Here is a 72,089-nt window from a genome sequence, read left to right on the forward strand (position 1 = left end):
TCTTGACCCCATCATTGTAGCAGGCCTATTTCCAAGCCCCCAGCTACAAACTAGGTAGATGACAGGGTGTTTAACTTCTAGTAGTGATGTAGAGGCCACATCTTCAGCAGAAAGGGGGCAAGAGCCTTTGTCTCTTGTTCAGCCAACAGGGCTCACGTGCCTTGCGTTTCCAACTGTACATCGGTCACGCCCACCTACTGTACTTCAGATTAATTTTTCCACGTATACCACTGTTTAAACTTACATGATAAGGCCAATGCTCTATATACTACAACTGTTCTTACGGCTTTTCACAAGCACTTCTCACTAATTAATCATGTAAGCAGGAACTTCAGAATAAATAACTTCTTTATTAGTGAGGTATGATCATACAGCTCAACACGGTAAAAAAATAAGATTTTTGTAACTGGATAAAATATATAATACTGTACAGTGTGGTATCCATTAATAACCATTTCCTTGAATTTTGTAACGCATTCACATTCAGCAGTGAAGATCTGGTCAGTGATTTGGAAGAAAAATAACATAAGACCAAAACCTCCCACTTTCCTCTTCCTCGCCTTCTAATCCTTGCTATTAGAGGTGTGTCATCCTTTTTTCTCTCCTTTTCATCTCTAAAAGTTACCTATTGCCATTCTATCAGTCTGACACCCACATTATTCCTCAGGTCGCATCATAAATATACTTCCAGCATAGTGCAAATACAGCCCGAAATGCAGGAAAAGTCTATGAAATACAATCCTGGATACCACTTCCCCAGGGCTCCATGTGGTGTAAAGAGTCAAGATTTATAACAGCCTCAGCCTGCAACTCTTGCTCTGCATCTAATGTGGTTCTCTCCTTAAAGAATCAGCATAGGAAATTTATAGCCTTAATCTGGGCGACATGACTACTGCAGGGGTGATGAGAGAGCTGGTGAAGGAAAACAGCGCTAGGACAATGGTGGAACGTTTCTGAGAATATTAATAAACTAAATTAAAACAAAAGCAAAGTGCCACTTCAAGTGATTTTCTTTCACAGTACAGTTTTAACTGGGTAAAGTTTATAAAGTTTGCCGACTCATTTTTCATCTGAATGTCACGTCTTCATAGTGCTGGTGTTATGTGTAACAGCAGATCAGATTTTACTCTCATCTAGATTCTTAGTTAGTAGAAAACACAGGTTATTATATAGTAGATAGTAGGTTATCTGCATTAATTGTGCTAACATTTAGCATTTGAGCCAAAGGCTAAAAATCCAGCGTATCTCTTGAACTCAGTGGGCTGTTGATCAGCAGATTTAATTCACCATGTTCAGAAAAGCAGTGTTATACGAGAAAGATTTATTCTGTCTTGGCAAGTACAGTGTATGGTTTAAGAGGTATAAAGACAAATAACCCACCCCCTGCCTCCCAGATGTCAGAGGCAGATGGACCCTACAGATGTCCACACACTGCAGAAGGTAGGCTGGATTCACTGTGGACCCTTCCTTGTTTCCCCTTGGAGAGGGGGCCTGTAAACTACAGCCAGTCCAGTAACATCTACTTGTTGGCCCATCATACGGACAACTTGTGTCTCTTGGGCATCAAGAGCGACTGGTGGTGGCTTCTGATTAAATAAAAAGCAGGAAAAGGGCTGTGCAAGGAGGGAGGATTCTGCAGTGTAGACACACCTGTAGTGCATTTGTTCTCAATTTGTTCCCTCTCTACTAGGATTTTATGATGATTTTAGTAATTATCACAATCAATTACTTCCAAGGATCAGAACATGATGAGGGCCGTTAAAACTAGATACAAACTAGAGTGTATAATCAACAACAATGCAGGCTTCAAGTATTTCACATCGCACCCATAATTACTGATGATTAATATAAATTTTCAAGAGAAATTGCTTGTCAATGTTACATTAATATGTTAGGAGTTTTTGCTGATCTTTAAATTGCTACCATTACAATATCTGAAGTTAGATGCGTGTTATATTTTTTTGAATACATGTTTTTACAAATGCAATTGGAAAGTTACAAAATGCATATAGATCTTGGAAGTGCTCATAGTTCTACAGGTCACGTTATAATCACACGTATTACTCCTTTGGCTTCCAAACATACATTTTTATAAAAGTCTGCACAGTCATTAATCTGTGATTTTCCTCCTCTAGCTTATGCTCTGGCCACAGAGAGTCTGATAAAATACGTGCTTTGTGCTTCGGTCCTAAAGGAAACTGCTACTGAGGGGAACAGATCGAGCAAACTGCTGTACAGAAACTGCACAGCAGCTCTCTAGAGTATGTCCCATAACAGCAAAACCCAGAGCCCGAAGGACCCGCTGGCCAGTGTGCCTTTGATGACAGTCAGCTTTGCTTGGGCACTCGCAGGGTATTTTTACATCGTCAGAAGAGGGGGCTGTTGGGAAGAGTTCCTAAAACAAAAGGCTTGGGAGTGAAGTCGTCAACATCTCCTTCAGCTTACGACATTTTGCTGCTGATCCACAAGGCAAGTATCACATGTCCACGAGCAGCAAAAAGTCAAGTGCAACAGGAAAAGAACATGCATTATGAGGAAAAAACCGGCAGTCGGTCTTCCCCGTGTCTAACACACCTGCAATTTTTTCTGAAACTGGGGGTCCATGCAGAGTGTGGAATGATTATGTTAAGCTTCAGCCATCTGCTTAGAAATAGCATAGTTTAATGTCAACACATAAAAATATTGTGTCTCCCGCATATAGTGAGTTAAGCCAAACAAAAACGAGGGACCTGCATTTCTCAGAATTTAAACTACCCTGTACAGGTCTGTCCTGTACTGTGACACTTCTTATCAGGACCTTGGTTCAGTCATAAGACGACGAAAGGAAATAAAAATCTTCTGGATGTATCCCTAAACTTGCCCGGTTTGATGTAATCCCTCTACCCAGTCAATGTAGGACATTTTACCTGCCACAAAATCCGGAGTTCATTGATCAGCCCGGTAAGACGTAAGCTGAATGATTTCCTCAGCAATCTGTTCTCATGGAAACAAATTCTCCTAAATGTACCAACCTAGAAAAATCAAAAGTAATGCAATTGCACATTGATTGTATTTTATGTCTATGCAGACACCAGGCAAAAATTTGAGAAACGTGATGGGGTAAGCTAAGAAAAAAACAAGATTAAAGTGTGCCAGTTTGTCTCTATTTTAACGAAATAAAGTTTATTCATTATATTTGCTCATTCACAGTCTTCCTTAGATCTCATTGCTGAAGTATCGTTGTTATTTTAAAATAAACAAATAGAACAAAGAAGGGGTTTTTTTGTTACTTAAGTGAATGGTTACAGGGATAATCTTTCCAGAATTAATACATTTGAATGGAACGAGATTTTTATAAAATCATTTCCACAGGTATTCTACATCTCTTCAAAACATGGTTCTCAACCTGATCTGGATGTGCTGCAGGTCACACAAAAGCTCAAGGGTTTTGTTTGATTATTTTGGGCTTTGGGGGAGGTTTTTTAGTGAAGGAGAAGAGAGATTCAAATGAGGCAACTAGTAAAGAAATGTCACATCCATATGTTTACATTTAAGGGAAGAAAATTAACTAATTCTGCAAAATTTCCTTCTAAACAAGGGCTTTTACGAGCAGAACCATGCCCACAGCCCATTTGTATATCATGGAGCCATGGCAAAGTAAAAAGCCACCGCAATGTCCTTGAGCTTTGCACAATTTCTGGTTTTAACCTTCTAGTGGAGACGGTAGAGCACGGCAAGGACTTGACCAAAGACCAACGGGACAATGTGTGGTGAATGCCCAGCACCAAACCTCTGTGCTTCTGTACTCTGTTGCTCTTGCATGTACCACCGCACGGGGCTGATGTCAGGCTTTGCTACTCACTGATCCACTCAGACTGGTTTGGATTTTGGCTTTTGCTCTATCTGTTTTTATTCTCCTGTAGCAGCCACAGAGAAAGAGTAACGGGAGGAAAACACTGAGATAAAACAGCAAAAGAAATAGGGAGGCTTGTCCTTTTCTAGATTTGGGAGAATAAAGGTAATGTTTCATTCAAAAATTCAATGGCAATACCTACATAAACTCAGCTTGGAACATTCTGACACCTTCTGACTTTCCAAGAGGAGCACGTTGCTGTCCTAACCTCTCCTCACCCGGCCTCTGCGGCAGCAGCACCGGCAGCAGTAACTGCATGGCAGAGAAGAGACTTGGAGGGGACACGGAGCTGCAAGGATTAGACCTGTGTGCTACAGAGAGTTCTTGCTACCTGTAAAAAAGGTATTTGAGTGACACGTCCATTAACGAGTTAGACATGCAAGAGGTTGGAGCCCTTGACTGGGACAGGCAGATCTTAGGAAAAAACAAACGAAACAAAACAAAAAAACCCAGAAAAATATGATTTCTGTTGCTTCTTTTCCCTGTTTTCTCAACCTCGTAATTAGAAACTCTCTCTTCTACAACAGACGAGCAGGTCAGTGACACTTATCTGTACCAAACATGGAAAGCCAGTGTTAAATCCACTAACACTAATAAAAGAAATAACAGTAAAGAAAATGTCCTGTATCTGCAAATGACACAGAAGCAGCTGAATTGTCTCAGACTTCGCAATTACTGACAAAGAGATAAAAATTACATGAGGAAGTGATCCAAGAAACAGAGCTGTTGCACGACAGAGGCATTTCTTTCCCCGCGGCACAGACTAGTAAACCAAACTATCCCTTGGGTAAGAAGGCCCAGCAGCGTAGAAGACAACACATGGATTTATATCCCTTAAAAATGTACTTCCAACATTCAAATCTCTTAAGCTTGCTTTCGCTTCGAGTGGTTCTTCAGGCAAAGTTTAGGAGTGATTGGCATCTTTCCATAAAAACATTAATACATTAACCTTGTGAACTGCTGAACCAGTGAGCAAGAATAATTGAATTAAAAAGGGACAATTCACTTAGGACAGGGGGAAAAATGGACGCATTGATGCAAGGTCTACGCTCAGCAGTTAACTGAATAAGCAGCTGACATCTGATAAGTATGAATTTAGCCGTGATTTGGTGAGCTAAATAAGGACCCCAGCCTCCACTAAACTACTGTCCCTGTTCTGAGTCTAACTTCTCACATTGCTAACCATGAAGAATGAAGCAGCAGAACAAAGTTCGAAATAATGTTTAAAGCACTGAATCGATTCGGACCTTGTTCGGGAAAACCAGAAACGTTCAGACTGTACCGAGCTACGACACCACTCGCTATCCAAGTTCTTCCTACTTCATGGATCAAAAAAGGCCACTGGTCAGAGAGCAGTAGACTTAGCCAATGGTGAAGGTATCATCCTGCACCTTCTTCTGCCACCCCAGCTCTGGCATCCTCCCTGCACATCTGGGGTGCTTCAGTGAGCTGCTTGAACTCGGCTCCCCATCAGCACAGCTTGGATCCTCTGGTCAGAATGAGCCCAAATAACCCTTCTGTCAGCTGTTGTCAGTGTGTATTTATTGAAACAGGATGAGCTGTGTGTTTGATCAGGAAAATAATTATTTGATTCACAGGCTAGGAAAAAATTCTTAAGGGGAATAATTTCTACCTATACTGATGCTGGAGTTGCTGACTGGGAAACCCTTGAAGGATACCTGAGTCCACTTAATATTTATCTCTGTTGTACACAAGGAAATTATCAAATACTCTGAAAAAAAATTTAAGACTGACTCCTTTCTATATGCAGAAATGGTTTTTGAAAGCAAATATTTATTTCATCTCCAGGAAAAAAATAATAGCTATTTAGGACGTCTCCTTAGGCAATTCCTTTTGATAGGTCTAAACCACACCACCTTTCACCTGCAGATGCAGAGGGCCTTCCAGCCATGGCAAAAATAGGTGTAGCAACAGCACTTGATGAACATTAGTCTCCTCAAAAGCTGGAAAAATGAAGTTCTGGAAATTTAGCAGTAAAAATGTGACAGAACTCTTGTCTTGATCTAGCACAATCAGCCTCAGTAAGAAGCAGAAATAAAGGTCTTTGGCAGAGACAGGCAATTGTAAGCCAAATATCAAGAGCACTAGAGTTGTAAGGAGATTGAAAGTCCCTCCATGAAAGTTTTTGAGCAGCAAGAACTCTTTTTTTTTTTTTTTTTTTCAAAACTGTATTTGGATTTGTAATACTGAAATTTCAGAAAGCTTACAACAATGAACACACAGCTCCAAAACCTCAGTATCCCAAGAGACTGTTAGTTAAAATTTGTCAAAAGCAAAGGAAGGTGCCAGATAACAGCATTCTAATGAGATTAATGCTAGAAACAGAACCAAATGCTTAAGGAACTGAATACCATAGTGATAACGGTACAAGGAATGCTGAGGTTGTTACCTGAAGATCTGTCCAATGAACTCTTCATTTATCATGACAGAAGTTATTAAGAGACAGCCATTAGATCTTCTTATTTTACCACTATCTCTTTACACCTTTAATCAGTTTTGTTAACTTATTATTACTTCTGATTCCAGTAAAAGGCACTGCTCCTACAAAATCATGCTCATCCGCTTTCTGACTTTCTACATCAAATGGATGGAAACAATGAATGCAGCCTCAAATATTAATGGTTTGAAGCTGATAATTCTGTGTTAGTAGAAACCAATGTTAGTGGTGAAAGTCCTATCATCTCCCACAACATTTTCAGGCAGCGTTACCTTGGTTTTGCCTTGGAGGACACTTTCCTGATGCTCATCACTCAGAGGAAGGTCTCTGACCACATCCTTGCTGGTGACAGCTGAAAATAACACAGGTTGTGGCATCAGACCACCTCTCCAAGCAACAGCCAGTGAGTGCTCAAGGAGCGGTGTGATTGAAAGCAGCCCTGGTGATGCTGAAGGGAGGTAAAACAGAAAAAGATCGTTGCCCATCACTTGGGCGTTTCCCAATACATGGGAAATAATGACTATAGTTTTGTGTCTCCACGCAAAAACGAAGTCATTTTACCCCACACAGGTATTTAATCAACAGAGCAGTTGTTTTATTTCGATACTGAGCTATGGCAGCCGTTTAGGATGTGAATTAGTCTCCCATTAGATGCATCTCTATTGCTTTACAGTTGTCCAACTTCCATCCTGATTTTGCTTAGAGCAAGAATGTTGAGGACATTTTCCTGTATCAAGGCTGTAAAAATCATTTGTTGTGTCACACCCGCGGTCAATGATATACATTAATGTTTAGTGCATTTATCAATGTGACACGACGAGCAATTTAAAATGAAAGTAATCAAATACATAAACCAACATATTTCCACATTTATTGTGGACACAAATAATGGCATCAGCTAATGTTGAGAGATAGAAAGTCAACAACATCATTAATTTAAAAATTATCTGCAATGAAGGAATAAAAGAACAGATAGATTTGTAATGGAATATCAATCTAAAGCTCTTCTAATTACATTGACAATAATGCAGGGCAACAGTGAGGAAAAATGTACATTTCTGAAGTTGTACATCACTGTGGCAGGCGTCTTTTGCACTGGTACAAGCTGTCCTCCACATAGTAAAATATAGCTTGATCATTTTTAGCAAGAATTACTTGAAGTAGTTGCAAACAGTTGAGACAAGGTCACATAAATCCCCTCGTGACCGAGTGGGGGGAGTTTTGGGTATGGGGGTTTGATCATTTAGGTTCAGAAAGGCCCGATGGAGTCTTGCTTCTGATGTCACTAGAAACAGGAGCAGTCCCCAGGTCTGCTACACTAGAGTTCTCCAGAAACTAAAGTTACTCTGCATTGGACCCAATACTTAAACAATTTCTCCTTTTAATTACCTACATTGAAAACATACAAGCTGAACCTTAATTAACAAAATCCTGCATCAAATAGCAACAGGGCTTATCAGTAATAAGCAGCAATCAGCAATAAATAAGATTATTTCAGCTGCACACTCTGCCAGCAATGTGAATTTTTGGTGCACAATGAATGACTTAAAATCTAAACAGGGTCCAGGACTCTGCAATTAAACAAATTCTACTGTTATTCTTTCAAATTACTTGCTACGGCCTTGTAGATATTATGCTGTGCAGGTGATAAAGAAGAGACTGAGAAATCTGAACTGTAAGATAGCATCTCCTTCTCATTATGCAAGATTATACTAATTATTTTTAGAAAAGATGTTTTTTTTTTCTGCAGCCAACCTATAGCTTATTAGTTTATTTGCCTAATTGTTGGTGTAAATCATAGATGTACAAGCCCTTTTGATTTTTAAAGACAAAGAAAACAAAATTAAAAACCTATCAACAATGTTATTCAAGGGAAGGCAGAGTTCTCATACAGAGTTGTATTTTATCTCAGAAAGGGATAACGACTCTATCTTTTTTTTTTTTTTTGAAAAGAGCACTGTCACTCTAGGATCTACCAGTCCTGAATCCTCAAAGGAAATCTAATCGAGTCCTCTGCAAACCTTCTAAGAGTTTCCCTTCTGCACTGGTCTGACTCATGTGGATTTTAAAAACCAATAAAAATATCCTTCCCATTTCTCCTAGATTAGCAACACAAGCATCTACCGCTCTGCTTTCCTCTTGTAATGATTTTAGTGTTTGCAGAACCCACGTTAAAGCTTCTGGATGTTCATTTCCCTGGCTGCATGTGTCAGAGAAGACACTCAAGAAAAACCATAGCAGCGACATTTTTGCCAGAATCATGTGGGTTGACAGATGATGTAATACTCAAAATCTTGTTGCAGACAGAAGGGGACACACCATACACATGAAATGACAATTTGGTTTTGGTCCAGTTAATGTTTTAACCACCCGAACAAGCAAATTATCTAACTAATAAAGAAAAGCCTCTTTAATAGTGCCACTCATTAGCTATACAAAGCTTTCTCTTCCCAAATGCTACACTCACTTTGGATCCTGAGGTTGGCAGTTTCGTTCCTCCTCAAGAAGAATAGCAAAGGGTTAAAAGGAGTTATCAGCGTCCTGAGGTCTGAACTGGGAGGAGTTTGATCATGGTGATGGTGGTGGGGTCCTTTTCTCCTCAGTCTTGGTGACCATTTGGGTCAGTTTTACAGGTTTACGCGTCACGGTTTGCTTCCTCCCTGCCGCTTCCCGGCTGCCGCTTGCACAACACGCTGCCCCAGCACCCGTCAGCTGTTGTGTGACACACAGGGACAACCCGCGGCTTGTCAGACCTTCTAAACCACACTGGATTCACAGGGCCCACACTAAACCTGGTGAGGCTGTGGTCGCTTGACTGCCATGCTGTTCTGAACAAGTGCTAAAATCAACTCTGGGCAATGCAGACCTACACAAATCCTGAGATCCCGCACTCACAGATCGATACAAACTCCATAGTTTTGGGGTTTTTTTTAGTAATGCCAAAATTATATGAGTCAGGCTACAGGAGGGAATGTGCTCCTGCTCAGCACTGCCCAGTGGTAAGTAATCTATTTATATGTTACCTGGGGGCACCTCAAAGGAGTGCATGAAGACTGGTGTTGTTTGACGAAGAATAGTTTTCTTCCCCCTTGTACAATATGAAATTAAATTAATTTAGCAATCCTGAAACTTACCTTCCAGAGGATATTGCACACACCACACAGTTCAAGACTTCATTACCTTAAAATGTCAGGAAAAGTCATGAACTCTCTCCTGCCCAAAAGACAAAATGGTGACATTATGAAAACCTCCCTTGTGAAAATGAGCCAGCAAAGGGATCTAACCTTGCATTCTCCTCAGACCAGCTGACTTCATAAGAATGAGGACAGGATAAAATCAGAAGAAAAATGTGTTTCTGTATACCAATGCTAATCCCAAAACTGGCTTTCACCTCAACGAGAAACACAAACAAGGCAGATAACAGACGGTTTGTTCTCCCCTTGAAGAAACAGTCAGTCAATAAATTTGTGATGTGCTGGAAGTTTTAGAGATACAGAGGTCAGTATCACTAGAGATGCAAATAACTAATGTAGAATATTACGTTGAGTATCATTATGCTCAGAAAGCTCTTTATAAACATTCTTCCATTAATGTGAAGCTTATATTTATTCTTCTAATGTTCCATGGAAAAATACATTAAAGGATAAAACAAATGATTTTTTAATGCATAAAGGATTTATATAATGCTTTCCATAATTTAGGGAAAAAATACTTCAAAGTTATGTTCCCTTTTGTTTCTACTGCTATTTACAAAGATAAGCATTTATAGTCTCAGTTTTTTTCATGGTCTAGCCAGTGGGGTAAAACGCCATTAAGCTGTTGCTTTGGGATGAATGTAAGCACGCGGATTATTTGCCTTCTGGAAGAGATGCAGCTTCCTGAAGAGGGATCTAAGTTGCAGGAGCACAAATAATAGGGAATCAATCATCTTGAAAACTGCTGCAAGTAGTAATGTGTTTACTAGCCTTTAACACAAATATCCCTCCTGTTTCCTAATTCTTACATGTGGTTACTCAAACACATTTACCGTCTGAGGACAGGGTTCACATAAACGAGTACTTAGACTTATAAAAATTAGGAACAATACATTCACACCCCTAAAAAATAATGCTAAGTGGACAATTAACTTGCAGTAATCAAGAAAGACAAAAATTGCAAACAGCTTGTTTCCTTGCTATTTGATTGCTCAGAGCAGGGATCGCTATGATTGTCCTGACTGCATTTCTGCTGCTACTGTCTTTTGTGTCAAAGGGAGACAAGGAGGCTAACTGCCTCCTCACTGTTTTCTTGTACTCACCAAATTTTCTGATAAAATGCTGAAGTTATGAAGCAGAAACAAATGTATTCACAAAGTAAAAAGTGTGTTTGGAATTAAACAACTATTTTTATTTTTTCCACAACTTTTTTGGCCCCCCCCACCCCTTAGACATGCCTTTTAATCAATAAAAATAGACCATAGTTGACTTGTAGTCTTCCTTTGCTAATGAATCTCTTCTATGCCAATGTCTCTCTTTCAATGGATATCTTAATTAGAATATAGCTCTTCAGCTTGCAAACCTAGAATGCAATTCACACATGGAACTAAACAAGGATTGTTCCAAAGAATGGCGGCCCTGAAATTGTCATTCTCACTCGGTGGTAAAAGGTATGGGTTCTCCAAGGATCACATGATTATCATGTCTTCATGAAGATTAAAATAAATTCAGATATATACATGAACACCCCCCCACACTCTTTGGGAATATAAGATTTTATCATAGCTTACCTTTCAAAATTCAGACTGGCAGCAGTAAGAAGATCTTCCTCTTCAAAATATTCCAGGACACGGGACAATAATAGCACCAAGTCTAGAGGAAGCATCTGTTTCCACAGAACAGCAGGATTAATCATTCTTGAAACATTACTATAGAGGAGGAGGCGATGTGCATTGAACAGCCCCTTGAAGAGTCTGAACCATTACCATTTAAAAAAAGTCCCCAAATAAATGTCCTGTTGGCTCCACACTAAGTTGTGAGCAATTTTTGCTCATAACTAGATTTTCAGTGTAACGCTATCAACAAGGTAATTCCGTTCATTACTGCTTTTCCTCCTCTTTCTAGAAAACATCTTGACGGCGAAGGCGTTTTTCACTGCTGCAATATGAATCTCTTCACCCCTTATTTATCAATGTCAGAACTAGTTCCAGTGTTGCAAGTTTAAAAGAATGGCAATGGCGCGTCTCAAACGGTTTGAAACATTGGAGACAACAGACTGAACCAGAGCCAACTACATCAAAACCAGCATGCAGCCTGTCTTACCGTCATTGCTAACCCTGAGAAGGTAGGAAGATTGATGCTGATTAGAAATAGCTTTTATGGAAATACATTAAGAATGAATTGTTTGTTTTCTTTGATATTCCAAACAGCTCTACTTGGGAGAGTGGACAGTTTGGTCAGCCTGAGGGAGATCTCAATAATTTTATTAGGAGGTGGCAGTAGAAGACAGTTATCTCAGGTCAAAGATAGGGTGGCAGAAGTAGATGGTGTAAATCCTCGTGTTATAAGCCCAAGGTATTTCACCAGCTTGCCTTGTCACTTCTCAAGTTCAGATAAACCAGAAAACTCTAACTACATCTTGGGAGCTCAGATAAAAAAAAAAAAAAAGTGCTGATTTTTCAGAAACTTCCACACCCAGCCATTCCTGTGTCACTTGGCTTCCACCAGCTCTGATTTCCCAGCCCTCCTGTTCGGTGTGGAGTTACTCACCAAGCGGCTGCAGGCAGCGCAGGAGGAAAGGCCGTTGTTTTACCTTACAGACATGGTACTAGTTCGGGTAAAAGGGTAAATCCAAATGGTAACAGAAGTTAGAAATCGCAGAGCGGAAGACTATTTCTGGGTTTTTTTCTAGACAACAGCCAAAAAACCAAGACAGACGGTAATAAAAGTAATGATAAATACTGGAATTATGGGGAAGGAATGGAAAATTATTATCATGGCTTATAGTGCAATCTATATGGGAAGAAATACAGGATACAATAAAAATATTATCCTGAGCACTGGCATTCTTACTGAGACAAACTTCAATGTTAAGGAAGTGTCTGACATGGGGAATAGAAATAGAATAAAATAGTCTGCAAGTCAAAAAGCTGTTGTCTGGTAAAACGGACAGAGACAGTAAGTCTGAAAAAGTATTTGTAATTTCAAAGGTCTGCTGGGGAACGCGGGGAGAAGAGTTTGAAAAATACTTTAACAATTTTGGCTTATCATAGGTGATCTTAAAAACCTGACTCAGTTTTCAGCAGCTGTGCTATTTACCATTTCCTCGATTCATAGCTCATACATAGGAATAGATCCCAAGGGCATCATCCTGAATATTTCAGGTATGTGAGTTTCAGTACTGACATTCTAATGCAGAGAAGACACAGTCCTGATGAAATGGTCCCCTTCTGTGAAACAGAACTTCTTACAAAGGACGGAGGTGGGAGCAGATGACAGGCTGGCTTATTTTTATCTACTGACATGGTAGATTAGACTTTTAAAGCGGTGTGATCTCATCCTATTTGCTCATGTACCTCTGCACGCCGAAATGAGATGTCAGGTGCACATCAGATGCCGAAACCTCCAACCACGCAAATCGATATGAAAGGCCGATATTTGGTGGTTTCAGCAATTTCTAATTGCAGCAGGAACACATTGAGATCGCCTGTCGCTGAGGCAGACCCTTTCCTTTTCCAAGCTTTGCGAAGTAAAGACATAAAAGAATATTAAAAAAATGAAACTTGTCTAGTTACCCCGATAAGAGCTGATGAAATGCAAAATTTGCTTAAGTGCAATGCAATTCGACTTCAGTAACGTGCTTGACTTGGTACTGCATGACTAGGCTGCTACAATAACTAGGAAGGCAGGAGACCAGAAAATCGCCGCGGTACGCGCTGCACACGTCCAGCTCCGGATAACCAGTGAGGCTCAAAGCTGAAATAATTCTGGAGTGAAGACTCCTCGGTGAGCAGGTGTGCATCTGAGGGACCCCACGGGGAGCAGCTCCTGATTCTGCTCTGTTTATAAGGTTGTTGGCAACCAAACCACAATGAAATCCCCACGGGCTGAGTTTGTAAGTGACACACAAAGAAAATGCAGAAGGGGACAGGTAACCGATAAAGAGTGCTCTTCCTTTTCCAGCCAGGTGGCTAAAACCAAATCTTGCAGGGCGTTATGGCCAAGTTTAACGTGAGTGTAGGAAGGACCTACAGGATGGAGAGCGCTGGTGAGCAGGCGCTCTGAAGAGGGATTAAAGCTCGTGGTGCGGAAGGTTATTACCGCTGTTCTGTTTGCTTTAAGGTGAAGGTTACTAAAACGCTGCATCCAGCTTCAGTGTTCAAAACGCACAAATAGCTGCCGAATGGCCAACGGACTGGAAACGTGAGGTGAAGTAATTCCACGCGTTTGTTCTGCTGAAAAAAAAAAAAAAATCTGTGTTACGTTGTTCACAATTTGTACATCAGCACGTGCACGTATATGCAAACGTACGACACGTGCTGAATAGATAACACGGTGAACTCAGTAGTGACAACAGCTGAAATTTTTTTACAATAGTAAGAAACAGTTGTCTCGGTAAAAACCAGTTATCTTAATCCAGTGAATTGATCAGTTAGACACATCGATTTTGCTGTAATTTTTTTTTTCTTTAAAAAAAAAAAAAAAAAAAAGACGACAAACTGGTTAATTCACATAACATCAAAACAAGTTTTTTCTGGTCTTTCATTTTGGTTATTTGTGTTGACCAACCTAAAGGATCCCAACTAAAATAAATGACAATGTTCTGTGGACCTAATGGAATTTGAAACAATGATTTGATCCACAAATAAAGAATTAAAAAAAAAATTTGGATTTTCATCTTTAGTACAAAAACCCCTAACATTTCCATTTTTCAGATAGACCTAATTATTAACAGTGTGGGAAAATATCATAGATAAGTTCGATTCCCTATTGCTAAGAATTTTAAAATAAAGAATAAATATTTTTTTTATTTTTCAAAAAGCTATCTTCTAGTTAAGTTTCAGGTCCCAGACTTAAAAAAGTTATTAATTCAGAAAAGCCTTATGCCTTTGAAAAAGTTGCGAGCAGGTCATGGTGGTTCTCCCTTTAACTTAAAAAGGAATTTTTTAAAAAGTAAAAGGAAACCATACCAGTTAGGTTGGTATGGAACTTTTCCTTCATTTTCCTTTAAACTTTTTTTCACAGTACCATGAAAGGAGAGAGGCCACGTACTATCAATTAGGACTGTCATCACATGTCAGCCCGCTAAGGCGACAAGCAAGGAGAAGGCAGGCAAGCCCTGTCTCTTCTTGCCTCATGAAATATAGATTAGTTTTTTACAGTCCCTTCTGCAAAGCTGCCTTGGGAGTCAAATTTTGTTCTCTCTCCTTTCCCTGTACAATATAAAGGAAAAGGCTGAAGAGATTATCTTAATTCTGACTTTTCTTAACACCCGTGGTTTCACAAGTGGTCAGAGAGCGATGAGCCCTCGCGGATAGTTACCCCTCTGAAACTGCCTTGCTTCTCCTGCCGGACCGTTACCGAGGTTATCTCTGTATCACACACTGTTGACTCTTCCACTACCCTTATACACACATGCACATGCCATAGGATCAAGGAAACATTTTAAACTAGCCAGAACATTTACAACTCTCCTATCCTCGTTTTCAATCACAATTCAATTATTTTACAAAAAATTTCCAAGGATTTCAGCTAAATATAAGATGCAAGTGTGAAAAGTTTCAGACAAATAGTTAAGTTTCGTATCATCAGAAGACACTGAAAGATGAGACTTCCAGTGAAAACTGTTGGAAACACTAAGAGCCTTATTTCACTGCCACTATAATAAAAACTACAAACAAAACATTTTCCAAGTCTTTGGAATAAAATATTACAAATAAACAACCCCCAAATGCTTCAGTGTTTTAAAACAAAGTCAATTGTCATTATTACAGTTTCTACTGTATGCCTGAATACAACAGTCAAAAATTCAGGATTTGAAATTTCCTTTATGTTGTCTTTGGAAGAAATTCTTTCTTTTCTTCCTGCCAGCTGGCTCGGTCAATATTCAGTGCTATAGCTGCATAATAAGGACAATTATGATCACGATCTGAATTACTCTTTCCGTTGTTAATTATTATTTTTCAGCATCACAAAACATATTACTGTTGTGGAAACAGTAATGAATCTAAAACTTTTTATTGGGTCTCAATAATATTTAACTCTTATATTTTCACACCTTTCTCAAGGCGAAGTGGCTGACGCAGCAGCTGCCTACATGTGGTCAATAGTTTTATTATTGGCACCGTTCTTCAACAAGATCCTACACCCCACCCAGAGAACTGCCGATATTCGGGTCCTGCCTGACTGAACAGGGGCAGTCCCAGGAGAAAATGAGAAACATGGTCTGAAAGAGAAGTGAGCAGACAATGTCATCCGGGAGCAGCAGCAGCAAAGTTAGGTGCCAGGTCCTTGGCCCTTCCAAATTTAAAACCTCATAGTAGCAAACTAGAAAAACGGTGAGTCCAGCTTTGTTCTTTCAGATGGGAACACCAGCCTCGCGCCGTGGAGACTCACCCTTCAGAAGTGACCGCTGAAAGACCTGCATGTGGTGATCACTCGAATCAGACACATCAAAGGGCCAGAGTTTCAGAAATGTCTGACTGTTTAGAAGTTTGGGGAACATATTTTGCAAAAGAAGAGTGGAGCTTAGGTTTTTTGAAGAGAGTCTTGCCTAATTAAAAGGAAGGTTGTACCCCTTTACAGTGGAATTTGTTGGTATCTGGGCTTGTTTCTAGGAGAGTCATTAAAAAAGAAAAGGTTATAAAGTGCTGACAGGTTCTCTGGGCTGACACTGATCCTGTTAGCGCACGCAGCACTCAACACACGATGTTGGAGCCTCTGTGGCTGTGTAGGAGGTTGTGCAATGCTGGTAATTTGGTTTATATAGCAAATAGGGAAAGAAAATTAATTTCCACTCTCCTTGTCATAAGATACTATTTTATTAATTTTTGCATTGTATATTTGGCTGAAATTCTTGGAAATTATTCATTCCATATTTATCCATTAGCAAGTTATCTAATACTAGTCATCCTCATAAGCAAGTCACACAATTTGCACATTCCAGTGGAATTTGTTTACCACACCGATCTACGGTTTTTCGGCAACATAAAAGGTAGTGAACGGACAGGGAAACTGCATCAACAGCAAAATTAAATTGAGGACTTCAATCAGTCTAGAATTTGTTTGTTCGAGGAACTCTTAAGAAAAGAGAAGATAAATTACTGTCATATTCCAAACTTATGCCCATCTGTTTCACAGAAAGGTGATGTTTCTCTACAGCTAAAATCTTCACAACTTCTGCTAAAACAGTTTTTGCTGTTCTTTAGGAAGTAATTTCTGTTACTCATCACCATTAACCACAGCCTGGATGTAATTTTCACTGGTTAGAGTATTTTGAGTTTTGCTTTTGCGATGGTTTCTATGAGTTCATCGGAGCCTTGTGATTTTAATTTGAAAACAACCAGTTACCTTTCAGGTTTTTCCCCTCTACCCTTCTGAGAAAGTCTGAATGCTTACTGGCAGTGATACTGCCTGGGCAACAACAGCCGACATCGAATGAAGAGGCAAATTTTACCTTATTTACAGCACTTTTCTGCAAGGGGGATGCTGATTATTTTGTTTCAATACAAGTCAGAAACAGCCCTTCAAAACCTCGCGTCTGGATTCAGAACTGCTGCAGTCAGCTCTAGGACTGGAGAATGACAGTGGAGGAAGGTGACTAGCAAATACTGAGAGCGTTAGAACTAAAGGAGTTTTGGATGGAAGAGTGTGATTATGGGTTGAGCGATGAAAGGAGAATAACCATCAGTGAAAATCTTTCCCCTGCCCTCTGCCATTTTGCCAACCACTTAGAGCGATACTTCATACGCGTCCCTTGGCATTGGGCTTTTTTCCAAGGTTCTGCTGTCACTTTTTCCTGAATCTGCATGAGCCTGCCAAGAGATCTGTTCTTATAAATACACAGTTTGAAGTAAATGCAGTTAATACTTCAAGCTCAAGTTAAACTCAGTCTACGTGTGTGCTGTGGAGGGACTATCAGGAGCTTGGCAGAGAGCTAAGGTGAAGCCTCTAGCTGTGCTGAGGGTGTTGTGCGTGCTGAGAGCTCCTAGACATCAGGAACCTGCACCCCTGCAGAGGGACCCAGTATGCTACAATTTGGTGAAGGCAGACTGAGTATGGCTTTCGATGCGGCTGCCTCTAATGGAAGCAACTGGAAGTGAAACAGTGAAGAGGACAGCTGGGGTGGTGGGAGAGGTGGGACAGGACTGAGTCAGACAAGACAGGTACAGGTAAAACAGGTCCTAGGAAGAACAATCTCCCACGAGAAATACAAACTGTAAAAAAAAAAAAAAAAAAGGGGGAGGTGGTATGATTTTAACCGAGGAACAGACATTTCTGCAGGTCACAGGAACAACGAGAGACTTTCTGATTTGTGGCTATCAACTTTGGCTGTTCATATTCTTCTAACATATAGGAATTTCAGAGACTCGTTGTTTATGCAGTATTCGTACACGTGAAGTTTTCTAGATGCTGATGCCTCTGGTAAGTACCTTGCAGAATGGCTGAGTATTTCTACTCCAGGATTCCTTCTACACTACAGAAATTACTTTGGCAACCCTATCTCCAATTTCTGTCCTCCATAATCTTTGCTCAAAACAATCTATTTGCTAATGAAGTTGGGTTGCAACCCTTTTAATAGCCGTTACAGGAAAAACCGTCACAAGGCTTTAGGCAATAGTTCTGAAAACAGGTCCCATAACAGCAGTTTAACCAGCTGCAGCATTGGTTCAGGTGCGTTAGTTGCCAAGAACCATAACCAGGTGCTTATTAGAGCCTTCCGCTCATTAACAGCCTTTAATTGCACTGATTCACTCTTATATAACATTACTTACACCACCAGTATAGATGTGCTGAACCATCAATTTTGAGCAACTTTGGTGTTCCGTGTTCTATTTTAGCCACACAAAATGGCAAAAAAAGTGAGTCTTCAATAACTAGTGAAGTGATAGACAGGCCCGTAGCTTGTTCATGCTCCCAAGTGGCAGAGGTTGAAGTTTCAGGCTACAGATGCAATATACATGACACATTCCTCAGCTAATTATTTGTCAGTGTATTAATAAATCACACCAGTCCCTGCAAGGCGATCTAAATTTAGAAGGTTCATGAGATGTAATACATAATTAATACCCTTAGATTTGATGGCTTAAAGGCAAGTGATTTCCTGGTCTCATATGAAGTAGAGAGCATTTATCATTGTTGTCCAAGTAAGGAATTGCCAGCATGCCTGGGTTTTGGGACTGTGTATAAATGTCATTCATATATTCTGGTTCCTGAGTAGAAAACAGAAAATAACTAACAAGCAGAGCTAGATTTTTTAAGACCCATGCAGTTGTGTCTATGCATGTCAAAGGTACAAAATCCAACACGTGCACATATGAGCAATGAACTGAAAGTGGAATCAATGCAGGTTTTACCACCGATATCACAAGCTTACTGTTAGCTCACAAATATACGTGTGCAAATACCTGCGTGCAAAATTCTCCAATTGTTTGAGCATACGGCTTCGTGTTCCCCAACCTCCCCTCTCAAAATGTTCATCCACAGCCTTTTTTGGAAGATGCTCCTCACAGCCTCCCCCACTCCACCTCTCCCCCCGCTTTGCTCTGTGGCTCTCCACAGGACTCCTTCGCTGGTCCCATTCTCTCCTCTTGTATGTTCTAATTATCAGAAACATCGCCAACAAATACTAATTAAGTTCTACAGTAATGCTTCTGCTGTGCCCTCTAGACATGAGTTGTCCTATCTGAATAGAACACGATCTGACTAGGAAAGCATGCTCTCGATATCAGGCTGCCAAAACCAGAGCTCCCTCCTTTCCTTCAGTCCTTCCCCACTGTCCCGCTGGGGACAGCACAACCATACAGCCTTTCTCACCAGAGAGAAAAATGCAGACCCTTCGCTGCCGAGGTTACTTCTCGCCACCTCTGCGACGAGGTTTGTGCCATCATTCACGGGGCTTTATTTACACTATTAACTCCTCAAAGATCCTTCAAGCTCATGGCTTAAAATCTGAAATTCAGTGATTAGAAGACAGTCTGTGAGACCCACCACAAGGATGACCATTTTTATCCTGTCTCTCAGGCCTGATGTGCCCCACTCCACCCAGAAAAGGTGGAGTATAAGCAGAAAAAGTACTGAGGAGATCGAGGATCAGAGGTATGAAATGAAGTTGTTCACCTTTCCATCCTGCCAGGCTCATATAGTCAGAGAGGACAACAAGTAGCAGTTTACAGTTCAAGGAAAAGGAAAAAAAAGAGGTAGTTGCTCTGTAGTTACAAGTGCTGAAATATCTTTTGAATGACTATTTCCAATGACTTTTGAAATAGATTTACCTTTCAAATCACCTAATCCCTAGAGATATTTCCCAAAATCTTCCTTCTCTAATTGAATGTATCTATTTAGGCCACTTCTTAACTGTGTGGACAGACACAGCAGGGTTTTCTGTAATTCAGCCCTGGCTTTCATCAGTATCTTCAGAAGGCTCTTCTTCTACAGGCTCCGTGTCTAGCATTGCTGTTTTGCGAATAATATTTTTATCTGTTGCCTTTCTTTGGCATTATAATGGCAAACACTATAATAACAAATCAATTTATTGATTTGTTACTATATTTGTTATATTTTGTATTAATCTTATTGTCATTTAAAGAGTTAAATCTGCAAATCTAAGGTAAACTTATTTGAATGGATTATATATCTCATGATTTACTAAATGGTTCTGTGATCTACCATACGCCAAATAAACATTGGATGCATTGCTATTTGAAATAAATGCCTGTAAAAACTGGCACTTACAATACAATTACAATAATCAGACAGACCTTGAAACTTTACATATTTCATTACAGCAAAGGGAGAATTTTTCCTTATGGAATTCGTAAGCAGCTTCACAGATACCTTTTGTAAAGTTATTTCACTTTTATATTTCACATGTTGCCAAAATACCTCTGCTCTCACAGGCCAGGAAAGTTTTTCTTACCTATTGGATGATTTTGTATGAATGCCAGATCACTTGCTCCAAATTGTTCTGAAATTACAGGTGCTTGCAGGCTGGGAAAACAATGGAATTATTTCCTTACCAGTTAGCAAAAACAGAGGGGTTTTTTTGCAAACTATTGAATTAAATTTTGATCTCACTTCTATGGTTTAACTCTGTAGATGTTACTGCAGCACTACAGGAATGTTAACAAACAAGATAGTCAGTAATACTTCCAGAGTATCTTTGGAGATATCAGCACCTACACATGCAAGGTTTTATAATTATAAAAGTAGTGTACCTGAAGGTGACGGCCTGAGTTCTTTGATCTCTCCTCTTCTTTCTGGTTGAAGGGTAAGATCAGACTCTTCAAAAGTTCCAGTTTAGAGCCAGAGGGGAAAAGAATGCTTGTTGTGTTATGCAGTTCAAAAGAGGAAGATCTGTTTTAAGATAGATTGGTGGTTAACACAGCGTGGAAAGGGCCAGAATAAAAATAATAATGGGAAATAAAAATACCGTGAAAGAAAGGATAACAGAGATTAAAATATTTTGTTTTGTATTTTTGTACTGCGGCAAAACATGCCAGTCTTTTGAAATGGTTTGTGTGCGCCTCGTGTTTTCATGTCATCCTGCTGAACGGCTGGGGAGCGCTCAGATCAGCATTAAAATGGATCTATTGTCTAACAGCGCTCGTGGGCTGTTTTCCTTATCCACAACAGATCTCCAAAACAAGCAAGATGCTTAATCAAGGAGGAGACAACGCACCATGGAAATGCCCTCCAGCCAGCGCACAAGTCCTCAGGAAAAATTTGGATTATCTTTCATTCAAGTTCTATAATCTCTGAATAACAATTACTAATTCTAAAGTAAAATTCCTTGGCCTGTAGCTTCAACAAGCTAAGATAGTTAAAGTAAAAAGACCCCAACAAATCCAAACCTCTGACATGAAATACTTCTATAATTTTTCTCAGCATAACATTTGAAGGAAAGGTGTCCTATGAAAAATATGCTACCTTGTAAAAACCTGCCCTTTTTGCTGAAAAAACAATGTGACAACAAATTCTAAAGCAATCGTAGAGTCCTTTCATAATTAAAAGATATGATTTTTTTTACTCAGGTTGTGCTACAAGTCACAGTCATACCATAAAACAGCATTTCTCCTAAGACGCATTACATCTTACAAGTGGGCCAGCACTCCAGTCATGTGGCAGCTGCACTCTGCACCAAGGCAGGGTCGTACCAGTATAAGTGTTCATATTTTGGAGTGTTGATTTTGGCATACGCCAAATGGATAAACCTTTTTTTTTTTGTGAAATCCACTTATTCCTCAGCAAAAGCATCAACAACACTCATAAGCTGGAGAACCCACGCTTCCATTCTTCGAGGGAAGAAACTGATAAACGTTAGTAACAAAGAATGAAGAATAATTCACATTTTTTAGGCACAAATAGTATCCTTCTGTCTGATTAAGTGCATAGGAAACAAGACCCACTTGTCTCACAAATCGAGTAACAAAGGAGCTGTGGACAGGGTGACTACCCTAAAGAACATTGCAACTTTGTGAATGGCAAAGGGAATTCTATGTACTACCCCATAAAGTCAAGCTCAGCCAGTCAAAATGCTTCTTACAAGAACTGGTTAAAAAAATACATAACATATTTTGAATATTTTTAAGAAGATTTAAAAAAAATAAACCAAAGTGGAAGGAAGGATGTAGCAAATACATTTTGTTTTCATTTAATGTCTCCTTTTGTGTTCTGATTCTTCTGTGATCCTGAGCCACCCAGTTACCAAATTTTTAGTCCTGAATAGGGATTAAAGGTTAACAGATTATTCACCACAACAACCTCATCCAAAGACAAGACCTGGATTGTGTGTTCAGCAGACTCAGAGACAGAAATTCCTCCACTGATGCTCCAGCATCCTGCATCATACCACCCGGTTTCAGCCATGACTGAGAAAAGAACACAGTTGTGAGCATTTCACAATGACGGTCCGTAAGGTACATTTTAAGTTGGTGATAAAAATAATTTACATTTCTTTAGATCGCTTCATAAGTTCCTAATGGTGGGATCATGTACTGGGTTATACGTAGAACAACTTAAGGAAATACAGTACAACCACCCATGAAATTAGTAGCTGTAAAATTCTTGCATTTAAGATATGAAGATTTTTTTTTTAAATTCTATTTATTATTGCATGTGTGTGCGCTTTCATTTCCTTGTTAGGTTTTGTCTTGTTTGATTGACAGAGTTTCAGATCCATAAGCAATACCAAGTGCCTGCCTGGAAAGCTAATCCCATCATTGTTCTCAGAATTTTTTGGGGGAAGAAAAGACCCTTTCGCACAGATGTTTTGTTTAGTTTTGACCTGCTTTTGCTAATCTGAAATCAATAACCTACTTGGACCTGGAGCCAAAATTAAGATGTGCTCAGTGAGAGTAGTGGCCCTCAAGCTTTGTGGCTCCTCTGTGTCCACACTTTTATTCTAACTGCGAGGTCAAATACACTAATAAGTCGATCTCTAAACACCCTCAAGTGATAGAGCAGGGTGGCAGCGTCCTCATTTTGCTGGGAGAGGGAGATGAAGCCACTTGTCGCGTTCCCTACAAAAGGCGAGCACAGCCAGATACACAAGCCCAGAGCCTCACTGCCGGGCTGCCAGGCTGAAATGAGCGCTTGAAAACTTTACATCGTGTTGATGACAACACCACCGCGGCTTTGCAGCCTTATCAGCCTCCTTCCAGGCGGAACCATCCCGCAGAAACAGCACTGCTTGCTTAATAAAGCAGGGGATGCTCTGCTTGCCCACATTTCCTCCTGCTCTACAGCCTGGAAGTCTCGTCAGAAGCCATACTTGTTTTGCTCAAATAAATCCACCAGGGCTGGGCGATGAGGCCTCCCCATCAGTGAGACCAGCGCACACAATATTAGAGAAATGCTCTACAAAATATTTTAATGATCACAGTTTAAAGATTGGAAATAATCAAGCTTTTAATTATTGCTGGCTCTAAGCAAAAATATTGTTCACTCCTAATTTGCTGTCCCAAAAAAGCTGCTGATAAAACTGATGCCTTGGGACACATGCTCCCAGCTGGGGAGCTTCATAGTCGATTTAACCCAGTACTGAGGCTGAGCTTTCAGCTGGCTTGGAATATCATCAGATAAACCTAATACCAGATTAGGGCCTGGGTCATACCTGCATGAAGTGCCGTGTAAGTTTGTCCTCCTAGAATATATGATACAGCCATGTTCTTCCTGAGGTATTGCCCACCCTCTTACACTTTTTCTCAGACTTTTAACTCTTCCTAAACTCTCTATAATCATCCCCTGCTAGTCTCTAAATTCCTCCAAGTAAATGCTACAAAAGGTAGGATATTTCTCTCTTATCGCAACACAGAGTTTATTTTATCCACACTTCCTCATCTAATATTCTTTGCTTCAGGCTGAAATTCCTGTGCCCTTTGTGCCAACTGCAGCCTTTGTGGCTGCTGGAGCTTGCCTGCCATGAGGCAGGAGTAAGCTATAAACAAAGAGGATCGTACTCAGACACACTCAACAAATAAACCAGATACACGGAAGCCAAAGTTACACAGCCAAGTATTTCACGGGGCATAAATCTGTGCCCACACAATAAAAGTTAAGGTTCAGTACCCTTTAAAAATGTATTCAGAATAAATCTGAAAGCTGGAAACCAGTAAGTGAATCCTTAATGTGTCAGTAGAAATAAAGACTCTAAAACTTTCAAAAATATATAGTGTTATCAGGGGCGTTCAACACCGCCAACTTAATCCGTTTAGAACTATATCTTCGCACTGGCCTCCCTTTTGCCACCATCTGTGCTTGCAATCCTCTCATACAGGACTGCAAAAGACACCGTCATTTTGGCAAATGCTAAGTGTCATGAGTGTTAAGCACACCCAGAACATGCAGGAACGGAATCCCCTCTACGTTCATATTAAAAAGTCATGTACCTCTACATGACAAACCCATGATTTGAATAAAGAAAATCAATTATGGGCATATCTCGAACAAGATGTCATCTGTGTATTTAGATGAGCTGTTATTTCTCATAGTTCAATTTCATTGTAATGATACTTAATCTAAGCCAAGTACTAAAAAAGTAGCTTTTTAGGTGAATATCCAGTTGTAATTGAAATAGCAACCATTTGGTTCAAAAATGAGAATTTAAAGTTGGTTATCTGTCACCTGCAGAATATGCAGGGATAATTCGCTCGTGTTCATAACTCACTCCTTAAACAACTCTCATCTGGACTGTGAGAGACTGTGGGAACCCTATGCCCTGCTTTTATCTAGTCTTTGATTCAAAATACCTGATTTCTGGCACAATCAGCCATAACCTGTCTAGAAATTAGATCCTCCTTGCTTTTCTTTCCATGTGACTTCATTTCTGCACGTGAAGAAATATTGTTCAGATCAATATTGGCTGAGTAGCTTGCAGAAATTACTGGAGGAAATAGCTTCACCTCTTTTACACTGGAAGGCAGCAGAAAAATCCCTCCTGAACCTAAACTTAGCAGATCCATGAAACTCGAGGGCTGGTTCTACATTAACACGTTGGTTCAGAGTGTTGCGGTTTTGAGCTGCACCTCCTGATCACATCCGCCCTCGCAACGCCTTAGCTCGGTTCACAGGGCAGTTTTAGCTCATGCAAACTAGGTTCCTTTTGGAGCAAACTAAAGAGAAAATTCCGTGCCAGTCGTGCACCAGAGGCAATCTGGCAAGTAGTGGGTTCATAAGAGTCCTAAGCAGAGGTCAGCGCTTCGAGTGACTTCGAACTGCATGTGTGGTGAGGACATTTATTTAAATCAAGGAACCAGACTAAACCTAGCTCAAAATAAACCCCCAGAACTGTACACAGGATGGTGGCAGAAGCCTCAGCACCAGCTGCTTTGATCTCCTGCTCTGTTTCTCCTCCGTCAGACTTGCTGCCGTAGACTTAGCCACTACCCAGAAAAGTGAAGCTGCTTGGCCTTTGTACAGCCCGAAATGACTGCATCAAAAGACAGAGAAATGAAAGAAATGCTAATCGCTTAGGCAAAAGGTCATAGCAAATCTCCAAATTATTCACCTAATTTTAAAACTTAAGTCTTACAGAATTCTAGGATATTAATTAATCTGTGGGGTGGGAAAGGGAATTACAGTTCCTGATCTTTCCAAAACTGCAGCACCAGCTACTGAAAATTTCCCTTTTATTTTTCATGTCTTTTCTCTTTTGCATATTCTGAAACTTCTCTAAAAAAACCTGACACTGGGAGCAAAACAACAGCTCTCAGTCCTAAGTACAGGACAAAAATATGCAGATGAACAAAGCAGCAATTATGAACGTAATGCTACTCTGCTTAGTAGCATAATAACCATTCATTTGAAGCTCTATGACAAAAAGAAGTGCTTGAGCCAGAATGTGGGCCAAGATTTTGCCCTTGTCTCCTATTAATTTCATTTTATGTACATGGAGAGTGTTTCAAATGAATACCAAAGCCTATAAGCCCAGTGTAACACACAAAAACACTACAGCATACTAAAGTATGTTTTAAAATAGTGGAAAAGGGAGGGTCCAAGCTGTTTCTTACGAGCAATAAGTAGTCCTCGTAAAATTACTCAGAATTACTCACAGATTAGTATTTCAATAGGTAAAAATGGTGTCACAGCCAACCCCCAGACCCTTTACGTAGCATTTAAACATGATATATGGCATATGCTTCTCTAACCTCACCCTGTCCAGAAACCAGTAAGAACACCAGCGGTGGCTCTGGAGTAGCATCTGTGAAAAAGATTGCTTGCATGTCTCTGATGGTGAACATGAATCTGCATCAGCAAAGAAATCCTGCCCCAACGTCAGCATCAACTCACTTGCAATGATGTCTTGAATGAGCAAAGATGATGAACAATTTTCTCGGCCTTAAATTTTCAACTTATGACAGAAAATGAACGGATCCTCACATCCATCCAGTGTCTCAAGCTAACACTTTTTTTCCTTGCTCTGATGATTTAAAATTGCCTTTGATTTCTTCCATTTTCCGCCTTCCTTCCACTGATCCTACCATAATGTTGATGATGTAAATCACCATAGTGCTGTGGATTAGTGCCGTTGCGTATTTTTGGTTAAAAGAAAGAGACAAATTCATGTGAGTCATCCCTGCTTTCAGCAGGTAAATTAGATTTGGTTTGTTAAAAAATAAGATTAGCACATGGAAATTTTCTGAACATGCTAAAATTTGAAGGTGACTGTTTCACCCCCCACGTGCCTCTCCAAACAGCCGGTACAACCGTCAGCTGCTCCTACGGGCTGCCTGAAGCACAGGTACACCGTAACCTGTGCCAGCGCTGAGGACAGTCTTAAAGCTAAGTACATTCACCATCAACCTCAACGTGAAATTTGTCAGTCAAAAATCCTTACGCCCTCAGTTTAGACTGACTGAAATATTTCTGCAATGTGGAACAGACTGGGCAGCAATGTCTCCTCTACAACTGAGTAGACTTTGGTTGTATTTAAAGAATAAAATATTTAATTTTTAAAAAAAAAAAATTTTGATTTTTTTTGTTACAACAAAAAATAATTTGAAGTTAAAAGACTACTTGCCCTCTCAAATAAAATCATTTCTTTTAACTTGAAAATTTTGTTTCACCCTACTTGAAATCAAGTCTAAAAATTTCTTTAACCTAAACGATTTTTTCCTGATTTTTTTCCTGTTTTTTCAGTTTGGTGAAGAAACTGAAACTACCATTTGTTCACACAACTGCAACGTCCTATAAACACTGCCTGTAACTGCTTTCCGTAGGAGCTATCCTTCAAATGCGTGTGCAAGATCCAAGATGGTCGATAGCGCTGAGAAGTTAATCAGCGTGGAATTTGCTAATTAACGTATAGACGAAGACGGCAACAGTCACGTGTATAAAGACTTCCAAAACCGTAACGCAATATAAATTCAGAGACAGCAGTAAATACATCGTGATTAAATAATTCCTTAATGCTCTTATACTCAGCAGCCCCACAGTACCCTACGCTCTGGGTACAGAGGAGCTCCAAGTCCCCAAAGTGCAGGCCGGGAGAGCTCGTTCCCTCCGTAAATAGGAAGCAAAAAAGAGCTTCAGTATTTCAGCCAGCATTTCACCCAGGTCTAAAATTAACCAGCCCGTGACCCAACAGGCTCTGAGTCGCTTTCCCCTTGTTTTTTACTGGGATTTTAATATTGGAGACACACCTGCCCCCGCCACCCTCTTGCCCCCTGCAGTTCAGTGCTGATACCGGTATGAGGGCGCTGGCTACTGCTTGTCACAAGTGACTGTCGGCGTTCCCTTGCTCGGATCACAGCTGGAGTGCATGACTCTGCCATCTCTTCTTTCCATCCACCCCTCCGTTTAGTGACTTGATATAAAACTGCCTCTCCTTCTCCCCCAGAACAGCAAGCCGGGCTGCGCTCACACTCGCCAGTCACCACAAGCGAAGGAAAATGAACCAGGTCACCTAACCTTGGGTCTCCCCGAGCTGTTTTCTTCCAGTTCGAGGGGTTCAGGGCCCCCGCATCCCGGCTTGCTGGGTGCCTGGTGTGCCCGGCAGCGAAGGGACGCCGCCAGGGAAGTCCCCGGGCAGAGCTAAGAGCCGTCCTCTAACACTGCCAGAGGAATCCCGCCATCTCTGAAACCAGCACGTGTCCTCGGTCTGGGCACGCTCTCTTTTGGCCCTGTTTACATTGAATTCCCAGAGAGACGGATCTGAACTGTCAGCATAAAACAGGGGATTACAACAAAAATTCTGCACGCAAACGAGCATCGCCGTCTACGCAGACTGACTGCTGGAGAGAAGTTTGTCCTCTTTGGTTTTTTGGGGGGTTTTTTATTATTTTTTTCTTGCACCTCTTTGTTACAGATTTCCCTCCTGAATCAGAGTCTTATTGAAATGTGTTCCTTTCTTTTCTTTTGTCGGACTGAAATAGGAGTATTACATTTTTTACATAAATTATTATTATCCACAGCATTCCCCATCTCCTGAAGACAAAGAAAGCATTTCTGTTGATGACTCAGTACAATGCAGAAGGGTTTTGTACAAAATCTTTTATGCAGCACTAAAGATTTCTTTTTTTTCATGTGATAATTTCTTACATAAGCTCAATATTTTGAATTCAGCTGAGAAATCACTTTGCTATTTATTCAATAATTTTCTATTTCTTTTAAGGAACAAAAGCTTTCTCCTGTTTGCATGATTTAATATCAATAAGTTCAACTGCTGCTAAGGACAGTATAATCCACAAAGCCCAGTGGTGAAAACATTTACTATGGGTCCTGAAGACAGCAGTACACTCTCCAAAAAATAATTTTAGTATCACTTTTCCTCTCAGTACAAAACCAGTTCTGATTTCATCATGCTGAGATCAGTCTAGAACTTCCTAATTAGGTATACTGTCACTACATCCAAATTAATTGTGGAATTTTTCCTGAAAGAAGCATTTTAAAAACAATGAAACCTTTGTGCCTTCTGCTAGAAAGCACTGGCTTATCACAATTCCAGTGTAAATCAGTGGAAATTAAGACTGCTTATCTCACTGCTCCGTTGTGAACGTAACTCAAGTAAGAAAGAGCGTTGCCACGGTCCAAATAGCACCAAGACACACACACACACACACACACACACAGGGAAATTTTTCCATTCCTGGGCTTTTAAGGTACTTGAATTTTGGAAAAGTGCTGTAATAGAAACCGTACTAGATTTCTACAGATTTTCTACAGCTTGATGAGGATAGAAATAGTGCAAATGAAAACATTGCTGTATCGTTTTAGCCTTGCTCTACTCCCAGTCCCTGGAGTTTTACATTTCTGTAACAGAGGGAAAGAGGGAAGAAGGAAGGAATAAAGTTGTTAAAATCTTAAACCTTTCTTCAAGGTCAGTTCTGGATAACATGTTTTTCAAACAAATGTTTCCAGCAAAATACACCTTCACACACCACCCCCACCTAAATCTTTATGTATATTTTCATTCCAGAGGTCCGCCACGAAATCTGTGGCTGGAACCAGAGAAGAGAGCCCTTACTCCGCTCTTCAGGGACTTCACTCGGGCCGTACAGCAGCTCTCCTGCGTGAAGAGTTTCGCGCTGCCAGAAGCACTGTCATTTTCTCAAAAGCCCACGCTCAGTCACAATTTTTGCCTTTAGCCTTTACTTTACTCGGGTAATTTTTGCTTCAGAAAAGATTCCAAGTCTATTAATGCGACGCTTTATTATGAGGCTCATTCGTGAACGGGCGCCCTACCAGCAGTGGTTCTTGCATCTCACATGGTTTGACCGAGGGCTGGGAAGGGACTTGAAGGCAGCAAGATCAGCAGGGGGAAGGCAGTGCTAAGGCAGCCCGTTTATGCTCGTTCATAAAGCTGTTCTGCTGCCCAGAGCTTGAGAAGAAGCAGTTGGTGCACCAGCATGTCGGTGGGCTTGTGTGCACCACCTAAGGCAATGGACACTTGGATCACTGTCCCAGCAATCTAGACGATGGGTGCTCTGTTTTGCCACATTAGATGTAAATATACTGACGCACACACGGATGACTCGGTGAAGGGACTGGCACACAGGTAGAAATGGGTTAAGCACACCTAAAGGGGCCCAAAACCAGAGTCTGTGGGGCAGAAGAGGAGAATTGTGAATGACTGAGAGTAGGGCAGGATGCTCTGTGGGGCTTCTTTGGCCAGCAAAGTCCTGTGTCTGGTCTAGCACAAGTCAGCTCTTTAAAAGCACAACTGACTCATGACCAGAGCCCCTGACACCAAGGAACATCCTTTAAAAATGACATTGAAGCTGTATAGAAAGCAACTTAGAGAGATATGAGACCTCTAAGTCAACAAAAATCTGCGCTGTGAGGAAAAAAAAAGTGTTAGGTCCCAGACACCAGTTCAGAATGGAAAGGTATGCCTAAAGGTAAAAAGGAAAAGGAAGAATTTTAAAATAAAATTGTGTAATAACATCTTCATTGGAGCAGGGTGTAAACCTCTGAATCACATCCGTCCCCTAAACATTATTCATGCCCTGACAGAGCAAAATCAGAAAACAGTGGAAAAATATCAGGGACAGAGGAAGGCAGGAAGGAAGCCTATCGTTGTGTGTCGTTTTGCTAATCGTCAGTGAGGCTGAAAGAAAAGTTCTGGGTGGAACAAATCCTTGAGACATACATGAGCGTATAGTGACGCATGGTGCTGAGTACACAAGCACGTACGCTGGTGTTCATGTGTGTTTGTCCGTACTAGGTTTCCCACGTTAAATGTTAGAGCTGTTTCTAAGGGGCTGTTTGCTGTTCTACAGTTGATGAAATTCATGTGTACTCTATCGAGCTCTGCTGCCTGTCGGCTGTGCTTGATTTTCTGTGTACACATCGTTCAGGGAAATCCCACTCTAATACACTAAAATCTAAGACTTACTGGCTTTCAATTTCTTCCGAGACCCTAAAATTTCACATTTTATGTATAATAAAGACTTTCATTTCCTCATTAAACCTTGTCTAATTTATTGCACACTCAGATCACAGAATCCCAGAAGGTCAGGGTTTGGAAGGGACCTCGAAGGATCACCCAGTCCAACCCCCCTGCCAGGGCAGGACCACCCAGAGCAGGTCACACAGGAACGCGTCCAGGCGGGGTTTGGATGTCTCCAGAGAAGGAGACCCCACCACCCCCCTGGGCAGCCTGTGCCAGGGCTCCAGATTACCTGAACAGACTTTTTGCAATCTGTAGCCGTCCTCCTGTTTCTGTTTCGTTCCTTTTCTTTCTGTTTCTTCCCTCGGTATTTCTGTCTTGCAACACGCCTTGTTTCGCAGGTTACATCTGGAGGCAGTTGGCATTGGAAACTGAAAGGAGCAAATCTTGTCTGTTGAGCTCAAAAATGAGCTGAATTCGTGTCCAATTTGCACCTGCGAGTAAATATGTAGCAAACTCATTCAAGACAGTCTAGACCAATAAATCATATTTAAGAACCAACATCTGCTTGCTTTCAACAAATGACTACATAGAATCTGCTCCTTTATACGTGTGAAATCCTTAAAATGGTTATTATGCAGGTTCCAGAGATCTAATATGCTTCAGACCCCTTTTAAAGCAAATGTTGAATTCTACTCCTTTACACTGATCACAGTTCTTTGCAGGCAACTCCTCTTGTTTTCTGGGTTTGATCTTTGCATTCCACCCTTAAAAAATCGTTTAAAGTCTCAAATGAACTACTCTAGTCTCAGGCTCTGTCCTTCATTACTCTTTATCTGTCAGCTGCCTTCAGCTGGATATGCTCCTGGATCTTGGTTACAACGCTGTTCTCTGCTGGTTCTTTTCTCTATTCTCACGTTAACATTTCTTTTAATGCAAACTCCTTATTTCTCTATCCAGTTTTCTCAGAAGACCTGCTATGATTTTTCCCTGTGCTCAGAAAAACACACATTGAAGAGAGGAGCACCTACGGAGAGAAGGATGGAAAATGTCTCATCTAATGAGGTGAAATTCTTCCTCATCATGATCTAGGTACATGAAGAAGAGAGTAAACTGCTTTTTATGAGGTACTAGTCTCTTTAAAAGATGCAAAAATGGAAAAATCATAGTACACATCGTCTCTTTACAGTGTTCAGCCATGAAAGACATTTTAGCAATTAATAACAAGATTCTATGTACCACCTATTACACCTCTTCATCCTCCAATCCACTTGAAACTGAAATTAGTCTAGGACTATTGGGCCTCATGCTCCCCAATTTAATTAGACTATGACTACATATCATTTATTTCCAGTGACATGTCTCTAACCGTTTTCATTTAGGTTAGAGTTTCTACTCATTTTTTTAAAACACTGGAGAAAGCAGCAAAGTTTTAGCATAACAGGTATTTAAACAGCAATTCTACTAGATTAGACTATGGATGAGAAGGTTTTAACAAAGTAATTTTCCTTGTCTTCCAGGAAAAAACAGTTAATGTCAAAACCTGCTTCACAGATTACCGAAAAGAATAAGGTAAACAAGCCCAAGTGCATAAAGAATTGCACTTTCTGCTGCCTTGCAGTATTGTCTTCTCCTTAAGGAGAACAGGAGTATATCAGGGAACAGTGGCAAACGGAACTTCACTATGTCAGTGACAAAGTGGCATGATAGAATTTTACTTTCTTACTATAAACAACGGTAATTCTGGAGTCCTTGGATGCATAAAAACAAATAATTTTTTTAAATTAAGAAATACCTGAAAGGCAACTGAAAGTTACCACGCGTGATCTGATCACCATACATCCAGTGCTCAAGCAAACACTGGGAATGAAGAATTTCTTCATTTCCCTGGGGCACAGACATTCGTGGACCTTCTGGGTGACATGGGATGAGGCAATCACTGGGTGGCAGAGCTTAATCTGACAATGTCGAGTAATGCTCGGCTGAAAGCTGAGCTTTTTGTAGCTCTCTGACCACGTCCTCCCACTAAAACACACACACAGATAATGCAAGGTAAATCATGAGCTATTCTATTAAAATCAATAATGCCATATTACTGTAATAGCAGTATAAGTGAAATCAGTATTAGGGCCACATTATCTAAAATTATGAACGTACTTTTTTGTTCTATTCCTTCCTCTCTGCTTTTCCCCTCACTTTCAAACTCCAGTTGCCTCTTGAAATCTGTTCTTTATATTTATACCATTAACAAAAAGAAAATATATCCACTTCTGATGAAGAGCTATGCATGTGGAAATAGGATGATACTTGTCTCTTAGTATCTGAGCAACAGAAATGAAACAAACTGACCTACTGAAGTCAATAGAATTGGCTGGGCAAGGAGGGAAAGGAGATTTTATTGATAACATGGTTCCTCAAAACAGAAACTTTAGAAACAGGACGTGGTCCCCGAAATTGAGGGGGAAATATTAAATTCATTTAACATACTGAAGACTATTATGGACTAAAAAAGTACATTCCCTGAAGTTAATGGAAACGGTCACATAAAGTTGTAATCATTTACCTTTGCCATGAATTTTGTGGTAGGACTTTGACAGTCACTTGTATCTTTTTACTTTCCTTGTGTCCTAATGAGTTACCATTAATGTTCCCAGCTAAAAATCCCCACCTACACTGGCTGAAGAATCTGTTTGATTCAGGGATGTATGATTCCCTCGTGGCAAATTAGTGGTTTGGACTCTCTTGCTGGTTAGCATGAATGCATAGAGCTAAATAACCATCATAGAGGATTCATAGCTGGTGACTCACTCTTGCTTTATTTAGATATGTGTAACTACATTAATATCAGGATACCTCAGAAGCTTTAATGTATTTATTTTCACAACAGCCCTAAAACAGAAAAGTGCTGATTCCTCTGTTTTGCTCCTGGAAACTGAAGAGAAATACAAAAAACGAGATCACAAAGGGTGTCTATCATCAGACAAAATTCACAGCCTGAGGTTGGGCTCCTTGCCCCCCGTAGAAATGCAGGCTTCACAGACGCCAGCGAGCTGGCCGGGACCTTTCTTAGCGCGAGCTAAGACACCCCTGCAAGTGTCTGATTTTGCTTGAGCATCCCACTCATAACCCGCCCCCCTCCCAAAAAAGGTATTAATATTACGCCAGGAAGGTCACAGAAATGCAGATACCCGCCCCATGAACTCAACGACAAAGCACTCACCCCTGCGATGATCACGCCGCCTGCCCCCTTCCCGCACGATGGGAACCAGCACTTGCTCGCAGCGGTTTTATATCCCAGGAGAGTTCCACAGCAACAAGCTGCCGAGCATTTCCGTGGAGGGTTGTGTAAGTAAGTGATCTTTATTGCCCAAATGAATCTCTTAAATATAAAGCTCTGCAATCATTTTTGTGGCTTCTAGTCTATGCAATCCAGTCAATTATTATTAATATAAAGTAAAACAGTTTCAACCAGACAGGCTGATAAAGACTCATTCGCTCTCCAGTCCCCTGGGCGTTTGGGACTAAGTCAAAACAGAAAACATCTAAGTGAGGTCAGTGGAGAGCCCTCTAACCAGCTGGTTATTGACCGACAAAGTAGTGAGAGGCCAGATGTCGTACAAGATACCTCTTAGACTAGGTGAGCTCTGGTTTTGGGAAAAATGCCTTAATTCCAGTTTAAGGTCGGGGTTCAAGGAAGCTCGGTGGCAGCGGGTTATTCAGCCCCTCGGCCGTCTTTTAGACTCATGAAAACACGGAGCGTGTTCCCCCACAGCGCAGTGCTCCATGCCCGAAACAGCACCGCTCCTTCTGCAGAGCGCAGGCAGAGCAGTGAACAAGCCTGGCTTTGCTCTAAGAGTCCAGCCACTTTGTTGGGAATGAGCTCGAACGTCTCGGCATAACGCCCACAGGCACATTTTCTCCTGTGTTTATCCTCTGGGAAAGACAGTGAGCCACACTCGACCGCCAGCCTGCCATGGATCTGTTCTACTTCACCTCTCAAGAACATCCAGACCAAAAGGGAACAAGAAGCTGACATAGTTCGTTAGGAGGCGTTAGAAGCAACAGTGAAGCTCAGTGATTTGTTATGTTGAATCCCTCCCCACCCCTTAGGCTTCATATCACTGCGATTATTTTAGGCCATTTTATCCAAAACCTAATAAAAAAAATGTTTTGTATTCTAACCAACAGGTGTACTTAACCATTAGTGTTTTAATTGGAAATAGTGAATACAAAAATGCAATATTGCCAGTGAAACTTACCCCCAGTAAATCCTTCTTTGACATCACACAAACCAGCAAACACCTTTTTCTCTCTTAATGAAGACTGCAGGTGGCACTAGTAACTTTTGTTCTAAGATGCTCAGGGCCAATGATTCAGCCTGCATAATTTTAGCTGGAAAGGAGGATGTACACTTTAAAAAGCCTGCACCATGACTAAAGACCCCAAATTAGCTGACTTACTTCCAAACCAGGTAGCCAGCCAAAAAAACAAGTGGTCAATTCAGCCTCTGAGGCAGCAAGCAGCAATGGAAGTGGCTCTTTCTTCTGTAACCAAGCAGCTGCTGAACAGTTTTGTGCACATAATTTTCCTACCAAGCTTCTAACTGGGCATAGAACGACTAGGCGTCTGCCAATGTGTGTTCACATTTTTGGAAGTGGATGCACATAAACAAAATAGTCAAAAATTTAAACATGCCGTTAAAGTAAATATTTCTGTGTTTGACACTCAACCTGGAAAGCACGGTTTCACTTGACTACCGCCATTATTGAGCCACTCCACCTTTTTTTCTCACAGTTTCCTCAATGGAAACACCTAACTGAAATTCAGAGAAGTGTTCATTGATAAAATGAAGAGACACTAATCAAGGAATCCGATGATTATATCATTCAGAATAAAAAAAAAAAAACCTCTCACCACCTCAAATCCTTGCTGTGATTCACCAGCAGAAAGGGAGTTCAGAAACAGCTCTGGTTAATCTTAGCAGGCAAGAGTGAAGATGCAAGCACATGATTACTGATTTATTAAGGCTTATTAAAGCCATCTCCCCCAGGGCACAAACACAGAGGCACTTTTGACTAAATTCACTAGACGAGCCATAAAAAAATCACACGTTTCTTCATTCCTGAACTCCAGCTGAAGGGGACCGCAAGTCTCCGAGAACGTGAAGCAAGAGGCGTGTGTACAAATCCCTGGACTCGGACCGCTCCGTGGGCGTGCCATTCAAAACCACACAAACCCTCAGAAAAGGAGCAGTTGAAGAAAGAAAGGTTAGCAACAAATTCCCCTCTCTGTTGAAATTGATGGGAAATATTTTGATTTCAGAGGGTTCCAGATTTTGTCTCAGCACTCCAAATGCAAATATTTCTGTAGGAAGGAAAATTAAAAGTTCTTTTAACTTTATGAATGGTGCTGCTTTCTGAGTGAGCTCATCTGTTCTGTTTATCTTGACAAAGGAAAAAGTATCAGTTGCAAGAGCAGCCTGAAGAGTTTATGACCGACTGTGGTGCTTTGAGTGGGCAGCTTGTTGGTCTGAAGAAGACAGGACTCCTGTCTGAAACAGAATTAGAAAGCAGAGCAAAACACTGATCACATTTTTAGCTCCCCGATTTGGAAGATACAGCGCTCGTTCCCCTCCCGTGAGCGAAGGCCAACCTAGAACACAGCAGCCACATCCTTTGGAGTAAATTTGCCGGTGCCAGCCACATGTCAGAGATGATTAGTGAGGCAGAGACGCCAGCCACCTCCTCTGACATCAGAGGTCAGGTAAAGGAGAGTGCGACAAATGCTGCAAAGCATCAGCTCTCCGGTGACGAGGTGGCTGATCTGGAGTACCTGCTACCCCCGTCACTTCTCTGTGCTCCCTTCGGTGGCGTCACCTGCTGTGAGAAGAGTCTCTCTAGGACTGGCAGCTTGATTTCAGTCCCAGGGAAACAATCAGAACATGGCAGGAGAGAACCAGGCTGCCAGCTCCTGCCTTACAAGTAGGGACGGGAGCGCGCTGCCGAAGGCAGGTGATGTTCAGCTCACACCGATCTCAGATGGAGCAGGCACTCCAGATTGCCGTAAAGCAGGCAGGCTCAGCCTGCTGCATTAAAAGCACATGGGCTTTTGCCCTTCTTTGGGAGAAAAATGCAGGACAGATAGGAAAAACAGCTTGGAGGCTAAGAAGAATTCCTGTGAAGAGTCATGTTAGGGCTGCTGGGCTACCAAATACCCTCGCCAACGAGCGAGGCTATCTGATTTCAGGCTACGAGAAAGCTGCTTCTCCATTAAATTGTTTTCCTACTGTGAAGACCACCTTTTATACACATGTTGTATAAGTAATACCCACACCATTTATATTATTTTGTCCTCTTAGCCCTTTTTCCTGGATATTTCTACGTCCTTTCCCATTAAGAAGCAATGACATTGATCCTTAGGCGCCTCTGAGTGGTGTTTTATCAATCACCGTGGCGTATCAGAGGTTTTTTTTTTTTTCCTAGGGGGATGATAACCTGGTGTAGAGTCCTGCATCTAATTCCCTTCAAAAGGTTTGAACACATTGGGCCAAATGTCATTCTTGTGTACAAATCTGAACGGGTTTGTTTGCTGCGCTGCAGGCTCAGGAACCAGTGACACCAAACCGATATTCCAAAGGGCAGAACTGGAGTTTATCCGACATTTTAAAACTTCGCAGCGATTACCGAGGGGAGCAGGAGAAGGTCATTCCTTCTTGGATTTTTTTTAATTCAGGAGGTGACGCGGTCACAGCTTTCTGAAAAGTCTTTTTCTTATTATTTTTGAAAAGATTCGAGTGAGGAACCAAAACTGGAGGCACCTGAATTCTCCCTTTGCTTTTCATATTTTTCAAAACTCACAGCATAAAGGTACCTTACTTGTAAACAGAGCTCTAAGCAGAGATCATCACTGAAGCCATTGTTGAAATTCTTCATCATTAACACATCATTTTTCTTAACTCCTTATTCATACCAGTTAGCTTCCAGCAGCAGTATAAAGCCATTTAATCAACGTGTTTATATAAAGAAATTGATTATTTCAACATTATTTTGAATTTAGGGGAGAATGAGATGGAAGGATTTGGCTGGATATTGCATACCTATTTTTAATTAACCCACTGCAGTGTTATTTAAACCAAGTACGCCTTTCTTGCTTTATATCATTGAGCTCACAGAGACAAGAAGGGCTTTGTGCTCTTTGCTGCCTCTGCAGAATTAGTCCATTAGCAAGCACTATTTCTTCCGACTGTGCCAACCTCGCTGGTGCTGTTGGTCAAGAATTCCCTTCCACCGTACCTCTGCGCTGCCATTTGTGAAGGCAAATATTTTCATAGCAGCTCCATTCAGGTTAGGGAAAAAAGGCTACAAACTGGTATCTCTCAAAGGGAGAACGTGTTTTCTTGTCTGTTAATTTATCTGCCTCTGGGTAAACAAAGGATCTGTAAAGTCTGAGCTTTCACCTTCTAAGAGGCAGTAAGTCCTCGGGGTCACTCTGCATTGTATCAAGCAAAAGCAAGATGCCTAACTCAAATTTACCTAAAATGTTTATCATACTTTAATACAACTTGTTTTGCAGACCTTAGATATGTGCCCTGGATTTTATTCTCCTGACCGAACTTTCCTTTCACAGCTCACCTCTGGAATCCCCTCCAAGTACTGCGCTCGTGATTACCTGCCCATTAGTGCTCCTGTCCCTTCCTTTCTCCATTCTCTCTTTTATCAGTCTCGAAACCCCCTGAGGAGGCACAGAACACAACGCTGGGGACATTCGCAGAACCTCAGCAGCGCCTTTCAAAGACATAATTGCACTTCTGGTCTAAGGCACACTTGGAAAATCCGGCTCCATTTCTCCACATGCAGACTGGCTCTAGTTCTTGAACGCTGCTGCTGGGGCACACGAGGCTTTCTTGGAGCTGTAAAAGGGAAACACACTGGCACAGGAGATGAAATTGCATTGATTGCACAAGCTCAGCAAGAGTTCCGGTAAGAACACAGTAAAATGGCTTCTATTTCTTATATATAACATTGCTTGTATTTCTCATATATAAGAAAGATGATAACACGTGAGATTGCCACAAAGTATTTAGTAGGTGACTTTTAAAGGAAATATGATTACACTCTTAAAAGGTATTATAACAGCAGGTATAATGATGGGTATCTGTAATGATAAGTATCCCCCGTGAAAGCCCTAATCATCTTCCTCTAATTATATAATATTTTAAAATAATTTAATATAGCTGTCTTTTTTAATGTTTAAATCCCTTTCAAACAAGATGGTACTGACAGGATAAAAATAAGAGCACACACACACACACACACAGAAACTAAGCGTGAGCTATCCTGGTTTTATCACAAGATGGAAGCTGGAGGTGTTTAGCCGGGAGGAAATGGCTATTGCCAGCTTGCAGCTTATTTTCCCAGCACCGTTTATGAGCATCAGTGCCATTAGCAGTCAAATGCTGGCACAGGCTGCCCAGGGCGATGGTGGAGTCACCGTCCCTGGAGGTGTTCAAAAACCGTGTTGGTGTGGCACTTGTAGGCATGGCTTGGTGGGCCTGGTGGTGTTGGGTCAGCGGCTGGACTTGATGACCGTAGAGGTCAGTTCCAACCTGACGATTCTGTGATGCTATTTTATGCTTTTCAATCCTATGTATCGGTAGACACTACTAACCACTATCTGGAACATTGTTTACACTTTATTCTTTTCAGCATGTATGAACGTGCAGTTGTGTGCACGCACTACGTGTTATTAATACACCTGCAGATAAAGACCAATAAATGAAAATGAAAGAAGGCTTTAAAAGGAAACAAAGTTAGGAAACTATCGAGGAGCATGTAAGTATGCAAAGGTCATAACTCACACAAAATAAAAGAGGTTTGAAGTGTAGGGGGTTGTTTGTTTTAGAAATGTCTGGGAAAATATATTCTTCCTTTAATCTTACCCTCTGACATAGATGAAGAGTTTTGAAGCAGGGAAAATAATAGGGAAAGGAATAACCAGAGGCAGGTGAAGGAACTGGGTTTGGAAAATCGTTATCCAAGTGTTAAAGTGAGCAAAGTTATATGCAATGAAAAAGGAATTTCATGATTCTCACCATATATTTATATTTTGTATCCAACACCAAGAATACCAAGAACAAACTGATCTTCCTTTGCAAAAGCAATTCTAAATAACCTGAAAGCATTTTCCCTATGCACTAATTTCTTCTAGTACACAACAACTGGCACTTGCAATAAACACACAGAACTACTTGTCATCTGTCCTCATCTACAGCTTCCCAAGTTGCCTGGAGACGTTGTGGGTGCCTCATCATGGGAAGGGTTCAAGGTCAGGCTGGGTGGGGTTTGAGCAACCTGATCTAGCGGAAGGTGTCCATGGCTGGATGACCTTTAAAGGTCCCTTCCTACCCAAACTATTCCATGGGTCTATTTATGTTTATCTGTGGCTCCTTTTAGTTATGTGCAGAAAAGATGTGTTATACTCAAAGAGTTCCTAGCCAACAGAAACGATAAAGTTCCTGCTCAGTGTTGTCATCTCATAGCAGCGTCCTAATTCACAACGGGGCACTCTTAGCTGTGATTACAGTTTCTGTAAGTAACCGTGATGTCTGCAGTTGGTAAAAGCCCTTTAATAGTTTGCACAGTGAAACGCCAACAAAGGCTAAACTGCAGTAGCACAAAACTCAGGTTTTCTCTTTCTGCATAACAGAGGTGAATTTCGGCTCTGGTTTTATAAACTTGAATATTTCATCCTGAATTATGGCCCACTAGCATTTGACGATGTCACTCCTCCTCCATGTCCAAATCCAAGTTTAATGCTGAACAAAGACTTTCACTCAAAAATCTGTTTATTCCTTGATGCGGCCAGTGGGGACTCAAAATCCACTGAAAAACTAATTAATGTGCCTTTTTCTCAGCCCTGCTGTCACCTTCATATCATTTTATTGTTACGATGATCGCCCAACAAACCCTCATCACTCCTTCTTTCTGCTTACAGAGATACCATGGATGTCTGTTTTTATAGTCATTCTTACTTGGAGATTTGCCCACAGTGGACAACTTCGGCTGTCTGCTAGTAAGTGAAGGTATTTTCCATGTCAAACTCCACATTTCTGGGTCCACAACATGTGCCAGTTTGAGGAGGATGGATATTTCAGTCTGACTACCTTCATTTGTATTTCTGAAATGTTGATTTCCTGATTCCTGAACATGCCTTGCAAGCTAAAACAAACAAACAATAAGGAGAGCAAAATAAACAGATTTACCTTAAACAATTATGTAAGTTTACATAAAAATTTAAGATCAGAGTTTCAATTTTGGCCAGTATGTCACCCTTATACAGAACTCGAGCTTTATCTGTGAGGTGTTATTTTTGATGAAACAGTAAAACTTTTCTCTACAGTTACTGCTGTGGAAGGAATTTCTTTTGTAGTGCATATGTGAGGGGCTGAAGCTCCATCCAGCTTACTTGGAGAAAGTTTCCAGAGAATACAACTTACTTTTTGAGAAAACTTGAAATACTGAGTGTCAGATAATCAATGCTGCCCTGGAAAGAGATTCATCAGGGAGATAACATGGCCTAACAAACTGAAGGCTTTATAAATCAATGTGAGAATCCTGCAGCAGTCCTGGTAGTGCAAGGGGAATTAACAGTTCACCAAATAATGATGTAAAAGACTCTGCGTGGGACGCGCTGAGCCAGCAGTTGGGTCCGTTGGCTGAACCAGGTCAGCCCAGCAGCATTTCCCTGGAGGACAAGGAAATGTCAAGTTCAAAGAGAAAATTCTGTGCCAAGAGCTCAATGGCTTCACACAGAAACAGCAAGCACAGAGCCAGAAGCTTCTGTCTCTCCCAGCAAGGGGGAAGGTAAGGATGTATATCACCATCTGGACGATGCATTCTCCAGCTGAACAGGGAAAAGGGGCAAAGGGGCATCCTCATTGTGGTGGGTGACCCTGGCTGGATGCCACGTGCCTACGAAAGCTGCTCTGTCGCTGCCCTCCTCAGCTACACAAGGAAAAGAAAATAGAACAAAAGGCTTGTGGGCCGAGATACGATGGGGAAAGAACACCCACCGATTGCCACCATGGGCAAAACAGACTTGACTTGGGGAAATCAGTTTCCCTTATTACCAATCAAATCAGAGTAGGGTAATGAGAAATAAAAGCAAATCACAAACACCTTCCCCCCCACCCCTCCCTTCTTCCCAGGCTCACCTTCACACCCGATTTCTCCACCTCCTCCCCCCGAGCGGCGCAAGGGAACAGGGAATGGGGGTTGGGGTCAGTTCATCACCTGCTGTCTCTGCTGCTCCTTTCTCCTCAGGAGAAAACGCCTCACGCTCTTCCTCTGCTCCAGCCTGGGGTGCCTCCCATGGGAGACAGTCCTCCATGAACTGCTCCAGAGCAGGTCCTTCCCACGGCGTGCAGTCCCTCAGGAGCAGACTGCTCCAGCGTGGGTCCCCCACGGGGTCACAAGTCCTGGCAGCAAACCTGCTCCAGCCTGGGCTCCTCTCTCCACGGGGCCACAGGTCCTGCCAGGAGCCTGCTCCAGCACGGGCTTCCCACAGGGTCATGTTCCCTTTGGGCACATCCACCTGCTCCGGCGTAGGGTCCTCCACAGGCTGCAGGTGGGCATCTGCTCCACCGCCCACGGGCTGCAGGGGCACAGCCTGCCTCACCATGGTCTTCCCCATGGGCTGCAGGGGAATCTCTGCTCCAGCGCCTGGAGCACCTCCTGCCCCTCCTTCTGCACCAACCTGAGTGTCTGCAGAGCGGCTCCTCTCACACATTCCCACTCTTCCGCTGCAGTTGCTGTTGCACGGTGGCTTTTCCCTTTCTTAAACACGTTATCCCAGAGGTGCTGCCACCGTTGATGATGGCCTTGGCCTTGGCCAGCAGTGGGTCCATCCTGGAGCCGGCTGGAACTGGCTCTACTGGACATGGGGGAAGCTTCTGACATCTTCTCACAGAAGCCACCCCTGTAGCCCCCTGCTACCAAAACCTTGCCATGCAAAGCCAATACACTCATCTAGATTGCCACTCCATCCAAATATAAAAAAAAATAGGAAATAAGTGTAAAAGACAAGTGTAAAGAGGAAGAACTTTGCTGTTGCTCTTGCAGCTGTGCAGTTAAGATACACGCTCAAGCCGACATCTAAATCTAAGCTACTCTGAATGAGCTTTTCCATTCTCATAATGGAATTCTATAATGAAAAAAGTAGATTGTTTCTTTAAAAGTATCCATTATTTTCACACAGCTCTGCTTAACATAATGAGAGCAGTAATTGCATGACAAAGGATAAAGCTCTAAGTCTCCTTTGTGTGTAGGTAACAGATACTCTGCTGCTCTGCTAAGACTTTACACACGATCCCAGCCAGTTATCTGACAGCTGCTCACTTCAAAAAATAACATAGAACACCCATTCTACATCTATATTACCATACAGGACACAAAATAATTTCCCCATTACCTGGAACAAATTTAAGATCCTTGTGGAAGCTGCTGTCTTCTGTAGAAGATTTCTGTGAGAGAAACCTTTAGAAAAATGCTCTAAAATGTGCTAGTTGTGATTCCTCAGATAGTTAAAAACACATGCAAAGAGGGGTGGAAAGCGAGACAGGAGGAAAAATGGCTTTATTTATATATATTTTTAAATTAAAAAGGTGCTACAGAGAAGGGCATGGGCAGAGAAAACAAACAAGAGAACAGATTCTGTACCCTCCTCCAACATAGCATTTCTGTGTCATTTTGGGCAAGTTCCATATCTTCTCCATACCTCCAATTCCCCAATGCAATAAGATAACAACTCTTGCAGCATGTTGCTCAGAAACAGAGGGAAAAGTAGGCATACAAATAAGGCAGATTTGCACAGATGGGTAGAGATTTAACCTGAATGAGTTTAATAAAGTGTTACATTTACAGGTGTTTGCAAATAAAATTAGCCTAAATTAAATCAGAACCTGTAGGAATTAGAAGCGGTCTGTCATTAATAACTATACTTCTAACACGTGCAAGAGTGCTTGAACTCTCAGAAACTGTGGGGTGGAGACAATACATGAAATATCTGAATCCATCTCCAAATGCCTTCAGGTGAGTTGGAAGGATGAAGAGGGAAAACCCCACCATTTTTTAAGTTCATAGTTGTAGCTTTTTTATAACTTTAATATTTAATAAGGACTTAAAAGACCATTGAGAATATGGAAACATCTATTTGGTATGCGTTCAGAAAAGGGAATTTGGTTTAACAACCATAATGACTCGTGATGAATCTTTCTCCTTCTCCTATTACAATAATTTCTTCAGAGGATTATAATGTACCTGTTGGCCTTTTCCTATGCAATAGAGCTTTTCTGAGGAAACCTGCAGTTACAGAGGATGGCACTGCTAAAATAAGCTCTGTTACCTCACCCCTTTGGCCTCATTAAGCTATTTGAAGTATCTGGATTCACCTCCTAGCAGGTGAAAGGCTGTGGCATTCCCTGGAATCATTCCCTGGGGCAGACTTTAGGCTGTTTCTTCGAGTCTTTTCCCCCCTCGCCCTCCCTTGACCTTGGAGGTCACTTTTTCATCAGATTCAGTTGGGAAGCTCCTATGAGATGTTTGTTTAGTCAATAATCCGTATTGGCACTTGATCACAGGTGTAGTTCCATCCTCGTGCGAATTCAAACTCTTCAGAGCCTGCAACTTTGTCACTATGAAATGAATGATATTAAATATTTCTAGAAGAGTAAATATTTGATGAAAATAGAGACGGAAAGGTAATGGGTGTTATATCTGAAATTTTCTTTGACCTACAGGCTACCTTCTATTACCAAGGATCATTTTTAAGCTATGGGAAAATTATTTCTTCCCCTGCTTAGAAACACGAAAAGGAACTAAATCTGCAGATGGGACAATATTGACCTCAACAACTGAAAATTCCAAATGGAGCCACTAATCTCATCTTGCATATTGAAGTAGCCTGAGAACACTGTGTAACAAGATGTCTTAATATGCATCAACTTTTGAACAACTATTTTTATTACTGGTTATATTTTTTTATCCTGTTCCTGAACTATCTGAGAAGTCAATTTAAATGAAAGGAAAAAACCCAATACAGAGAATGTGTCCAGTCAAAGAATTATACAGGCACTCTTTCAGCAAAGTGTATGCTTTCCCGTTATTTGTTTTAAAAGTATGCTTTTAATTTTATGTAAACTAAACCTGGGTTTAGTAGATCACAAAAGTATCTGATTCATATTTTTGGAGTGCTAATCAAATGCATGGAATTCTGCTATTGAGTCTGAGTCTACAGAGAAATTACATAACAGATTCAAAAATAATCAACAACATTACAATTATAAATTAAGCTCTGCCGGGATAGCTGCTGGGTAACTCAGCGCCTAGAGTGTGCAAACCCACCTGGCAGGAACTGGAGCGCCTGTTTTAAATCTAACACACTTCAGAACTGGCGGCATTGAGAAAAGACCTCTCAGATCGTCAAGTCCAACCATCAACCCACCACCACCATGGCCCCTAAACCATGTCCCAAAGTCCCACATCTACACGCCTTTTTGAACACCTCCAGGGACTGTGACTCCACCATCTCCCTGGGCAGCCTGTTCCAATGCCTGGCTACTCTTTCAGTAAATGCTAGGTACCTAAAAAGAACACAATAAAATATAAGAAGATCCTTTACAGAAATGCACCCCACTAGGGTTACTTCACTGCAATAATATGTAGCACTGCAAAGGAAATTACAGAAATTTGTAGTTCTCAGGATATAAAAATCACGAATGGTGTTCCCTTAGGACAGATTGGGAAAATAACAATTCATTTAGAAAGAAAGTTAAAGCAACAACAACAACAGCAAAGCAAAACAAAACCAAACCCCAAACAAAACAGAAAAAAAAAAACATTTTTGTAGCTAAATTAAAAAAAAAGAAAGCTTAATAACCTAATTTTCAGACTAGGATATCTGCATTAGTATTTTAATTGTGTAATGGGAGATGTGCTCACAATGGGGCCTTAATTACATGTATCACTGGCTCTTAATTCCCTTTCATTTTACCCTGTGCTTTAAAGTTGAAGGGTATTACAGAATTCCAGGGAACTGGAGATAATTCAACCAATGGCAGTAAATTGGATTTCTACCTCTCCAAAGCCAGGCTTAATCTCGCTTCATAACAGTTCCTGTAAGATGCTCCATGTGAGGTAAGAAAATGGTATCTCTCCAGTTCCTCTGAGAAAGCATTTTCGAAAAGTGAGCAGCCTAGATGACAGATAGTGCAGGAAAACCAGTGACTTAACTGGTTTATCAGTTGCTCAGTATCTTCAGTGCCAGGGTTTACACACATAGCTGGTGAGCAGAGAGCAGCTTGCACTGTCCCGTCGGTGCTGCTTCCCCTCTGCAGAATCAGAGAAGCTTCAGCCTCAGGTGCTGTCTATTTTCATTTCTACAAATGCTAAGCTGTTGAAAAAGTAGAGTTTGAGAGAGGAAAATAAAAGAAAATTACTCCTCTTTTTCTACTTCTGTTAATATTTGTGCCTACAGCCAGAGTGAAGGTCAACACGTTACCACAGGAGAGATTTTGTTTGGGGAATCCAGACACACTACAGTCTGGGAACAAAAACAAATCCAACTGTTAGGCTGACAAAGTGCATGGGGTAAAAGCACTGCATTATTCTCAACAGTATGTTCAATTAACTCCTAAAAAAAGGCACAGCAAAGAATGATACATAAAAGAATGTAAAAGCCAAACTATACAACAGGTAAAGCAATTTAAAAAAAAAAAAAAACCAACGTACTGACAAACATCAACACAGCAAATTACTCTTCGTGAGAAACACTAAATCACCTGTAGGCTTTTTGGGAGCCTCAACACTGCAATTAAAAACATTGCTCGAGCCACAGCAGTGGTGGTTTTACAGTGAATGTACCACACTTATGCAGCAGGAGAAATGTCTGATCATCACGATAGTTTTAGACATTATTACAGAGGTTGTAATTTGGAAGTAAAGCAGTACCTGGCTCCATTAGTACTTGGATGGAAAACCATTATATAGGTGGGTTCAGTAAAACTAAGGAAACACTGGCAACCGTCATTTTCTCCATTGTCTCTCTTTTTATGAAAAAATGCTTTAAAATCTAGATGAGTTAGAAAAATGAGGCTCTTACCATTTGTCAAAATGAAAGCTCTAGCTAGGAGTAGCAGCCCAAACTTTCTTTCTAAGTTACGATTCAAGTCATTGCATTCTGCTTAATGAAGTTCCCGGAGTAGTCTCAGTTAGATAAGTCATTCCTTGTCTTCTGTTGTAAAGCAGAGCTCATAGCAGAGACCATCAATGAAGCCATGCAGAAGCCATCATTCTGGTGACCTGTAAATAAAAAGAGGCGTATTGTTGCCTAATTTGACCTCTATAAAAGCAATTTAAAAATCTCAGCTAGAATTCTCTTATTTGGGTGGTCATATCAAAAAGTTGAAATTCATAGGAGCTGCTTTACCCTTGGCAGTGGGGGGCTGCAGGAGTGTCTGTGGGAGAAGAGGACAGGGGTTGCCCTGTGCCAGCCACTACAAGCTCCACAACAAAGCCACTGCAGGACACAGCCAAGCCCCACTGATGAAGCTGGTGGCACCTCTGGGAAAACATAGTTAAGACAAAAAAATTTCCAGAGAGCAGAGAGAAACAATCCTGAAAACACCAAGACTGGGAAAGAAGGTGGAGGAGGTGCCCCAGGCAGCAGAGCGGGTATTTACCTGCAGCCCATGGAGGAGACCATGGTGGAGAAGATATTTCCCAGCAGCTGGTGGAAAGGGCCCACGCTGGAGCAGATAACCACACTGGAGCCCAAGGAGAACCCCATGCCAGAGTGGGTGGATATTCCCTGAAGGAAGTGTGGCCCACGAAGAGCCCACACTGGAGTAGGTTTATCCTTAAAGACTGCAGCTTGTGGGAAGGACCCACAGCTCAGGTCCATCCTGAACAACTGTGGCCTGTGAAAGTCCCCGGCAGAGCAAGGGAACAGTGTGAGGAGGAACGAGCAGCAGAGAGCAGAGAGCCTGACCTGCTAGAGACCGACCACAGCGCCCCCGTTCCCCATCTCCCCATGCACGGTTCATCAGGGAGAAGGTGGTAGAAGAGCTGGGAACGAAGGAGCGAGTTTGAACCTGAGAAGGAGTGGGGCTGGAGGGATGCCTTTGCTTCTCACCATCTGAATCTAACGGTCAATAGATTAAACACATTTTCCCCAAGTTGGCTCTGTTTTGCCTATCACGGTAGGTCATCTCCTTGTCTGCTTGACCCACCAACTTTTTCACCTCAACTTCTCCCCCTGTCTTGTTGAGGAGAGGGAGTGAGAAAAGGGCAGAGTGGGCATCTGACAGCTGGCCAAAGTCAACCCTATGCAACCGTAAAACGTTCCCTGCAAAACTGTTGGTGATTCAAAGGTAATCTTTATATTAAATGACCCTTTTACTAAGTAACACTTGAACTCATGTGTGTAGGAATTTGTGCCCGGTCTTATTCATAGAAGAAAATTTGCCAGACCAGGTTTATTGCTATGAACAATTCTGACTATTCCATTTGCAGTTCAGGTTGTTAGCAATGTCTTTTTTTTTTTTTCTTTTCTTTCCATGGATTTCAAGCCACGGTTGTGCTTTCACTATGACTAGTGCTTCTCGCAGATATTTTTCACTGTAGTCTCCAAAATATCTCCTTGTTAGGTAAATAGACACATACTCAGACCCAAAGTATAAAAGTATATCAGACTCAGACCCAAAGTATATCAGACTCAGACCCAAAGCATAAAAAAAATCTATTGACTTAAATGTGGACAAAACTAACACAATTTTGCAAACAAATTTGTAATTGCCTGCGCAGAACTCCTTTATATTTTGTTTGCAAAAAACTGTTATGTGTATATTGATAATTTAGCACAACATTCAACAAATTGCCAGAAATTCAAGGAGGAAAGCATTATATACCTCCTCTGCTTGGTTAAAAAGAAAATAAAGCTTCTGCATAGCTTAATGTACAGACTACGTACCTAAATCTCTTCGAGTCATCGTAAGTACACACAAATTGGGACTTTGGAAAGAAGCATTTCAAAGAGTAGCGGGGGAAAACAACCGAAAAACCGTCCTCCCACTAAGTTAGATGGTTAGAAGGCAGTGTCTCCGAGTGACAGGAGAGAAGGAACTGTCAGGGCTGGATGTAGCTCTGCGCATCCAGTGCAGCTTTGGGTTATTTTGAGTGATTTAACTGCAAGCGGTGGTGCTGAGTGAGGCGTAGCGAGGCAAGGAACGGGTGGTTACCTCTGGAATACTTCTCATTAGGAATGGGAAATGGTGTTACATTTCTGACTTAGTGAAAACTCTATTACCTACAGTCTGTGCCTGTGTTTTCCCAAGTTTTCAGTCATGGTCCTTTCCGCAAATACAGTTTTCTTTGTTCCTACACAGTCTAAGAAGGGAAAATTCAGAGGACTGTTCAGGATTTCCCACTTTCTGGGTAGCATTTAGGCTAAGACATCGTGTTTGTCAAGAAGAATCACAAATACATTTTCCTTGGCTCTTGCTGCAAAATAAGTATCTGAAAGTTTATCAATACCTAAATGCTTTATAGAGCACGTCCTAGACAAGGTCTGTTTAAATGTGTGTTGAAAACACCCTGGAAGTCTTGTGCTTTTTGTAGGTAAGGCATTTCTAGAGGCAAATTATTTTTATGAACCCTGGGGATGTCATTTCTATCCAGAATGCTGAAGAGCACACTGAAGAGAATGCAAAGTCAAGAAAAATTCCCACATTTAATGGAATAATCATTAAAGAAACTTGTGTTGACCATTGCCTGTGTGTTAATTCTTTGCATTTCCAAATTTCTCAGGGAAGGTGACAAACATTTGGGATATACAAAAATAACAAAAAGGACTACAGCTCTTGGAACTTCAGTTTGCTCCCTACAGTTCTTTGACTTTGACAAAATTCAGGAATATCCACAATCCTCAAGAATCAAGCTGCTTTACCCTCTTTCTTTCTTTCATTTTCTTTTTTTTTGCCAGAGAGTTATGGACCTCTAACTCTGCCATTTGCACTTTAAGAGAAAAAAAAAAAAAAGAAAGTGGGGAAAAAAAGAGAAGCAGAGAGTCATGAGAAATCTTGGAGAGGAAAAATAAATTGCTTCATTGCAATGATAAGCCCCTCTTGTCTGTAATTTATGAAAAGCCGACTGTCATCAAAATTCTTAATTTATAGTGTTCACCAAAATGCTACTAACTGAAAAGCATTAATCAACATCACCAACTTAATGTGCTTTGTCAAACTTCTCAGTCTCTTCTGCCAAAGAAGAGCATTTTTGACAAGTAGATTGATTAGTGAGCTAACAGTGTTTGACTGAGGGGAGAGTGTGCAACAGGAACCTTAAAAAAAAGATATTAGCAGTAATTCTATTTGCTCATACAGAAGCTGTATGTAATACTATTGTTTTGCAAAATGCATGTCAATTAGACTGATAAATTATTATGGGGCTATAAGAAATTCTGTTTCAAACTTGATCTCATTCTCCTTGTGAAATAATTTATAAAGAGTGAAAATGAGTAACCGATCTGAAAGATGCCCATTAGACCTGAATAATAATCAACTACAGAGTGCTTTGCTAGCTCAAGTGGTATAAAAAAGGTAATCTAGATTCTAGCTTTCAAGCTTAAGTGGGTACAATGAAAAATAATATACTTGCTTCTACTTTATTAAGTGTAACAGATACTCCAAAATTAAGACAGAAAACAGGTCCTCTTACAAAGAAGGCTTGACTGGGAATCCCATACTTCCTCAGGAAACAGACGGCTACTATTTCTTGGTTTTCCTCATTTTCAGATACTCCAGCTATTGCCAACAAGACTCTTTTTCTGAAAGTTGGTTGGAGGAGAGAAAACAAATTTTAACACAAGAGGCTTGTCAACAAGAGCGCCCACGTGTGCCCTCATGGAATGCCAGTGCTGTTTGGAACAAAGACCTGCCCACAAGCATTTTCCAAGACTGAGGCATCCCAAGGGGCAGAGATTTGGCAAGGGAAATTCTGTGCCAGCCACCCACGCAAGTATCTGTTAGTACGGTGAGCATGGGAGAGCGTGGCGTCGAAGTGTGTACATTCTGGTCATCCCAAGCCGAAAAGGCAGCACAAGGTAGAACTCTCTCGAATTGCTCTATTGAAATAGTCAAACTATTTCCCAAAACTCAATATCAGAAGACCAGCCCTTCTGGCTCAGACTGAGGGATTTGTTTAGCCTGTTCTGCCCTCGACAGTAGCCATAAGCAGGTATCGAGGGAAGAGTAAGAGCAGATCAAAACTAGGTAATACTTCACCCTCTGATTTCCTCCAGTCCTCCCACCGGTTTTGGCTCAAATTTCCTGAGCACGTTGCCGTTTGTCTATGTAGCAACCCCCAACAACCTCTCATTCCAAGTGTTTGTACTGTCACCCCCTTGAGCCCACGTAAAGTCTCGCATCTCTCCGATGTCTTTTGGGAAGGTGTTGAACAGATGAACGATTCCTGTGGGAAGAACCACTTCTTAGCACACTTTTCAAGTAAACCTCCTAGCGACAGTGACCAGCAGAGTCTTCCTCTCTGAAGACAGGGTTCTTTCTGTGAGTGTGCCTGACTTTATACAGATTATATAAAGAAAATTTGATCTGCCATTCTGTGGCCCATTCGTGCTGTTTCTTAATGTCCTTCTGCCATACTCTGGTTTCAGTCTTCATCCTGCCTACCCTGAAAAACTTTTTACCATCATCAAATCTAGTCATCTCACGTCTAACCTACTTTTCCAGGTGATCTACAAACACACAGATCCTAGCACAGACCCCTCCCACTGCTAGTGTATTTCTTCCAATGCAAAAAATCGCTCTCTGCTCATAATCTCTGTTCCCCATATTTCTGTTTGTTTCTTATCCAAATCGTTCATTCCCCACTAATGACCACCTAATCTTTCATTCCCCCTAATGACCACTTAATTGCCTCACCAGCTTTAGGTGAAGGGTTTTGTCAAAGTTTTTTGAAACGCCAAGAATTCTGTACCAGTCAGATCATCCCTAGCCACAAGCTTCTTCTCTTTCTGAATCAACTACCAGAGGCTCTACAGAAGGTTTTCACTTTTCAGAAGTCATTTGCCAAGTAGCTTATGTTTATTCCCTAATTTCCTTCTCCTACAGCTTCAAACAGTTTGCCTGGTACAGACATTAGGCTTACAGGCCTGGAGTTCCCAAATCAGAGTTATATTTACCGTCCTGTAGACAACAGCTTCCGAAGACAGCTTAGGTAAAGGGCTGCACATAGCTATTCATCCCAGCCATTAACTGTAAGAAAGAAATTTGGATGAACTACCTTGTGTCAACCTCTGCTGACACGTGCCATGTAATACAAATCACCGGTTAGCTTCCTGCCCAAACAAGAAGTTTTCTTCCTTTTTTGGTGGCCTCTTTAGAGAAGCCTAAGTAGTAAAAAGTCAATTTTAATGCTTTTGTTTCTGCCTTATGTGGGATGAATAAAATTTAAGTCTTGATCCTCAGTAATGTCAAAAAATACTTGGCATTCTCAATATTTTACAGGTCTCAAGTGTGCAATATGTCCTATGAATTACTGACTTGGGTTGGAATTTGAAACAGCAATGATTCGCAGTAGCAATACTGTGACTCTCATAGGTGGAATAAGGCAGCATGCTACTGGATGCACTTGCCTTCCTCTAGCCACGCTACTTGCATTAGACGTTTTTTCTGTAACACAATACACAGACTAAAATTTTGTGGGCACTTATTTATCTGTCCCTCCACCAGAATGCCGTACAAGCTTTCTGTTTGATGAATAAGTACTCTTTCCTGCTTTTTGCTCTTTGACTCATTATTCACATTCAAATATCAATGCACATATTGAGAACCTATTTTTGGTATTTAAAGTGCCTCCAAAACCTGACTGCATTGTTGCTCAGCTCTCATACTCTGTATCTTACAATGGAAACAACAGCATCTTCCCACGTTTGAACTTCAACACCAGGCGTGTGTACCTGCAGGGTCTGAGTGCAAAACATTCACTACCAAGAGACTGCTCGTGCCAGCTAGCAGCAGGAGAATTCTTCAACTGGGCCAGGGGTGCCACCGGAGAAGTGCAAGAGTCACTGGGAGACATGGTGGTCAGGAGGGAGGCTGATGTAGCCAGACCACTTCATCAGAGCTCCAGCAGCAGAGCTGTTCTTCAACAGAGCAGCTACCAAATATTCCTAACACTGCATATACTTCTGCAATTTAAATCACAGCGCAAAAAAAAAACCATCCTCAGAGATTTCCTACGTTTAGTCCGTCTGGGAAGACTGAGAATCAAACCAGAGAAATGATTTTACACAGCTAAATGAGTCAACCCTGTGCAATAGTCCGTGTGAAACTGTTGGCCAGTGTATGGTTTATCCATAGCCATGTGTATGGTTTATCAAGCTAGCATTCCATAAGAAAGGAAATAAAACCATCTTTCATAGAAGAAAATGTTAGGCAAGTTAAATACGTGGCTATTAGAAGGCTTAGAATAGTGGAAAAAGCATAAAGGAGGCTATTATGGCGAGTCAGAAATGCGCATGTCCTGTTGGGCTTTATGTTCTGCTGTCACCAACTATTGCAAGTCTCACACAACCACGGTTATTTCGAAATCCCCCATTCCTAAAACCAAGATAAAGCCTGAGAATGTTCTCACAAGAGAAGTAAAAAAACCCCTTAAGTTCATAACAAGTGGGAATACCAGAAAATAACTCTCCACCCAAATGTTTAAAATCAAGTATTTTTAAGTCAGTCTTGGAAGAGCAGTATAGTTTGAATTATGATTTATGAAAGCTGGTTTTTTTCTTTTTTTCGGTTTATGTGCATTTTCAATGAACAGTCTTTCACATAAATAACTTGCACCCTCTACTTTATTCTCTAGCAGAATTTAAACTTCCTCTTTCAGCAGGAAAAAACTCCAAATATATGAAGTCCATCTTTCTGTGGCAATTGTTTCTTAAAACTATCACTTTTTCTGTCTGAATGACTCTCTTCCAATGGCAAACATATGCCAATATCTTTCTGAGTAAGAAGTAATGACAGGACCAGACGAAATATGAGGAAGAAATCCTTCCCCGTGGGGGCGGTGAGGCGCTGGCCCAGGCTGCCCAGAGGAGCTGTGGCTGCCCCCTCCCTGGCAGGGCTCAAGGCCGGGCTGGATGGGGCTGGGAGCGACCTGGTCTGGTGGGAGGTGTCCCTGCCCAGGGCAGGGGGTGGGACTGGGTGGTCTTTGAGGTCCCTTCCAACCCAAACCGTTCTGTGTTTCTGTGATATACAAACATACTGGCAAAATTATGGTAATGACAGGAAACACAAGAATTGTTATTTTACTGCACAACATTCTACCTGAAAATCTGTCAAAAAAAGAATTTAGTGAACAATTTTGCCTGTATCACTACATATATGTTATCACTCTACACTTTTCATATTTCTTATAGTACCTTAGGGAACTCATCAACAATAAAAAAAGCACATTGTCCTTAAAAAAAAAGCATGTTATGAAGCACTGAACATGTACAACTAACTAGTGAGTTAAAAGTAGCAGTGAAGCTTTCCATTTTCAATCTTATTTTTAAATAAGAACACCAAGTGGGCAGCAGGGAAGAATCCTGCAATATCTGTAAAAGGGTAGAGCTACAAAAACTTCGTGACTCACAACTCACCAAATTACAGTCTAGAAAAAAGAAAGTAACCTTATGATTCAGACTGTAATTAGCAGCTTAGAAAATGCAGAAGAGAAAATGAGTCAAATACCACAGCCACTCTGGGCCTTGAAAATAAGGACAAGAACTTCAAAATCACTGCACAAAATTTACAGGAAGCCTGCAGGGAAGGCATTTTTAAAAAGGAGACATTTATGGAAAAGAAATCATACATCAGTTAGAGAGGAGAGAGTTTACACCTCAAAAAAAAAAAAAAATCATCTTCCTAGAAATAGTACAAGCAGAAACTTCAGTAAATAAAGCGATCCTTTCACTGATCAACAGTTTCAACTTCTTTACAGTCAGACAATAAAATCAGATCTCAATTAAGTTTTTTCCAGAGTCGGTATTTAAATGCAAACAAATACCATTGGGCTGCACGGAAAGTAGGATGCGAGAGCTTTATTTCTGAACACTAAAGAGGTGTTTGAGAAGGAGCTTACCTGTGATGAACAGCCTGCCTCGGTCCCCAAATCGGGACTGAAGGGGAAAGCAGACCACATCCAGGGAGGTGACGGCTCAGCTCTGCCCCTGGGGCCGAGAAGCGACAGAGAAAGCCCGTTTGAACGCCGGTTTTAAACCCTCAGCGCCGAGAGGAGAGAGGGGAGCAAGGCTCGGGGTGCCGGCCCCTTTGGAGAGCAGCCCCACCAGCGCCCTGTCCTCGCCGGGCAGCCGCTCCCTGCGGGCCTTTGGCAGCCCGGGCGCGGAACAGCCGCACGAGAGCGAGGGGCCACCAGCCAGCGGGCTGGCAACCACCTGTCCCGCAAGCCACCTCCCGCCGCTTCGCGGGGCAGAGCTGGCTCTTTCTTCACAACGAACCGAACCGGCATATTTTTGTGCTGCAGAACGTTGCTCGGTCCTTCTGTACGGTCGATTCACCTGTCTCCGAGGTCAGCCGCCCATCTCCCGAAGCTGCACCACCGTGAAAAGCACATCAAGTGAACGAGGGGTGATGCTCAGTGCATAGACTTACAAACTCATACTAGCAGTTCCAGGAACATGTAGGTGTTTACAGGACAGAAAAACATTTCCCATCCAGTCCTGACTCCTCCACACTTACTGCCTTCGTTTTCCCGCCGCGGTCTCCCTGCAGCCATCTCCTGGCGCTGGTTCCTTCCCTGTGCGAGGAGCGGTGCAGGGTCCCTGCAGGGAGAGCTGGGAACCCCTCGTTAGACCTGTTTGGCCGTTTGTGTTAGTAAAAGGCCCTGTGTAAGTCACGGACTGCAGTCATTTGGGAGCTGCCTTCAAACTAAGTGTAAGGAGAAACACTTGCTTTTGTCAGATTTCTTAGAGGTGGGGGGTTTTAAATTGAAAACTAAAAATGCAGCTATTTAAAGATTAAAAGAGAATCCATAATCCACAAGAAGTGCTGAAGAGTCTTACAAAATTACCTTGCATGCTCCTCACCCTCATCTAAAAGCATAGCTCCCATCACTCCTGCATCACCTTGGGTGCTAGAGTATGCACATACGCAGCAGGAGCCTTTCCCAGGTCATCTATGGGCTGCAACCAAACCCAGCCATCAGTGACCACGGGAACAAACAAGCAACACAAGGCACTTTTTGTTTGCTTGTTTTTAGGGAAAGGTCTCCAAGACCCTGTGACATGCACAGCTGGCAGCGGCTGACAATGAACACTCTTGTGGGGCATTCCGTGCAATGACAGCAGGCGCTTCTCCAGAATGTTGGTGGGGGTTTTGCATGTTTTTTTTTCCCCTAATATGACAGGGGGAACTTAATATAACACTGCTACACAACAAGGAAATAAGAAATAGGATTTTGTGGGGTACAGCGTGAGACTGAAAAAATATTCCAAGAAAAGGACACTTGTTCACTTGACGTGATCAGTGCTTTTCGTGCTTGCTAAGAAGATACACACAAAATGCTCAGCTTTTCAGCGGGGATTTCAGAAGGGGCTATAATACAAGATAAGTCTAATTAGCTTCAAGGAAATGACAATAAGAGATCAGAGGAGTGAGTAGAATGGTTAAATCTACACGGACTTCAAAAGCTTCTCGGCAGAAAAACACAGGAAAAGACTAATGAAGAAAAAGAAAATTAGCAACTGTGATATAGATAGCAGAATTCAAATTGGATTCCAGAATATCATTGTTAGGTTAATGCAGAGAACAAGGCTTTTTGAATCTAAAAGGCCCAGCACTTAGCTCAAAGCTGTTGTAATTAGATCACAAATATGCTGCTTTTCCCCTTCTGCTCTAGTGCGACAGGGCTGTGAATGCACCTGATTCTGGTTCCTGTGCGTGCTTTTTAGCTGTATGCTAGTAATTCTTGAATCAAAACTGGAGCCTGGCATGTAAAATGTCCTGAGGAACCCGAAGAATTCAGAGGTTGAACAGTGATGTGATGGCAATTCTGCAAACCTGATAGAGATTAATGGTTACGAACTATAGGGATCAGGGGAAAATGGAAGTTGGAGGACAGGCAGTCATGGAAGGAGTCTGTAGAAAAGAGGAAAGGATAAAAAGGGAAGAAAAAAGTGGTACTGCTGCAAGTTCTGCCTGAAGCAGAATATCGTATTAAAACTACTTTAAGACGGCCAACCAATAAAAATAGGCAAAAAGGAGAGAGTATAAAATGGGCAAAAAAGTTTGTTTAGCAAACCTTACTTCAAAAACCTAAGAAAAGCACAGCTGTTTCATTACAAAAGCGATCATGAGGACTGCCCTACGGCCGGCACCCTGGGACATCCAGCCATTGCTGTGGGTCATGCCAGGCAGTCCGAGTCCATAGCCACCCACCAAAATATCACTGTTGTTTCTGTCTTACCAAAATGCAAATCTGACCTTTCTTTTAAGTTTACAATTCGTGCGATCTTCAGTTCATGGTAGTTTAGCCTGAGGAGTACCTACAGAAAATCATTCAGTGGCCTGAATCTGAATTTGCATACAAGAGCACCTCGTTTCACAGTGCCAGACCCTGGAACAGCGGTGTGCTGACACCAGCGTTAGGCAACTCAAGGCATGGTTGAAAGTGATGATCTTTTCTTTCCTTTAGTGGTCTGCAAGCAATTTGAAGGGATGCCTCATCTGCGTGTTCTGTACCCACCCCGCGCCCAGCTTTCCAGGAGGTGCTGCACGTAGAGACCCCACCAGCGAAGCAAAGGGCAGCACGGTGGTACAAGGCATGGCATGGCGCCAGGGAAACAGACCCAAAATCCTGCAGGGTGATCCCTGTCTTCAGCTCCTGGACAGCTGACAGCGGCGTGAGCCAATTTAATTCTTGGTACTTGAAATCAATCCAACATATTTAATGTACCAAAGTAAAAGACAACCTAAAAGAGAAATGGTGCCAGGTTCTCCTTCACAACCAAATCAGATGTGACCAAACACTTGGAATGGAAGTTTCCACCCTTGACCAGTGGCTTAGAGCAGCTTGCTGTAACAGCTTCTCCTGGAGGATGTCTCGTTCTGCCACTCGAGAAGAGAAAGTTCATCAGAGCTACAAAGGGGGACACACATAATGCAGCCTAGCCCATTAAAAACCTCTGAAACCGAAATAAATAAATGTGCAATGACAATTCATAACTGTCCCAGAAGACCAATTTGGGAACAACAGAAGGAATTAAAACCTTCTTTCAGAGTGAGAAACAGTTAAACTTTTATATATATATATATATATATATATATACGTATATTCTATAAATATATAGATATAAAAAATACACTTTTCCCCCTACCGAATTAACATTCTCATATAAAAGCCAAAAAAAAAAGCTAAAACCTCAAATGTATTCTTAATTTTGATGATACAATATTAAATATCAGATACAGAGAATATTGATTCAGTGTATGAACCATGAAATACCCCATAAGGCCATAACATAATTGTAATGGGAGCTCTGTAGAAACACCAGTCAGCTGAATCCCGTGGAAGTGAACAGAGGAACTCTCTCCAATGTGCTATTAGAAGTTTTCAAGCATTGAAAAGCCTCTAAACCACTCAACCAGAAACCTGCCATGCTTGAATAATGATAACAAGCACAATAATAGGTGTAAGTCTCTGAGGCTGTTTGGCAAACTACAAGACACTTTGGTATTCTTTTCTGTGAATGATAAATCTCAAGTAATGTGTTCTAGGCTAGTTATAGCACACGCGACACAAAGAAATCGCAATTTAAGGACCTATGTTTTCCAGACAAGTCCATTAACGAACAATAGATGGGGAAAGAGGTGATGGACTCTTTACCTGGGGAAAAAGCAGTTATCTGGGGAGAAGCAGCAGTATTAAACGCTGAATAAGATACAGACAGCTTTTTATTGCGTCCTTCTGCATTTTCAGAACACCACGAACTAATTAATCTTCACAGTTGCCTCCTCAGATTCTTTGGGGTGTTTAATCACTACTTCATAAACACAGAACAGCGATATAACGAGCACAGTATCAGTGGCAAGGCTGGAAGTGGGTCTCAGAAATTTTCAAGACATCACGGAGGGTTCAGAAACACCAGTCTGACTGACAGTCACCCCCTTTCGCTGACAACCCGCTACGCCGTGGGCTGTCTAGCTCATAGGTGTTCTGTTGACTTATTCTGGGCATGTCTTTTGGGGCTCTAAAAGGTTTACAGTAAAAGCGAGTCACTTCACCCTTGTGACTCCACGGTGTTTTTCATTTGCAGACACTGCATTATTTATAACACTGGCCTTAATATATCATGTATGTCACGAAATACACTGGAACCGAACAGCTTCAGTCCAACGCCCTGGGTCACTGACGTTGCAAACGAATTCAGCAGTTACCAAAATCTGCCTCCCGTGAAAGACGAAGCCCCACATCTGGTACACGCAGGTTGCGTACACGGCCGAGGAGCGCTGCGGGAAGATACACAACCAACCGAGATCCTCCGGTCCTTCGGTTTATGGTTCCTCTTGGCGCTCTGGCAGCCGCTCCGCCACCCCAGAGGTGCACCCCGGCTGCCAGTGCAGGCCAGCCTGAGGAGCGCTCTTCCAGCATCCGTCTGCAGCACTCCTGAAAAGCTGTTTATATAGTTATACGTGTGATACCAAGGTTAAAACTAGACTGTTCTCCTTTTCAGATCTTTCCCGTTGCATGAAAATTTACTGTAACTACTTTCTCTCCCCGTCTATCAGTGTATAGTGTGCAGTATGAGAGAAATTTAGAGCCATCAATTCTAGAAACCAGAAGTTTGCCTCCCTCCTGTCAATAACGTACTTTGTTCTGTAAGTGAGAAAATTAATTTCTCCAGCAGGAAATCTGCTCCTTGACAAAGCTTTTTATCCTTTCTATTAGCAATTCTCATAGCCTGGAATTGTTGATACAGATGAATTACATTTTTTCGGAGAAGCCAGCTGCCTTCCAGGAATGAACACCTCACTGTAAACGTCTGACATGAAACAACTGCGTTGTTAGTCACTTTGACACATCAGGATCTGAATTCTGATATTTCACCCACTCTCGCTAATTTTTTTTGGCTCTTTCAAACTGTGGGTTACACCTAATAAATACCTAACTGCAAATAATCACATGCTGGGTTACGGGTGGGCTGCGAGACGTCCGAGTTTCTAGTCAGCTTGTATCACAAAGTTTTTCACGTCTACAATAGAGCTTGTAAATAAAATCAGCAAAACAGATATCTGGCCCAGGTTAACCGACAGCAGTTTGAGATATCTATGAGTATTTTACAGGATGCCGATTAGTTTCTTATATTTAAATATTTTCTTTTGAAAATGAATATTTAGGTTATGTGAAGAAGTTTACATGTTAGGTTAGTGCCACGGGGACACGAGCGAATGGAAAAGACACGGATAAGAAACTTTGCTCAGATTAATAAGTGTAATTAATAATAAATCAATAAGTGTACAAGTCCAGGAGGAAGCCATGGGCTGGACAGCACGGCTTTTAATGGGGGAGTAACAGGCCCCATCCTCACATCATCTTATTCAGGTGGCACAGGGAATTCAGTCTGTATCTCCCACCTCCTATAAAGACTTTGAAATGACTTTATTTCCCCTCAATATGATAAATGGAAAGTGTTTCCTACTTAGCTCCATTTGTAGAACAAAACCACCCCAAGTTACAAATTAATGCATAAACGATTTAAATTATTATTCCCAAGCAAACAGTTAGGCCTAATTTGGCTCATTAAATGTATCCATTTCAGATTAGTTCAAACCCAACACAGCAAAGAATTTAATCCGCTTGAAGAATGTTACCGCAGAAACCTGTGGCACTACGGCACTAGGGACTCAATCCCACCCCATTTTCTGGTCTGCCTCTCCAAGGCTTCCTAAGCAGGATCACCAAATTTCTGTTGGCCTGGGTGGTTTTCAGGCTCCCAACCGCCAAGTCCTTGTGTTTGATAGCAACACCAACTGTGACTAATCCTGTGTTCCTAAAACCATTGTCACCAATGACACCTCGCAGTTGAGGTTCATTAATAAGTTTTAAAACTCTAAAAAAAAGGCAGTTAAGCACCGACGTTTCACTTGCTCAGACGTTACCCTAGACAGTTCTTGCAAGCTGTAATCTAGAACGTGATACACCCTTATCTCCACCACCTCTTAGCAGCATAACATTGCTGAAGAGTGAGCACAAGGGAAGAAGGAAGAAAAGCGCGACAAGCCCTGAAATATACTTTGTAGAATTTTAGAATGAGGAAAAAAAAGCAAGTTTCCACATCGCATTAAAACTCAGCTTTGCCAATCTGAGCTCACTGCTTTCACACACGTTCCAACAATTTAACGCTTTTCTCCCGGATATTATCGTTCATCAGGGCTTTTGCTCACACAGAAGGAAGGGATGGATGCCAGCGGTGAGCTGTCTTTTAGACTGATGTGGAAGTTTATGCACTAAGAAAAGTCTGGTGGGAACCTTCCAGGCATGAGTATTACATATTACACCCTGAAAATAAAAAATTATTATTTCTTCACATCTGTGAAGCATTAATAGCAGGTAATTAATAGGTAGCCAATTGCAAAAGAATTTCTGCAGAAAGACAAATAACAACACTAGATGTGGCCTATGGGAATTTCAGTGTATGTACAGAACGTCAGGGCTTTTCTCTTCAAATTGTTTTTGATCACGTATTGGGGAAAAAAAAAAAAGCGTTATGAAATAAACGCAGAGGGCTTAGAACGAAATTTTGGTCTAACTGAAGAATTCCTGCATCTGTTTGACAGTCATATTCTCACTTTGAGTAATATTCAAAACACATCTTTATTGGCATCAGTTGCTTTGCTCTCTACTGCTGTTTACCTCAAAAGAATAAAAATTTGTTTTCATCATGCATTCTGTTCCTTTTCTTGTCTACTTCTTTTCTTGCTTCAAAACCTGCATACAGAATTTCACTGCTTCGTGGTCATTCGTCTTTGATATTAAAAATCATCCATTGACATTTTTATTCTTCTTTTATACGGACAAGTGTTTTGTATTTTAAAATCTGTTGTTTGCAATACCTCCTCCACGAGATTCAGGCTGAGCCATTTCCACATAAAATTTCTCATACATTTCCAACTGGAAAGCATTAATAGTCCACGTGGATTGTGGCCCTCCAGCAGCTCTCTCAGGAGGTCATGCAGCCCTGCGCGACAGCTATGAAACGGTGCTGTATCATTCATGAACAGCTCCCCATAAAAGTCAAAATCCCTCAGCTTCTAAAGGCTGCTTCTGAAATTATGTTACGCTTCAGGTTAAAACAGGGATATTCTGCCCTTTCCTCCTTCTTTCCTGTCCCTCCATTTGGTGGAATGCTACTGCTGTTGAGCAGCAATTTATTATGAATGAGACTACAGAGCTTTAAAATTGTTAATGCAAATCAAGTCGTTTGATAGCTTCAGAGTGAACAAACACTAATATTTTTTTTCTAATTGCCTAATACATTCTCTGGAATAACTTGCAAACATTTAATACACACTTTTATCATTAGCATAATATAACCATAATGTTCCCATTTAATTACAATTTATTTGAATGACTAACCACCGGTTTCACGTTTTGAAATAATGGGAACATTTTACAAACTGCAATGCACTATCTGCCTATCAATTCGCTGGTGTAAAGACGAGTTGCAAGATACAGAGCTAATAATTCTATTAGGTCCCCGTCTTTAAAGAATATTTCCTACTGCTTTTCCAGCCTCTGTGCCAGACGAGCAGACAGCGAGTTTGCTGCGTGTCTATGGACGATGCAGAGAGAACTGTGTCCCAAGAGCGATTTATCCAAACTACTGCTTTTTTTTTACATGCCACTAATAACCTCAATTACTGTCATCAACCTAGTAAAAATGAGTCATCTTAAATCCGAAGGGTATCAACTGCATTTTTAAAGACATGTTAAAAATAGAGGGCTTTATAGTCAAATACAGGGTTATTCCAATTAAATCGTCTCTGCTTTCACTGAATGAGAGAAGAGCGGAACATAGAATATCATCTAGGAGAAATCAAGGCAAAATGCCCGGATCAACCCTTCTGCACTCTTCGTTCAAGCTGCCACTCTCCCCTCAGAGGTGTGCATCCGTGCTGGTTATTGTTCAGCAAAGTCTGGCTATTGTCCCCCATCCTCCCCATGCCTCTGGCTTCACACGGCAAGTGAGAGAGCACGGCACACTGCGGGTCAGCACTTCTCCCCCTACACCCCCTCTCCCTCAGGTCCCTCTCTCTTCTGCGTGCGCATCCTCTTCATCGTCACAGCTCTGGTGGGACAGGCACCAGGGAACTGTCAGCAAGTTGCTTGCTAAGAGGTGATGCTGTTTGTAGCCTTGTTTTGAAACCCAGACACAAAGACTATTCGTAGCAAAACTTTACCAAGGTGACCAAGGAAGGAAAGGATCACATTTTACTTATTTATCCAAAGATTTATGCATCTGAGGGAGAATGAATTAGCATAACATCATGCAGTGGTGACAAAACTCTCTCTCAATCACAGACTCATGCCCAAACCTAAAATCTTACTCAAGCTATTTGTTACAAGTGACTCTCCTTGAACCGAACACAAGCCAGCCTGATCGTTATTCAAGCAGCTTCCAAAACCTACAGTAAACCAAAATCTACTTTATGTTTTAAAACTATTTTCGAAACACCCCAAACGTTGGTTGGTGATAAAAACTCTCCCCGCTGGTAAACGTGACTTCAGTGCTCACCCTTTCAGGCCCTTTTACTATGAAAATGCCTTTCCTGTTAAAAATTATTGATATTATTAATGGGCAAGCAGATGGATAATTAAAGCAATTTAAATGTCTGAAACATTTAGGTCCTTTATCACTTTATGTGGTTTTACCGTGAATTGCTCATTCCCACAACCGAGGCTGTAGTATCACGAAACAGCTTGTGGTGGTGCATTTTCCGCTAGTAATCCAGAATATGTCCAAGTTGTAGCCATTAGTGTGAGTTCTTTTAATAAATCTGCCAGTTCCATATGGCCACTGTAGGGGAGTAACTGTCTCCACTTGAATATCATCAAAAAGTTTAATCAACTACAGAAAGTTACCATCAATTTATTCCTCTAGGGTCTTCTTGTTGGAAGTAAGATTTCTCCCAACATCTCTTTTTCGGGACAGGAAAATCCTTCATGGACAATTTCTTTGCTAGGATAACCTTCCTTATTACGCCTGTGTGACATGCAAGGACAGACAGAGCTGCTTGTTTTGCTCTTGATCTTTGCTTTGATTCAGCAACGCAACTCGGTAGGGTTTTTTTCCATGCATATTCATATCCAAGGAAAAGCAGCTCTGGACTTCTCACTTACTCTCTCCCCTCCTCACCTTCTCTTTTGCTATGTTATTATTTTAAAGACAAATTACTAATAGCTCATTAAATTAAAAGAATAGCGATGGAATAAACAGCTCTTTTAAAGGAATTGAAAGCCTAGGGAGTATCTGTTAGAATACAAGAGGCCGTTCTCCACTTCCAGAGATACAAACCAAGAAGACGAGGTAAGCTCAAGCGTGATGGTGTTAGATACAGCAAAACAGCCACACCGTTTCTCCAGGTTCTTCAGTTAACTTCCACTCACGCCGGTTCTGGCAGAGCAGAGCTTCCCATTTCGGTCTGACTGCTGCCAATGCATCTGTTACCTTGCTGATTTTTTAGCCAAGCTAGAACAACAAAAATCTGGACTCTTAGAATGTTTTCAGCTGGAGGGGCACCTGGATGTTCCTGCTCGAAGTGAGGCCAACTTCAAAATCAGATCAGGATGCTCAAGGCCTTGTCCTGTCCGGTTTTGAAGATCTCTAAACATGGTGATGCTACGACCTTACTGCAGAAATCGTTCCCGTGCTTGACTGCTCTCATTGACAAACAAAGATTCGGATCATTCAGCTGATTTTGGGCATAGTTTCTGAAATCTAATGATTGTGTTCAAACAGTGTCTATTTTAGCACAGATATTTTAGTGCTTATTATTTTAGTAGGATAAATAAGAGTGTAAGTGTGAAGCCTGTGGCAGATGGAAATAAACTGCTGTAAGAGAGCAAATGATGGGAGAAGGTTACAGACAAGGATATGCAAAAGAGAGAAAAGAATAGGAAAGTAAAAACAACAGACAACAGGAACACCATCGTTCTGATAGGAGAAGCACGTGCAGGACAATATTCTGATTGAGCAAGAGGAAATACGAGCTGGAATACACAGTTCCTGCTCAGCAGCAAACCTGTATTTTTTATTTATTGTGGAAACTTCCTAGAGCTTCAGGATATTTTACATATGTTTGCACAACCTGTTGTAATCACTGGTTGAAGTGTGTTTCACTGCACTGGGGTTTCTTACCCAGATGTTTTTTCTGACCGATTACAGGTCCTTCCCCTGATGCATGATTCGCCCTCCCCACCGATCCAGTCGACTTCTGAGAAAAAAAAAGCTCAACTTTTATTTCCTCAAAGCCTAGTTTTGGATCACGTCTTTTTATCCTTTGATTCCAATATTTATCCTCAACTTCCAGGGAGACTTAGCCTGATTCACACACAGGGTGAATTTAAGTCTCTGCCCTTAAAGGTTAACTGCAATGTGGGCAGTCAAAGCCGCCAATTAGCGGCCGCTCTTTCTGAGTACACGTAGGACCTGTCCAAGACGAGTGAGTATCTCTTTTGGTACCTTTGATAATTCTCCAATTTTCTCTTTGCTGGCTGTTCAGAAATGGGAAACCTTTGTAGTGCCATTAACTCTAATACCTTCCATCTATGCATTTGTCGTATTTTACTTCAAAAGATGATGACGTTATGCACATGGAAAGCAGCCACAAAGCTTCCCTCACGTCCCTTCCTTGAAGATCAAATCAAACTGTAAGCACAAGTAATGTGATTTTGATATACGCTCCTTGCAAGGAATGATTGAAGAAAATCACTTTTTTACTCTAATAGCTTTTTCCTTTTAGGAAAAACTAGCAGCTCTGTTGTTCAAATGAACATGCCTTCTTTTAAGATTACTGAAATGCCAAACACAATCTAAAATAAAATCCACAGGCATCACGACAGGGCTCTGCGCTAGCAGAAATCCGCAGGTTCTAGCCAATCTCACTCTTGGTAGAACTTGCCTTTCAGGTAGTTGCTATGCTCACTGTATTTCCAAAGCTACCTCTGCAACTTGTGGTTCTGGCTACTTTGTCAGCACAAGAAGCAGCAATTTATACATTATTTTTTCTCCTCCTGACTTCAGACCCAGCCACAACTATAAATACTAAGAGTAGGGCAAAATTAATGAAGATTATAAGTATTTGCATTCCTAGAAGGAAAGGATTAATTTCATTTGGGGAAGAAAGAAGTTGCTTTTATTTTGCTCATAGCTGTTCCTCACTTTCCTCTCCTTCCAGTCATCTGTCCTCATTTCTAATCTACAACATTCCTCTTACAACGAGGAGGAGTGAATAACAACATAAATATTTCATTGCATTTGGTAAACCATTCTGATTGCAAGTACAAATCACCAGTTTGTTATTAGTGGCATTTGAGGTGGAATCTCACTTCTAAGGATAGAAAATATGTCATAACCATTAGGTACAAGCCAAAGACTAAAGGTTTCCAGTGCGCACATCCCAGTCAAATCGCTTTGTTAAAATGGAATGAAAAATGGGAGGGAAGAGGAAAGGATGAAGACAGAGAAGGAAAAAGGAAGTTTGTGTAAATCTACCTCCTACAAAGCTTTCAGAGGAACTGCATGAGGGCTGGAGAGCTCTGGAAAACAGTATTAGCCACACTAGTAGAAGGGCTGTTCACATAATGCTTCTGTCCAGTCAGACAAGGGGACTACAGAAACAATATAAAGTGCAAAAGAGCGCTGGATGTGCCTTTTTTCCCACAAAACGTAGAGCACAGTGATGACTTCAACTAATCCTGATCAAAAGCAACCAGGCAAAAATCAAGTTCTATAATTGCCTTTACTGGTTTGTCTTGTAAAAATATGAAAGCAGGATTATATCCTGCAGAACAGCTAATGGGCTAAAAATTGATTACAGGTGCTCTAGAAAGAGTAAAAGGCAATTAAATATTGCCTGAAAATAGACAGATTTAGAAATTTAAAAAAAAAAAAAAAATAAGAGAGAGGAACGCAGTCCTAGAATCCAGAGATTTAAATTCTCAAGCCATCAGCACAAAGATTGTGCTTTCTGTCATGTGATTCTACCATTGGAAATAGAAAATTTTACAGAAATAAAAAAACCTTTTGAATTCTTAAATTTTTGCCAAATTGCATAAGCAGGAGATAAAGGAAAATTAATCCCCAGTAGACAATTTGTTTAAGCTGTGAGGCCTGGCAACCTAGCTTTAAAATCATCAGTAGTCTATTCTGTTTGGCAGAGGAAAAACAAAAGCTTGCAGAATTTGACTGAATTACCCTGATTGAAAAGAATTCCAGTCAAAATACAAAGAATTTGATAACGTTCTATGATCATTCACAGACTGCTTTCTTGGAGAAACTGAACGTCATGCTTTGGTGCTGTAAGAAACAATTTCCATAGCACAGCCTCCTTCTAAGAGCTCAGCTGTGCGACACAAATGCAGCCTGCTTTCACAAACGCCTGTGGCCCCGAGAATTCTGAGAACAAATTCAAGACTGCTCACCTGCCAGGAGGCTTCCACCTCTGAAACGGCTGCCAAAGAAAGTCGACAGGGACACCTCCCTGTTACCGGCAGTGACCAAGCCAAGGGCCCTGCTGTAAGATGGTTACAGGCGATGTCCCTTGCTATAGAGTGACAACTCTTGTAGCATCCTGCTGCATGTTGCAGGCAAGTGCTGGGGTTTTGCAAGTTGCTCCGCCTTTGCCAGTGTTATTCTCAGTTGAAGTGGCATCAGACCAACATGAAGGGCTTTTAAAACTCTCATCAAAAGTGTACACCAGTCCCTCATAGTTTATCTGGTTCTCTGCTCCGATTAACCCTCCAGAACTCCTGCACTTTGCTGTTGTTTTTTCACTTGTCCAGCTTTCCTTCCACGTCCATTCTTGATTTCTGCCAACAGGGCATGCCTGCTCTGAATTCAGAGGTATAACCACATAACTGTCCAAGCTGGCTCGATTCTTGCGAGTTCAACAGTATAACAAGAGAGTAACGAAACGTACAACTGATATTCAGACATGCAGGCCACACTGAATTGGGTTCCACGCCTTTCCTGTCTGCTGTAAGCAAAGGAGCTAGATTAAAACTGGGTTTAAATTGCCCAGCCAGCTGCAGCACGTACCTATCCACGGCGAAAACAGAAAGTAGTTGTTTCCAGAGGGTTAACTATGCGTCACTGCTAAGATTAGAGTTGGTCTGCAAGTGTTTACAGAAGCAGCGCTTGGCATCTGGAAACTACGCGCATCCAGCATTAAATATCTTTCTGATATTTGGGATTGGACATAGACACCTACATCCAATAAAAGTTCTACTTTAGCCATTATATCCTGTAGCACAAGCTTCACTTGAAAGACACGACTCATGAGTTGTACACATGGAAACGTATTTGGGAGAACGTGGCTAGCTAGTGGACGTGAAACGTGCAATGCCTGGAAGGCAGGATAACGTGGAACAGGCTTTCTGCTGACACCAAAGAATAAGATCTCAATGAGGAAGCTTTCTTTATCAGGCTATGATTCCAAGACACAGTAAATAGGACCAAAGTTATAGGCAGCCCTTTCCTAAAGAGCGCACGCGTTTACATCAGCTGACAAGTGTGAACGCACATTTTACAACGTGGATGCTAAAACTTCACTGCAAAGAAAATATATTTTAAATTAAATATACATGACTGCTCAAGCACCGTGTTTAGAATTATGCATATTCATATTATCATCTGCATATATTTAGCAAATATTTATGAGCTAATTAGTTGCGTAACAATGCTGAGCATTTTGCAGCATTTAAATGATCACAGAGCTGGGAAAATATTGACTAACTGTTATCAAATGTATCCTTATTAATAGCAAGAAAATGATTTGTTACATAGATCATAAATATCTGCTTGGGAAAGCTGATACAACACCACCTGACCGCACTTTTAGTACCTGGAACTATGGAGGAAAACCAGAGCAGTGTAAGACAAAAGTTGATCATTCGTTACAAAAAATCAGTTCCTACCAGTATCGCTGGCTCAGTTGTGCTCAATCCTGGATCTCTTCTATAAGTTTTATCCACCCAAGGTGTATTGCAAAGCACATGTAGCCAGGCGGATGGCTGCAGGTACTCTTACTCCTCTTTGGTTTTAGTTCTTACATGTTTCCTCTTGTTACAGTGAAACTTTTAAAACACAAGCAACACAAGAAAAAGTGTTGTTATTATCATACAAACACACATTACTAGGAATGACAAACAAACAAACAAACAGTGTTAGAAAAAAATATGGATAATTATATTTACAGAATTAAATCCATCTCTTTATATGTGACACCCCCATTTTCAAGGAATCTGCTTCATTTTTATTGGAGGGTGGAGAAGGAGATAGAAGGGAGAGGTTCTGGTTTATATACCTCATTTTAAATACCATCGTCCACGGCCTTTTTAAAAAATATTAATTTTCCTCACAGCACGCTATTTGATGTCCTCATTGACATCCTGCCTCTGCGAGTGCATTCATACTTGCTATGCTTTAAGCATGTGACTGACGGGATTTATTTCTCTGGGTCTACTCAAGTACCTAAAAAAATAAAAGATAAAACACTGGGGCTTACTAGACTGTCATGAGAAAGCTGATACAAGTTATGTTGCTAAAAAAGTACAATTAACTATTCAATGTTAATGTGGGCAGAGTTAAGGCTCAGAGTTTCATTGTAATATTTCTTAGTCTTAAAGGAAAATAAATACAATGTTATAACAGAAAAATAGCGGGCAAAAACTCCAGTCACGTAAATAACTTACAAAATAAGGCTTACTGTAAAAAAGCAGGGTGCTGGTGCTAAAGCTGGTCTCCTACCGAACCACCCATCGCCCTCTTCCACTACTCAGGTGGAAGATGAAAGAGAATATTTCCAGGAAGCTTAGTTAGAGCTCAACAAGTGCAATATTCTGATTATTTTACAGCAAAACGATAGTGCTTGCACAGTAACTCATATCACTCCAGTGGCTCGTGCTGCCTTAGAGCTTATTACCGGGTCTGGTCCCCTTCCTTTCTTTACCAAGAAACGATGATTCGCTCAAATGGCCGTAGCAGCCGTGCTACCGCCCCACTGCAGCTAAGGGCGAAGGTCTCAGTTACACAGCGATAATATAATTCTGCTCCCAGAGTGCTCTCGGTGCCTTGCTTTTCCTGGAACTGCCACAACAAATGTGTTGCATCCGCAACATAAACCTAGTTCGTAGGTATAAACTCTGGGAACAACCCTCGGACACAACGCAACTCCACATAAATCCCAAGAATTTTCTTACAGAGAGAAAAATTACCTGTAATTGCCAAACTGGAGCGTGTGATTTCAGAAAACCCCGTACAACTATGTGTGCAAGAGTTTTATAACGCAGCCTTTGCACGTTTCAAGCACAAAGAACAGCCTGCCATAGCCAATTCTATTAAATTTAATTGGTATCTCACCTCAAATACATTAAGCGAAAATCTCAGGCTGTGTATAAAATGTTCTCAGGTGTTCATACAACATACCATTTCTCGTTGTTTTGCATAGTTCCTAAGTGATTTAAGTAATCATTCCTACACACTAAAATGCCAGTGAAATCACAAGCTGCTTTACTATTAACGGTGGCTAGAGAGGGATCAAAGGATGTTTTACGTGGCACAAACAGTGACACTTTTCCCTGATCCCAGGACTCTGGAAGAGTCTCCAGCTTTGACTGGGTTTTACCCAGACCAGTTTGCATGGGCTGTCTGTAAGAGTTTACAGTTCAACCATGATTCCTTCCTACACCACACACATGAGAAAAACAAACAGGAGGAAATAAACCTTGAATTTGAACATTTAAGTGAATAGGTAAATTATTTCACTATAGGACAATATAATAAATTGCAGATGTCCTAACAAAAGTTAGGGATAAGAAATTAGTTACATCTGGAGAAATCTAAATATTATTTCACATCGTATCTGTGATCTGTCATTTGGAAAACTGACTCATCCACCCAGTAAAGCATTCATGGGACTATTTTATCACCGCTTAAGTATCTTTACTTATATAAAATACTTTTGCACTGGATGCATAAAGCTTAATTGGAAAGCCTGGCAAAGATCTCAAACAATCCAACGGTCCAGACTTCATATAGCACATTTGGCAGCCTTTCAATGAGTCTTGTTTCCTTGTGTGGAATGACACATTTATCAGACACGATGCACGCATTTTGCATCGGTGCCATAAAAAGTGATCTTCTCTGTTTGTTTTGGCTTTTAAGCAGCTTGAGTACCTGCAGAATTAAAAGTTGGGACAATAATCCAACCACAAACTGTTATGCCTCAGAACTGAAAAGGAAAAAGCCAAGTTGATTCCAATAAAAAAAATGAAAGGAAAAAAAAAAAATTCTCCGGCAGAAGTGTTACGTACTGTCCTTTTGACTGCTCAAGCTGAAATCAGCCAACCACAGGAAGAAAAGCAGAGAGAAGCACGAAAGCAGAAACCACTGTTCACAGGATCTTCTTTGAGCCAGACACATACCTGCTGAAATTTTGATGTTTACACCAGAGGTGAACCTGAACCACATCACCTACAAAACCAATTAAATAATGTTCACCGCTGTCTTTAAAACTCCTCCAAATTATGGGCAACTGGAGAAGTTAAGACAGCATTCCAGTATCCCTATAGTTAGTGAGTTTTGATAACAGAGAGAGTGCTGGACTGCTCAAACACCAAGTGCTCTTCACTTTTAGTCCGTGTCTCTCGGCCTCCCTGCTCTCGTTGTGTTAGTTCAGAACAAATTGCCTGTTTATACACAGAATAGAGCGGAATAGACTATTCCAGTTGGAAGGCACCTACAACCACCATCTAGTCCAACTGCCTGACCGCTTCAGGGCTGACCAAAAGCTAAAGCACATTATTAAGGGAAGTCCCCAAATGCCTCTTAAACGCTGACAGGCTTGGGGTATCGCCCACCTCGCCG

Source organism: Leptosomus discolor, chromosome 8, assembly GCF_034619465.1.
Source record: "Leptosomus discolor isolate bLepDis1 chromosome 8, bLepDis1.hap2, whole genome shotgun sequence".
NCBI lineage: Eukaryota > Metazoa > Chordata > Aves > Leptosomiformes > Leptosomidae > Leptosomus > Leptosomus discolor.